Source organism: Microtus oregoni, unplaced genomic scaffold (assembly GCF_018167655.1).
Source record: "Microtus oregoni isolate MIOR12 unplaced genomic scaffold, Mior012 000121F_ref0000216, whole genome shotgun sequence".
In the NCBI taxonomy this organism is placed as follows: Eukaryota; Metazoa; Chordata; class Mammalia; order Rodentia; family Cricetidae; genus Microtus; species Microtus oregoni.
Genome location: NW_024544753.1, coordinates 144,928 through 217,016, shown reverse-complemented (window position 1 = coordinate 217,016; position 72,089 = coordinate 144,928). Strand labels below are relative to the sequence as shown.

The window sequence follows — 72,089 nt, the reverse complement described above, 5'->3', positions numbered from 1 at the left end:
TAAGGTAGATGGCAGTGATCAATGCCATATAGACGTTAGAAAAGTCAAATCAGTTTTGGTTCAGGGAGGCTGAGCCCCTTGAAAAGGAGTCCTTATATGCCACTCCTGGGTTTCAGCACCAGATACATGAAAATGAAGATATAACCACTCCTAGGTATGGCTGAGGAGAAAAGTTTTATTTTAGAAGGAGGGAGAAAACAGTCAGAGGCATCTGGACGAGTTCACACTGAACATGGTCAGGTATAGACTGGGGCCATGAAAGGAGGGAGAGAGAGGGAGAGACAGAGAGGTTGAGAAGAGAGAGGGAGGAGGAGGCCAAGAACATCAAAAGAACACATGTGAAGCCAGAGAGCACACAGCAGAAATTGCTGAATTATACAGGGATGAGAAGCTGGGGAAGGGAAACAAAGCCCAGACTCCAGAATGGAGAGGTTCAGGGTAGGGGTTGGGTGAGAGTTGTTGGGAGGAACAGCAGATACAGAGTGAGATTTGTCAGGTTTCTTTGGGACCTGACAGAGTCATTTTATCGTTATAGTTTTGGTTTTTGTTTTGTTTTCTTTTTGTCGTTGTTGTTGTTTGATTGATTTTAGGCCAGTAGTATTTGTTTTTACCTTAGGTTCCGGGGTTTTCTAGTATCTGGTTCTTGGTCACACAAGCAATGTCAGGTATGGGTTCCATTTCATGGAATGGGCCTTAAATCAAATCCAGAGTTGGTTGGTTACTCCCACAAGCTTGGTGTCACCATTACCCTTGTACTTTAGACTTCAAAACAGTGTTGAGCCTATGAAAGAGTATCAGGACTCTGAAGGTAGACTAAATGTAATTTGCATCATGGTGTGATCGTGAGCCTATGGGGGGTCGGTGAGTAGAATATGATGGTTTGAATGAGAATGTCTCTCTTAGGCTCAATTATTTGAACACTTGGTCCCCAAATAGTAGCATTGCTTGGGGGCATGGTATAGCCTTGGTGGAGGAGTATATCCCTGGAAACAAGTTTTAAGAATTCATAGCCTCACCCTAATGTGAGTTTTCTCTCTCTGCTTTCTTGATATAGATGAAGATGTGATCACTCTGCTTCCTGCTCCTGCCACCATGCCTATAATTTGCTACTATGCCTCCATCCCTATTTTTCTTCTATAAGTTGCTTTTGCTCATGGATTAACAAAGCAACAGAAAATTAACTAATGCATAATCCTTATACCTAATCACACTATTTATGTTCTAATGTTATTAACTAAAATATGGTGAGTTTGCTACATACTGTAGTTCATTATTTATACTCCAACTTTTATTGAATTCAAAGGGGCCACTGTATTATTTGGCTAGTACAATATCTATACAGGGTAATATGAAGCAGTTTTGGTTTCTCAAACACACAACGTCCTAAACAGGGAATAATATTTAGTTTATATCAAATATCCTGAGTTCTAGTTCTAAGGAACCATATTCCAAACTTCACACTACACATTCAACTCTACCATACCCAAGTGTTGCAGGATATTTGATCACACTGTGAACCCTGAGAATGTGTTATTTACTAGAAAAACCTGCTTCTTGTTATTTAGTAAGAAAAAAAAATCTGCTTCTAGCTGTGGTGTGGCTCAGTGTTAGCACACACCTATAATCCAAGAGCTTTTTGCTTGAATATTTTAAACATGATTAAATAAAATCAAACTCAGGACTAGAGGCAGAGCAAGCAACCAGTTGTCAGTAAAAAGCTATAGAGAACAGAAGGAAGTCAGGAGGACAGGTAAGAGAGGGGCACAGAAAGTAGAAGGGAAGGACATTTAGTTTGAGTTTTGTTTGGGAAGGCTAGAAGAAAGATCTCTTTCTGGAATGACAGCAGAAGAGAAAACAGCTGGGTGCTTTCTCTGCCTCTCTGGGCTAGCAGGTTTTTACCTCAGCATCTGCCCTCCAGGTCTTTATTGATAAAATAGAACAGCAGAGACTTAGATAAAAACAACATCCAAGTTCCACTTGAACATGGCAAATTCCTCAGGTGAAACACACACACACACACACACACACACACACACACATCTGATTTAAAAAAATAACAATCAAACAAATAACACCAGAAGCATAAATCCCAATGCATTAATATAACAAAAATGTAAAACCAAGGCAACATAACTCCTCTGAAACTTACTAATTCTACAGTAATGATATATGGTGATTGATGGTCAGACGAAATCCTAGACAAAGAATTCAAAGAATGTGTTAATCCCACCAGGTGAAAATAAGAGCACTACCACAATTTTTGAGACAAATTTGAAGCAAGTTTTTTAAAATATTGACCAGGACGATGGACATTGGTCAGGCCCATGCCAAGAATTCCCAGAGAATAGCTGAGAATTATGTTAGTCCGGTGCTTTCAAAGGCAAAACCCATAAGGCTGTGTACTTCACACCTTCTTACCTCCCTCCTATGTGTGATCAAGCATATCCTGTGCAGTTAGGACAACTAACCTTGCTTACAAAAGTGAGAACACGGGGCTTCTTATCGTACCTGAACAACAGCCCCCAGTATTCCAGGAAGTTATCTGTCCTAGGGCAAGTGGGGCTTACAGGTAAGAGACATTTTCGTTTCATAGATCTCCTAAGCACAGAAATTTAAATGTAAAACAAAACTTTAGCCCTCACAAATGATTATAAGTTTGTTCAAAGAAATAAAAGAAAATCAGCTCTTGGTAAAGAACACAAGCAAACAGCTGAATGAAATAAGAAAGGTGGTAAGATATGAAGAGAGGAATTCAACAAAGGAGAACACTAACGAGAACCCAAATTGAAATGCTATAAATGAAAAAACCTAGTGACAGAGTGCTCAGTTGTAAAACAGGATTCACAAGATCCCTTCAACGTTCCAGAAGCTTGGTCAGCCCAGAAAGAAATATTTGAAGAGACAACCTATCTCCCAAGATGACCTGTCTTGAGGGAAGCAGACAATTCCAGGAAAGCCTGCAGAACTGCAAGTAGACCACTGGCTGCAACAACTTCCCCATCCTCAAGCCCCTCATGCTGACCCTATAAAGGGTTGCAGGCAACCTTCTCCCCTTACAGGCACTCCTTTTCCCACAGAAAAGTGTCTGTCCTTCTTTCTTTCAAACAATCCTGTCTGTTGAAGTCAGGAATCTGACTCTTTTTCTGCCTTCTGTCTCTTTAATTGTCCCAAAAAGCTAACGTTTGGTGCTGAAACCAGAGAGCATGTGGGGTTCCTGCCGCACAGATGGGGGTGCCTCCTCTCTCTCTCTCTCTCTCTCTCTCTCTCTCTCTCTCTCTCTCTGGGACCTGTTTGCTTTCTTCTTATCCTTGTCTACTCTTGGGACCTGTTTTTTCAGGAGTTCACTATACAGGCTAAACAGCCATCACTCTACTGGAAATGCCTGGTCTTTAGGGCCTTTGCCTCTGTGACTGTTGCTGGTCCTATGGATGAGACTTTTGGGTCTTGGGGCTTTATTGGAGTTCTTTTTCCCCCTTTTATTGAAAATAGATTTTTTTCTCATACAGCATATCCTGATCACAGTTTTCCTTTCCCCTACTCCTTTCAATTCCTCCCCACCTCTCCTCCCATCTGGACACAACCCCTTTCTGTCTCTTTAGGAAAAAAAACAGGCTTCTAAGAGTTAACAAAATACAACAAAATAAAATATAAAAATGAAACCATCACATCAAGGCTGGACAAGGCAATCCAACAGAAGGAAAAGGGCCCCCAAGGTAAAGCACAAGAATCAGGGACCCATTCATTCACGCACTGAGGAGTTCAGTAAAATACAGCTGATAGCTATAGTATATATGCAAAGGACCTGGTGCAGATCAGTGTAGGCCCTGTGCAAGCTGCCTCAGTCTCTGTGAGTTCATATGACTTTTGCTCAGTTGATTTGGAGGACCGTGTTCTCCTGGTATCTTCCATCCCCTCTGTCCCTTACACTTTTTCTGACTCCTTTCCCATTGGGTTCCCTGAGCATTGAGGGGATGGATTTGATGGAGACATCCCATTGAGAGCTCTGTGATCCAAGGGCTCTCTTGTCTTGTAATGTCTTGCTGTGGCTGTGTGTCTCGAATCTGCTCCCATCTGCTGCAGGAGGAAGCTTCTCTGATGATGCCTGAATAAAGTAAGGATCTATGAGTACAGCAGAATGCCAGTAGAAGTCATTTTAGTGATACTCTTTTAGAGCAGTAGTGTTTGGTTTTATCCTAGATCTCTGGGTATCTAGTCTCTGGTTCTCGGTCACAGTATCAGGTATGGGTTCTGTCTTGTGGAGTAGGCCTTACGTCAAATCAGGTATCGATTAGCTATTCCCAGGAGTTTTGTGCTACCATTATCCTAGCTTATCTTGCAGGCAGGACAGATTGTAGGTCAAAGGTTTTGTGGCTGGGTTGGCGTTTATGTTTTTCTTTCAGCAGCTTCAGGGTACCTTCCCCACCGAAGACACTAGAGTATAGAGGCTAAGACTCCAGGTAAGTACCTGCTTGACTTGTCCATGTTCCATGAGTTGTGTGGGTGTTGTTCTCAGTAATGGGGTCCACCTTTCAGTTTGTGGAGGGAAGCCTATAGTCCTGACAATAGCCTGGATTGTTTGGGGATTTCCATGGGAGTCCCTTGAAGAACAACTCAATTGGATGCCATCTCTTGTCATCAAATGAGGCAATTGGAACGCTGTCTTCTCCATCATTAGATCTCAATAGGATTGTCTTCATATATTTCAGAAAGTTTCCACTGTACTAGGTTTCCATAGTTTTCAACTGCCCCTCAAATTCAACTGTCTCTCCATACATTCCCTCTTTCAAACCCCCACCCATAAAAATCTATTCTATTTTCCCTTCTGAGAGAGATCCATGTGCCCCCCAGTCCCTTACTCTATACCTAACTTCTCTGGGTCTATGGATTGTAAACTGGCTATCATATATTTAATGGCTAATATCTACACATAAATGAATAGATACCATATTTATCTTTCTGGGCCTGGGTTACTTCACACAGGATAATTTTTTTCTACTTCCATTCATTTGTCTGCAAATTCCATGGTGCCATTTTTAATAGCTGAGGAATACTCCATTGTATAAATGAACCACACTTTCTTTATCCATTCTTCTGTTGAGGGACATCTACCTTGTTTCCAGTTTCTTACTGTCATGAATAGAGCAGTAATAAACATGTTTGAGCAGGTTTTTTTTAAATAAACCTAGTTTGGGGCCTAAATGGGTTTGCCAGGGCCAGTCCTCTCTCCCAGGCAGCTATCCCTTCATCTTCCTCTCTCCTCGCACCTTTCTCTGTCTTGTTCCAACTTTGGGGCCCATCCTGGTAGGCAAGGCCTTGAGAGACTGGTGGTTCTGGCTCTGGCAACCAGGATTGTCTAGTACCTTAGCTGAACCCCTTCCAGCCCACCTGACTAACAGAGCTGGCCATCCACCACTCTCGCTAACATATATCCTCCATCATATCTCCTTTTCTTATAAAACATTCACATTTTCTTCTCCCACATCTCTCTGTTTTGTTCTGACATAGTCTGACCTCTAGATAAGAGGCTAGTTCTCCACAGCTAACACAGAGCATACATCTAACACAGTCAAATGTCAGAACAAAGGAATTCGTGAAATGTCAGAACAAAGAAATTCGTGAAATGTCAGAACAAAGGAATCGTGGAACCTAACTTGAAAATGCCCTGGTTAGGTCTTGGTGGTGAGGGAGTTCCCCTCTGTCTTGTCTTGAGATTTGCTCGGGTCAGGGACTCCAAAAAATCCCCCTCCATCTCACCATTAGATGTGCTCAATCAAGAGTTCCAGGAACTTTCCAGGGTCCCATGGTCTCTTGGCTTCAGGAAAGGATGACTTTAGGAATCCTACTCCTACTTTCCAGGCTTGTTTTGTCAATCCCAAACTCAAGGGATACCTCAAAAGTCCTGATTTGGGCCCTATGTCTTTATCTTGATTCCATACCTGCTATGGGTTCCAAACTGTCTATGCTAAGACACTCCTTAAACTGTTTGAGGGATAACTTAAAGGAACTCCAACTAGGAGAATTGAGAATGGCAACTTTGCTTCACCTTTCAATGTAAATCTTGTTGCCTGGAATTCAGAACTTTGTTTTAGTATCTTAATTGATATAGATAGCTTCATAAAACTGGATGGAAAATAGTCTGAAGCCCCTTATGTACATGGTTTGGTGCTCTCTGGACTGACCCTATCTGTGTAATTCTTGCTCTGGTTATCAACTATTCCTCTGCCACTGACTTAGTTGGGGTTTATATTGTTGTGAAGAGACACCATGACCATAGTAACTCTTATAAAGGAAAAATCTTTAATGGGGTCTCTTATAATTTCAGGGGTTTAGTCTATTATTATCATAGTGGGACATGGCGGCATGCAAGCAGACATCATGCTGGGGCAGAAAGTCCTACATCTTGATTGGCAACCAACAGGAAGTGGTCTGTCTCACTGGACATGGCTTGAGTATATATGAGACCTCAAATCTTGCCTCCACAGTGACATACTTCCTCCAACAAGACCACACCTATTCCAACAAGGTCACATCTCCTAATAGGGCTATTCCCTTTGGGGGCTATTTTCTTCCAAACTACCACAGCCACTGAAATCTTGGTTGTAACCACCCCCCTCCAAAATGCCCCTCCCCTCCAGTTCCAACCCTGCATATGATCCTACACCATATGAGCATCCTACAGATCTTCCACCAGTTCCACTGCTCCTTCCCAGTCCCCCATCTCCCTCTTCACTTCCATATCACCTGTACCTACTCCCTCTACTACTTCATGAGAATGTCCTTCTCCACCTCCATTCTTGACTCTCCCTATGTCCCCGGAGGCCTTGGTCCTTTTTCCTCCTACACACTTGGTCACGACGCATGTCCCCCTTGAGGGAAGTGGTAAGAGGGATGGCTGTTCTGCCTACTTCCTTATTCTGTTCACCATAGCTGAGCTGGCCCACACTGAGGGAGATAGCAGCCCTTCTCAGAAAACCACTTCTCCACAGGCAGAACTGACAGCTCTAACAAGAGCCCTCACCCTAACCAAAAAATGAACAGATCAACATTTATACTGACTCCAAGCATACCTCTAACATTATCCACTCCAACATCCTAATCAGAAAACAGAGGGGCTCCTAACACAAAGAGGAACACCCATTGCCAATAGCACTCAGAAACTCCTAGAGGCAGTCTTGCTACCTACTACAGTCTCAATAGCAACCACCAAAAGGATAGACAATACATCTCTCTAGATAATAATATGGACCATGAAAGCTACTTTCCCACACCTGGATCTCAAGAGGTAGAAAGAACTAGAAACGCAGGCACCCCAAGCTCCTCCCCTTCTTCACAAAGTTTTTACCCACACGTGCTCCCTATTCCACCCAGACTGCTCGCATTCCGCAAACAATACTCTCCAGTCCTGCAACAGGTAAGTAGTTGTCCTGCTACTGGCAATTGTCAACACTTGCCTGACACAGCCCTTTCTGTAGCACCAATCTTGAGACACTTTTGCCTCCCACTGGTGCATGGTTCCACTGGTGGATGGATTAGGACCTCCAATACTGAATTGATAGCCAGAATCCCCTGGATATCTATCAGGATGCAGATCCGAAAAAGCAAGGGATAGTAGGCATAATCAAATTTCAAAACCTTCCAAACTGGGGAAAGCGAACTTGTGGCCTCAGATGGTTAGCTAATGGCAAGGGCCTCCCTCAAAAAGCCACCCTTCACCTGGAACTGAAGGCTGTAGACATTTCTGTTCCCATCCATACCTTAGATCCAAGGTCTCTTGATCCTTCTCCTCGATGATAAAAATATCCCCTCAGAAAAACCAAGCCAGCCAGAATGGGAGAAAATGCATGCCAACTATATATCTGATAGAGGATTAATACACAGAATATAAAAAAACTAAAAGTCATGAAAAGAAACAATATAATCAAAAATGGGTTGCACAACTGAACAGTTTTAGAAAGAAGAAATATAAATAGATAGTAAAAACTTAAAAAATATTCACCACAATTAGCCATCAGGAAAATGCACATTTAAACTACGTGAGAGTCCATCTCACCCATATCAGAATAGCTGTCATCAAGAAAACAAATAACAACAAATGTAGGCATGGATGTAGGTAAGAAGAACACTTGGTATAACCATTATGGAAATCAAGTAGAGGTTTCTCAAAAAATAAAAAACAGTTGCCACATGATCCTTCTATATAAATCCTGGGCACATACCCAAGGACTCCATAACTTCCTGAACACATTGCTTCTCTATTCATAGTAGCCAGAAAATGGAATCAGCCTGGATGCCTATTAACTGATGAATGGATAATAAATATGTAGTACCTATACATTATGGACTTTTATTCAGTTGTAAAGAAGTATAAATTTATGAGATTTTCAAGAAATGGATAGAATTGCAAGACATACTAATGAGTTAATCCAGGCCCAGAAAGATAAATGTTCCATGTTATCCCTCATATACAAATGCTAGCATTGATTTTCCTTTTTAGATTTGTGTTTAATTTGGAGTGTCTGTAGAGGTTAAAAAGCTAGAAAGGGCCCATTAGCTAAGGTTTTATTAGAGGTGACACAATATCACCTCTCCGAGGCTCCATTCCTGACTACAATTTGGAAGAAGAGTTAGGCTTTATCAGAGGTCAGGTCAGATAGAGGGCCCCAAGGTAAGATGTCCCCTGCCACTGGCTAACACTCCTTAAAACCCGCCCAAGAATCTTAGACTGTACCACACTCCAGGCTCCATATCCCAGTCCACAGCCCCAACAGCTTCACTGGAGGCCAAGTTGGTTCTAGGGAGCCTGGGTAAAGCACCTCCCACTGCCCACTAACATTCCTTAAAGCCTACCCAACAACCCCAGACTGCACTCCCTCTCCTGTGGTCCATAATTCTGTCTACATCTTTGGAAGAAGATTTTGGCTTTACTAGAGGCCAGGCCTAACCTAGGGACCCATGATCCCCAAAGCCCCAGGGGAAATACACTACTGGACCTGAAGACTTGCTAGTCACTAGAACCCTTAGCCACTTAGGCCAGAAGACCAGACAGAAAACAGAAACAAAGGAACAAAATACCCACCCAACAAATACAAATACAAGAAGCAACACCTAGCCCTATAAGCATCACAAATTCAGATGCCTAAACATCAGTGTAAGAACACACACAATCAATAACAGAAAGGGCAATATGGCACCAGCAGAGTCCAGCTATCTTATGACAGCAAGGCAAGGCCTGAATAATCCAACACAGCTAAAACACAAGAAAATGGCCTTAAAAATAACTTTATGAAGGTGATATAGGACGTTAGAGAAGAAATGAAAAAAATGCCCTAAACAAATTGAAGAGAAGACAAACAAAAAATTGGAAGAAATTAATATAAATCCCTTAAAAGAAAGACCTGAAAGCAAAGAAAAAAAAAGGTGATAGAAATGGTTCAAAACTTGAAAGTAGAAATAGAAGCAATAAAGAAAACACAGAGTCAGGGAATTATGGAAATGGAAAACCTGGCTAAGCAATCAGGAACTACAGATGCAAGCATCACCAACAGAATGCAAGAGATGGAAGATAGAATTTCAGGCATTGAAGACATGATAGAGGAAATAGAGTCATCAGTCAAAGAAAATGTTAAAACCAAAAAATTCCAAACACAAAATATCCAAGAAATATGAAACAATATGAAAAAAATCCTAAGAATGATAGGAATTGAAGAAGAATCCCAGATCAAAGGCCCAGGAAATATATTCAACAAAATCATAGAAGAAAAAACTCTAAAACTAAAGAAGGAGATGACTGTAAAGATACATGAAACTTACAGAACACCAAATAGACTGGACCAGAAAAAATGTCCCCTCACCACATAATAATCAGAACACTAAACATACAGAATAAAGAATATTAAGAGCTGCAAAGGAAGAGGGTCAAGTAACATATAAGGGAAGACCTATCAAAATTACACCTGACTTTTCAATAGGGACGCTAAAAGCCAGAAGGGTCTAGATAGATGTTTTATAGTTCTAAGAGACAACAGATGCCAGCCCAGACTACAATATCCAGCAACTTTCAACCACAATAAATGGAAGAAAGAAACATTGTTTCACAACAAAGTAAAATTTAAACAATATCTATCCACAAATCCAATCTTATATAAGGTACTAGAAGGAAGACTCCAACTAAAGATGTTAGCTACATCCACGAAAACACAGGCAATAGAAAATCTCATACCTCACACCAGCAAAACCCAAAGAAGGGTCTCTCTCTCTCTCTCTCTCTCTCTCTCTCTCTCTCTCTCTCTCCCACCACCACCATCAATGACAACAAAATAACAGAAATTAGCAATAACTGGTCATTAATCTCTCTCAATATCAATGTACTCAGTTTGACAATAAAAAGACAAAGGCTAAGATAATTGATATGAAAAGAGGTTGGAAAAAGGTTTTCCAATCAAACAGACCTAAGAAGCAAGCTGGTGTAGCTATTCTAATATCTAACAAAATAGGCTTCAAGCCAAAATTAATCAAAAGAGATAGAAAAGGATATTTCATCAAAGGAAAAATCCACCAAGGTGATGTCTCAATTCTGAACATCTGTTCCCCAAAAGTAACAGAACACATATTTGCAAAAGAAACATTACTAAAGCTTAAATCACACATAGAATCCCACACAATAATAGGGAGAGACTTTTAACACCCACTCTCACCATTAAACAGACTATGCAGACAGAAACTAAATGAACAAATAATGGAACTAACAGATGTTATGGCTTAAATGGACCTAATAGATATCTACAGGATATTTTACCCAAACACAAAAGAATATACTTTCTTCTCAGTGCCTCATGGAACCTTCTCCAAAATTGACCAATATACTCACAAAACAAGTCTCAACAGATACAAAGAATTGAAATAACCCCTTTATCTTATCAGTTTACCATGAATTAAAGCTGGAGTTCAACAACAGAAACTACAGAAAGCCTATAAACTCAAGGAAACTGAACAATTCTTAAAACGGAAATAACATTGTGTCAAGGAAGAAATAAGAAAGAAATTGAAGACTTCCTAGAAGTAATGGAAACCCGTGCACAACATACCTAAATGTATGAGACACAATGAAAGCAGTGCTAAGAGGAAAGTTCACAGCACTAAGGGCCTACCTACATAAAGAATTTGGAGACATCTCACACCAACAACTTAACAGCACACCTGCAAGCTCTAGGAAAAAAAGAAGCAAACTCACTCAAGAGGAGTACATGGCAGAAAATAATCAAACTGAGGGCTGAAATCAATGAAATAGAATCAAAGAGAACAATGCAAATAATAAATAAAACAGAGAGTTGATTCTTTCCAAAAAAATCAACAAAATAGGTAAATGCCTATCCAAACTAACTAAAAGGCAGAGAGAGATAATATCCAAATTAACAAAATTAGAAACAAAAAGAGGAACATAACAACAGACATTGAGGAAATACAGAGAGTCATTAGGTCATACTTCAATAAACTATACTCCACAAAATTGGAAAATCTAAAAGGAATAGACATATACCAAAATTAAATCAAGATCAGATGAACAATTTAAATCTACCAAAACTCCTAAGGAAATAGAAGCAGTCATTAAAAGTCTCTCAACCAAAATAAGCCCAGGGCCAGACAGTATTAACACAGAATTTTATCAGACTGTCAAAGAGGAACAATACTCCTCAAATTATTCCATCCACAAAATAGAAACAGAAAGAACATTGCCAAATTCATTTTATAAGGCCACAGCCACCTTGATACTCAAACAACACAGTGACTCAACAAAGAAAGAGAATTACAATCCAATTTCTCTCATGAACATTGATGTAAAAATGCTCAACAAAATACTGGCAAACTGAATCCAAGAAAACATCAAAAAGATCATCCACCATGACCAATCATGCTTCATAGGCTTCATGCCAGAGATAAATGGATGGCTCAGCATATGAAAATATGTCTATGTAATCTACCATATAAACAAACTGAAAGAAAAAGCCCACATGATCATCGCTTTAAATTCTGAAAAAGTCCTTGACAAAATCTAACATTCCTTCATGATAAGAATCTTGGGGAGATCAGGGATACAAGGGAAATATATAAAATAATAAAAGCAATATATAGCAAGCCAATATCAACAACCAATATCAAATTAAGTGAAGAGAAACAGAGCAATTCCACTAAAATCAGGAATAAGCAAGACCGTCCACTCTCTCCATATCTATTCAATATAGTACTTAAAGTTCTAGTTAGAGAAATAAGACAACTAAAGGAGATTAAAGGGCTACAAATTGGAAAGGAAGACCTCAAAGTTTCACTATTTGCAGATGATATGATAGTATACTAACAATTCTATCAGGGAACTACAGCTGATAAACAGCTTTAGTGAAGTGGCTAGATAGAAAAAATCAGTAGCCCTTTATATACAAACAATAAATGGGCTGAGAAAGAAATCAGGGAAATGATACCTTCACAATATCCACAAACAATATAAAATATCTTGGTGTAACTCTAACCAAACAAGCAAAAGCCCTGTATGACAATAACTTCAAGTCTTTGAAGAAGAAAATTGAAAAATGAAAAAGTTATCAGAAGATGGAAAGATCTCTCGTGCTCATGGATTGGTAAGATTAACAGTAAAAAATGGCCATCCTACTAAAACAATCTACATATTCAATACAATCCCCATCAAAATCATAACACAATTCTTTACAGACCTTGAAAGGACAATACTCAACTTCATATGGAAAAACAAACAAACAAAAACCCCAGGATAGCTAAAACAATCCTGTACAATAAAACAACTCCTGTATTCAATCTCTACTACAGAGCTATAGTAACAAAACAGCATCTTCTTAGCATAAAAACAGACAAGTGGATCAATGGAATTAAATCAAAGTCCATGGCACAAATCCACACACCTATGACTAACTGATTTTTGAAAGAAACCAAAATTATATAATGGCGAAAAAGGAAGCATCTTCAGCAAATGGTGCTGGCATAACTGGATGTCAGAATGTAGAAGAATGCAAATATATCCACATCTATCACCCTGCACAAAACTCAAGTTCAAGTGAGTCAAATACCTCAACATAAATCCAGTTACACTGAACCTGATGGAAGAGAAAGTGGGAAATAGCCTTGAACAGATTGATGCATGAGACAACTTCCTGAACAGAACACCAGTAGCACCAACACTAAGATAAACAGTTAATAAATGGGACGTTATTAAAATGTAAGGCAAAGGACATTGTCAATAGGACAAAACTGCAGCCTACAGAATGGGAAAGGATCTTCACCAACCCCACATCAGACAGAGGGCTGATTTCCAAAATATATAAAGAACTCAATAAACTAGACATCAACAAACCAAATAATCCAATTAACAACAGAATACAGACCTAAACAGAATTCTCAGTAGTAGAATCTCAAATGGCTGAGAAACACTTAAAGAAGGTGTTCAATATCCTTAGCCATCAGGGAAATGCAAATCAAAATGACTCTGAGATTCCATCCTACACCTGTCAGAATGGCAAAGATTAAAAATACAAATGGCAGCTTATGCTGGAAAAAAATATGGAGCAAGGGGAATATTCCCTCTATTGCATGTGAGCCACTAGAGAAAACAATATGGCAGTCTTTCAGAAATTTGGGGAGAAGGGTACTAAAAGAAATGACTAGAAAGGGGGGCATTTTGGGGTCAGGGAGAAAGCTGGTGCAAGGGAAACTCCCAGGAATCTACAAGGATGACCTGGGCTAAGACTCCTAGAAATAGTGGATAGGTAGCCTGAACTGGCCATCTCTTGTGACCAGGCAAGACTTCCAGTGGAGGGACTGGAACACCAAGTCTGACACACAACCTCTGGCCTACAGTCTATACTGCCTATGGGATGTGCTGGGGTAAAGGTGGTGCAGAGATTTTGGGAGTGGCCAACCAATGACTGGTCCAGCCTGAGACTTATACCAAGAGAGTATCTACACACTGCTTGGAGTACCAGGACCCAGAAGCTGGATGGCCCAGAGACCTAAGAGTGAACTATACATGATTGGAGAATACAATATCAACATAATGATGCCTAATGATATTCTGCTATACTCATAGATTGGTACCTAGCCCAATTCTCTTCAAAGAGACTTCATCCAGCAACTAACAGAAACAGATGCAGGCCTGTTGTGATCTAGCTGCCCTCACTCCCCCTGACTGACAGCGGAACTTCCTTGTGGTCTGTAATTAACAAGGATGCTTGTGTTCTTTCTGGCTGGTGCTTTTCTACAGAAGCAGTAGAGGTATAAAAGGCTTTAGCTTGGGGCAAAATAAAGGTTGCTGTTCTTCCACCTGAAAAGAAGCCTCCATGTCTCAATCCCGGCACCCCCCACCAGTCTTGGCATTCAGGCTGAGAGACAAGTGGAGATTCTAACGAGATCTGGAAAGTGGGGATTTGTGAACAGGGTTGCTCCATCCACTGGCTAAATCAAGGAGTGTATTGGGGAAGGTAATGTGTTTTTTTTTAATCCCCAGAGATAGTCTGAGCAATACCCTCCAAAAGACTAGCAAGTATAAAGAAGAGGTTGGAGGGTGAATTGAAGGCCTCAAAACGTAACTGAAACTCTTAAAGCAACAAAGCACGGAAGTAACAAGGAAGATAGCGGAAGATTTTGTACAAACAATAGCTCAAGTTAGCCCCTGGTTTATTATGGGAGGGGGTTTAAATGTTCCAGACTAGGAACAAGCCAAGCCAGATTAAAAGGAGTGTTTCTTCGTCCCAGAGACGCTCTGAGGGATGCCCTCTGAAAGACTGGCCAGTAGGGAAGTAATAAAGAGGAGGCAGGAGGGTGAATTGAGGGCCTCCAAAAGATAGAATATGTACAGATAAATGTATGTTAGTATGTTGATTGTGTTGTCTTTTGTGTTCTGCACTGGAGAAAGACATTTGATTCTGGGAACTGCTAAGAAAGGTATTTTGCCTTTAAAATATGGGGCTAAGGATTTGATGCTTTGGAAGAGGTTCTGCTTTTGTCTCCACAGAGGATGAGAACCTGTGGATTCATTGCAAATTTATGTGGTTTTGATTCACCGAGACCCCTGAAATGTTAATATAAAACACCCCCAAGAATGCAGCACCCCCGCTCAGCAGGAGACAGATTGATGATGCCCAAATTCCCTAAAGGATTGTTAAAGTGGGGCCCCTTCAGTGGTTCAGGATCAGGAGCAGCAAGCCTGCTTCCCTGAGTTCTGCTCTGCTCCACACAGCAGTTTGGACCCAGAGAGAGTGCATCTGGGGCCAGAGGGCAGCTGGAGCAGAGCTTTGATAGGTGGCATTGGTGAAAGGCATGTTGCCCTGGCCCAGTCAGTGCCCAGCCTGGGGGATACCACAGAGGTGTTGGGAGTATCAGCAAATATGGCAACCATAGAGGATAGGCAGAAGAGAGACCCTGGAATCACTGCAACTCTGATTGCCGTTATTGCTATCTCTGCCACGGCAGATACTGCTGCTGGAAATGCTCTCTCCCAGACTGTGCAGACGGCTGAGACTGTCAACTACCTGGCTGAAAGTCAACAATGCTTTGGACATTCAAAATGATCTTAATGGACATATTCAATTGGGCATATTGACCTTGAACCAACAAGTGGCTCTGGTTCGGGAATAAGTGGACTATCTTTGGACTTTTCAACAGCTGACATGTTCTAGCTTTTATCATGTTATGTGCATTACTCCTGGCACTGTATTGCATGCTTCTGCTACTGTTACGGAACTCAACTGTCATATGAGAGGGCTTTGGAATACTGCTTTTGTTAATGTTACTACCCAGTTAGTGCATGCTAGATGGTTGCAGCACTGGTCTGGCTCATTGGTGCTGTCAGTCCTGGGGATACTTGGCTTAGGGCTATGTGTCTGGGTAGCCACGAAAGGGCAATAATTGGGGGCAGGATGCCACCTAAGGCTGGGAATATTAGAAGGCTATTCTTCACGACAGACAAAGTATTCCACCCAAAATAACAAGACAGACACCATTTATTTTATAAAATAAAATGGGGGGAGGGAGTTGTTGTGATTTAGCTGCCCTCACTCCCCCTGACTGACAGTGGAACTTCCTTGTGGTCTGTAATTGACAAGGATGCTTGTGTTCTTTTTGGCCAGTGGTTTTCCACAGAAGCAGTAGAGGTATAAAAGGCTTTAGCTTGGGGCAAAATAAAGGTTGCTGTTCTTCCACCTGAAAAGAAGCCTCCATGTCTCAATCCCGGCACCCTGCCAGTCTCAGCATCCAGGCTGTGCTGGCATGGCACAGGCCCATAGTGAAACAGTAGGCAGAGCTCAGAAATCCTATTGAAGAGTGGGAGGAAGGAGTATATAAGCCAGAGGTGTCAAGGACATAACAAGAAAATCCAAAGAATCAACTAACCTCATAGTTTCTCATAGGAGCTCAGTTGTGTAGATTTGCCTACTTATGGAACTCCTAACAGTGGGAGCAGAAACTGTCCCTGGTATTTTGACTGGATTTTGTGAACCCATTTTTATACTGGGTTGCCTTGCCCAGTCTTAATACAAGGGAGGTGCTTAGTCTTACTGCAGCTTGATATGCCATGCTTTGTTGATATCCATGGGAGGCCTGCCCCTTTCTGAACAGAAACAGAGGAAGGGGTACATTGGGGGTGGCAAAATGGAAGTGGTGGGAGGGACTGGGAAGTGAGGAGGGAGGGAAAACTTTGGCTGGGATATAAAATTAAATAAATTTAATTAAGACAAAATAAAATAAATCATTTCAAAGTCAAAAATAGGTGACATGATAGTAGAACACATGTGATATGAAAGCTGGGATTAATAGTAAAGAGTTAAATGTTTAAATGGAGATTGGTGGTAGGATAGAGGAGAGTAGGAAGTAGGGTTGTTTGGGGCTGCAGATCCCTGGCCCCTTGACTTTCTTTGCCTGCCTCAGACCCTTTGCCTGCTGGAGTAAATGGAGTAAACAACTTGTTTTCCTTTGCCTGCAGCTGCTCTGAGCACGAGACCCTGATGAGTTCCTGATGGCAGGGAAGTGAATTCTGGTGGGTTTTACAGGTGAAAATTCCAGGATCTGGGGTGTGGCTATCAGTTAAGGATCCCATATAAGCTTCCCTGGAGCACAATAAAGTTGGCGTCCTTGTTTCAAGGATGACCCATGTCCCTATGTCTCTGTGTGTGTATGTGTTTAAATCCCCAGCCCCTTTCCCGGCTTGCCTAACGTCCTGTAGTGCAGACGCCACAGGGTTGGGTTAACTAAACTATGGATGTAGGAAAACCTCTTATGGAAACACACTACTGTGAAAACTAATTTAAAATATAATGGAATGGAGGAGTTTGGAACACATGTTCCCTGTATGGATGGACAGTGCTTGCTCCAGAATATATAAATCATTAAATTAAAATCCCAGTGTCATGTGAAGGATGCCTACCTATGAGTTATTGTTCAGAGAGTCTCCAGAGCTATCTATACCAATACAGGTAATTGCTATCATTCTTGGTTACCTCTCATAACTAGATGTTGAGACTCTTTTGCTTAAGACACAACATATTTCAGTTGCACGGCATAGAGAAATAATTCTGGGACTGATCTGAAAACTTCCTCTCTGTTAGCTAACTTTCATAGTACTGGAAGATGACTAGAAAAGTCATCAATGGTATCACTGCTAAACCCTGAGTGCTACAATATCAACCATCCAGTCAATATGTGCTAACTAGCGCAATAGTGGCGTGACTGTTACCAGAATAAGCAACTACTTTCTGATTAAATTGGAGGTCTGATATACAGGAAGGAACTCACACTTAATATTATAAACCTCGTCAAAATTTCTGAGTGAGGGAGTCATAGTGCCTAGTGGGGAAACTTATTACTGTTACTTTGCTAGGTGTCAAAATGACTTCTAAACATTCATGCTTATAACAATAGTTTAGTGTTGCTCTTAACCTTAGGCAGAGAAGCTTCTTTCTGTCATAGATAGCAGTTCTTGCAGTGACTCACAACTGGTCAAAGTTCTAAGAATAAGTGACCACTAAATGTTCAGCTCTAAATGGGACATCTATCCCAAGTCTCTTAAGGCTCAGGGAACATTGCAGAAGAGAAAGTGAAACAAATATAAGAGCCAGAGAATGGAGAGGAGTGCTATGAGATGCTAACTTCTGAACATGACATGGCCATTACACTCCTGAACTTAGAGCAGCCGTAGTTATCTGCACAAACCTGGACAAAATTGAGCCAATACAATCAGTCAACAGTCCAATAGGCAAGACTAATTGGACTAACTGGGTTACAAAACAGAGAGAAGATATAAAGGTGGGAGGGGGATATGCGAGGACGTGTCTAGTATATATTCTCTAGGATAGGAGAGGGAAGTTGAAGTACTTATGTAGGAAATCAACAAAGCTTAAATAAAGGGCAAACAAAGCATAAAATAAGTGCTAGAAATATAGTTCAATGGTGGCACACTTGCCTGCCTTATATGAAACCTTAGATTCAATGCCTAGTACCACCAAAAAAGGAAAGAAAAAAAGATGAGAGTCCGAGTAGTCGTCTGCTGTGGCAGATACTTCTTGATAGACTTGGGAAAGTCCTAGAGACTGAGAAAAAGGCTCTTGGCATAGGGAGTTTTTAATTCCTTTCCTAGCAAATGAAGTAACTATTTCAGTACACATTACCTCAGAGATAAGGCAAGAGAAAAAAGAACTTCTTGCAGTTTTATGCAAAAAAAAAATTGAAGAACTTGTTGGTGTTTGCATTCATGGAAAATCTTGATTTTATAACTAGAAATGTCTTCTTTTGGTAGACAATAAGGTTCAGAAAAGATTTCAATGAGCCTTACAAGTTGTTTTCATTTTCAAATTTAGACTGTCAAGAACTGCCTTGCGGGGGGGCTTATTTCTTCATCTTTCACCATTGAAGAAAAAGTAAATAAAGAATCTGAGATTGGAATTGTTAAGAGTTTGTTCTATCTTCCTTATTAGCTGCTCTGGCTCTGCACTGCTGAGGCCTGCCTGGGGGAGAACCGGGGGCCCTTCTTGAACTAGGAGCATCCTGCCATAGACTCATTTATCAGCTTACACCAGATGAATTCCTCTTCTTCTAAGGAGAAAACCTCTAAAAAGACAAGGAAACTGGATAAGTTAGATCCTGAAATAGGCTTCACTGGGAGAACAGCCTTCTTGACACATGTGGGGTACCTCAGCAATGAAAGGGGACATGAGCCATTCTAGAAACCGTTGCATTTTTATTAATTTTTTAAAAAACAAATATAACAGTTTCTTTTCTTTCATAAAAAGCAGTTTAAAACATGTAAATATTCACAACACTATTAGTTCATGAAAATACAAAGAGAGAAAACATTAATGAAATTTTAAACATAAGAGAAACAAATGAATGCAGACTATGCATGTGCCTGCCCCAGCAGCTGCTCCCTGAGGGCTTCAGTTCTATAATGCACACTGTAAAATCTCCTCTAGATAGTTCATGTCCAAAGGAGGTATTTTGGCAACTTCAAAGAAGTTCCTGCAAAAGGAAACGCAGTCTGCTTAGAGCAAAATAAGCCAAAGCAAAAGAGGTTCCACAGAGGAAATGGCACATCAGAGCCCTTGGTTTCCTATCTGGCTTTAACTATAGAGTAGAGAAAGGAAGGTGTAAAGTTTCTGAATCCTCTTTTTTTAAGTGAGATTTTTCTAGGCCCACTGTTTGAAAGATTTTCATGAATGAGCATAAACTCTAAGTGGAGTTTGGTACTTACTCTTCAGAATACTTCGCATATACATTCTTGAGGCAACAATTGGGTTGGAAAGCCACCAAACTGTTTAGCTTCAGGACCAAGGTGTAAAGCTCCCTAATCTTGTAGTGAGTCTGCTGTTCCAGTAAAGGAATCTGAAAAGAGAAGAATGACCAGCAACTTATATTATTGAAAATATATCCTTGCCTCCAACTATGCTACTCAAGTCCAAGCATCCCAGGGGAGATACTCAAAACATTTCAAAGACGAATGCAGTACAGATACTAATAATTATAGGGTAGCACCTAAAAGATTAGTTTCAAGTTTCAAACACAAACTTTTAAGATGATTATGTCCAAGTATTATCATTTATATGTTAGCCCTAGCTATAGGTGTTCATGTATGTTAAAATCCACTAAAGACCTGAGGAATAGGACTAGTTTTAGAATTTTACCCCAAATACACCGTACTCTTTCCTTTAGTACCTTCACATCTTTTCAGTTACTACTTTGCCCACATCTTAGAGAAATGACAAAGACAATCCAAGATTTGAAAGTAGACTTCAACAAAGACATAAATACTGAAGAAGACCCAAGCTGAAATGAAGATGGAATTGAAAAAACTCAATAAATCCACTAGAAAATTCAAAGGGAAAGCCTTAGAAATACAATGAATAAAGCAGAAAATAAAATATCAGACTTTAAGATAAAGTAGAACATATAGACCAAATAAACAAGGAGTATGAAAAAATACTTTGAACACAGGAAAGGAAGAGACAGAAAATGTGAAACAACATGAAAAATAAGACCTTTGAATTACAGGCAAAATAAAGGAGAAGAATCCCAAGTCAATGGCATAGGCCAGCTCTTCAGCAAGATCACAGAAGAAAACACTCCCCAAATAAGGAAATCCATTCTCATATAGATATAAGAAACACACATAACAACAAATAGACAACATCAGAAAAGAAAGTCCTTACAGTTATCATAGCTAAAATACTAAGTATAAAGTACAAAGAATGAATATTAAAAGCTGCAAGGAAAACAAAAACTAAAGTCACATATAAAGGAAAACCCATGAGAGTAACAGCTGACTTCTCAGTGAAAATTTGAAAACAAGAAGAGCCTGGAGTAATACATTGCAATTCCTGAAAGACCATGACCAACCTTGATTAATACACCCAGAAAAAACATCTGCTATAGTTTAAGGAGATTGATAGATTTTCCAAGATATAAGTGTCTTAAATTTTTTTCAACAAACAAAATCTAAAGAAAACCTAGGAAGCAATGCTTTGGGGTGAAGAGAATAATGAGCATAGCCAAGAAACCAAGGAAACAAATAGAAAGGAATAAATAATAAGAAAGATACAAAGTAGCACTTAGAATACAAACAACAATGCCAAAATCAACGACACAATAATCACAATTAACTCATACACATTTCAAAAATAACTTTAAGTATTAATGGCTTCAATTTTCCAATTAAAAGAAACTGGCTTGCTGAACAGAAAAAGAAACTCCACCCATCTGTTGTTTTCAAGAAACACATTTTATATCGAAAGGCAGTCACCACCTTAAAGTAAAGATCGACAAAAGTACTCTAATCAAGTTGGGCCATAAAGCAAGGAGACATCGCTATCCTAATAGCTGAGAAAACAGTCTCCACACTAAAAGTAATCAGAAGAGATAAAGAGGGACAATTCATTCTAATTAAAGGAATAGTTAACTACAAAGGCATTACTTTCCTAAAAATATATGCACCAAACTCTGGGGTGTACAACTTCATTAAAAAATACTATTGGATGTAAAGACACAGATTAACTTCATCCTAATAATAATATGTACCTTCAATATTACACTTTCTCTAATAGACAAATCATCTGGACAAAAATTAAATAGAAAATAATTGGAAATAAGTGACATCACACATCAAAAACAGTTATCTACAGAATACTCTACCCAAACACAAAAGAATATCCATTCTACTTAGCAGCACACGGAAGCTTCTCTGAAATAGCCCACATCCTGAAACACAACACAAATCTTTAAAACTTCAAAAAGACTGAAATCAATCCTTGTAGCCTATCTGATCACAATGGAATAAAACATAAAATTTCCACAGCTCCAGCAGCTTACCGGAGGTCACAGTGGTCCTAGGGACCCCAGGTAAGACACTGCACACCACCTGCTAAACCTCTTTAAGTGGTCCAAGAACCCTAGACTGCACTCCCAGTCCTGGGTTCCATATCCCAGGCTACTACTTTGGAAGACTATCAGTGGCCAAGTAGAATCTAGGAACCCTAGGTAAAGGCACCATCCACCACCTTGACCAAAATCTAACTCCAAATGGATCAAAGATCTAAACATGGAACCTAGAACACTGAAACTTCTAGAAGAAAACACACGTAGTACCTTACATGTTATAGGTGTGTAGGAAAGGATTTCCTAAATAGGACTGCATTTGCCAAAGAATTAAGGCCAACAATTGACAAGTGGTGCTTCAGAAAGCTAAAAAGCTTCTGCACAGCTAAAGAAATAATCACCTGAAAGGAGAGGAAGTCTACAGAATGGGAGAGAATATTTGCCGGCTATACATCTAACAGAAGATTAATATCCAGAATATATAAAGAAGTCAAAAAACAAATAGTCAAAAACAAATGACTCATTCACAAATTGCACTTAGGACCTGAACAGAAGAGTTCTCAAAAGAAGAAAACATGGGTAAGAAATGCTTCCAAAAATGTTCAGCATCCTTAGTCATTAGGAAAATGCACACAAAACTTTGAGATTCCATCTTATCCAAGACAGAATGCAAAAGATCAACATAAACCTGAAATACTAAAACTGCTAGAAAAAATAAACACAAATAGCACAGGTTCACCTAAGTGTCTGTGTGGTACTTCCTCAATATTTAGGTTTGCTCATCAAGATTGGCTCAGAATTTCTAGATAAAGAGGCCTTAGAAATGGCTGTTTAACAAGGGCATTGTTACCACATTGTCTCTAATTTGATTATATGTTACACATCAGTAAGAATTAAATGTTGTCTACAGTTGCTTTTCTCTACACTATCTTACAAAATTGAGAAAAGTATCAAATATGAATTTTAATTATAGGAAACTTCTACTTCAGATGATAGCACTACAGACATGCCCTGTTACACACACAAACATATCCTTTCACTATTCTGTAGTCTCTGGGTCAGGTTTCTCAAACACTATCCAACAAGATCCTTAAGAGGTCACTTCTGCTAAGGAGACTGCAAGGGACAGGAATGGAATGGGGTAAAGGATAGGAAGTGATCCCGCAATAGCACTTATGATAACCAAAGTGACTTCATATTGGTCTGTTTTGCAATTTTGGATTTTCTGGGAGGCTTTCTTTAAAAACAAAAAGTGTTACAGTATTGTGTCTAAGAAAAACTAATCAATCACTGTAGAAAATCTTGTCCATACATTGTGCAAGTCATCAAGAAGCCATAGCTACAGGAACATAGCAATTTTGTTACAAGAACTTCCAACAGTCCTAATTTCCATCTCCACCCATCATGAATATCTACCCCAAGTAGTTTTGGGGTGTGTGCACATTCATGCACATGTGTGTATGTATGTATGTACCTGTACATGTACATGCACAGGCCAGAGGAAAATGTCTGGTTGTCTTGTGCTACCACTGTCTACCTTAGTCTTTGAGACAGAGTTTCTCACTGAACCTAGAGTCAGGTTGGCAGCCAGCAAGTTCCCAATGATTCTCTTGTATTGATAGCTCTGACCTCTCCCAGCCAGTCCACAGACTAGCGGTACAATCAAAAATGTCTATGCGTAGCTTTTTACATGAGTACTGGGGATTTGAACTTAGAACATCATGCTCTTAGCAACTGAGCAACCCCATCCCCATCCATTTACACAATTGTCGAGATTCCGCATATAGAGGGCCAAGGCAAGGCAGGCTGCAGCTAGCTTTGATGGCTTCTCTTTGATAAATTCGTATTCTGGTAGGGTTATCTCACAGATGAAGCGGGACAAAGTTAGTGTCTTCATGCTAGCATGGGCACACTAAAGGAAATAAGAAGATGGGTTAACAATCAATTCAGAAAAACAGTATCAGGCAGAAGAATCCCTTTCAAGCTATCTCATCCCTAATCCATATGGTTCTCTGCTTAAACAAAGTACTTCTTCTGCTTTCATGACCCCTTTTTTACAGACTCCTGCCTGTAAGCCCCTTGAGGCATGCAAGTAGCCAGGTCCCTCCCTTGAGGACCTCCAACTGCCAGGTCCTAACCCACAGAACACTCTTAATTGCCCTAATAGCCAGTCTCAGCCCCGGCACTATGAAGTAAAAAACCCAAGCTCTGTACTTGAAAACCCACCAATACCCACCCTGGAAAACTTCCCCTGACCAAGAAACGTTATATAAACCCTACCTTCTGCTCCATTTGCTGCTGCTTCTCACCTGAGTAGAGGCGGCCACCCTCTTGGGTTTTTCCCTCCCAATAAATCTCTTGTGTGAGGTTTGTTGTATGGTGTGACTTTGCAGTATTCCTTGGCTCCAGACTGCCAGGATACCTTTTCCTTCAAAACTGTAACACTTTGAGGAAAACCTTCCCCCACTAGAGCAGAGCTCTCACTGAGGAAGCCTTTCCCCTCAGAGCTCTAACACTTCTACTGCCTACAAAAGTGCAGGCACTCTGAGAGAAGATTATGATACTGGCATGGAGAATGGCTATCTTTAGGTCACCAAAGACCTAAAGTCATTCTAACTCACCATGCGTGTACCCTTTGACTCTTCACTGGAGTAATCATCCTTGGAAGGGTCAAAGTCTCCCAACTGTGAGCTGCACATAGTCATAGTCCTACTCTAGGAGATGCTTCATGTTCCAAAACATTCCCTTCTTTCTTTCTTTTTTTTTCCGAGACAGGGTTTCTCTGTAGCTTTTTGGTTCCTGTCCTGGAACTAGCTCTTGTAGACCAGGCTGGCCTCGAACTCACAGAGATCCGCCTGCCTCTGCCTCCTGAGTGCTGGGATTAAAGGCGTGCGCCACCACCGCCCGGCCATTCCCTTCTTTCTTATGTTCGACAATTTAACTTAAAACACACATAAAACATATACAAAACAATTGTAGGGAACAATGAATGATTAAAAGGTGATTTCCTGCATAATCATAACTAAGAAAAAGAATATTTGACATTTCCCCAAAGCATATGCATCTTCTCCTGATCAAAGAATATTTTTACCTCATCCCTACATTGCTCTTATCCCAAAATCTTAAAGGTAATCCACAGAAATTTATAACTTGTCCCACCTCAGGTATCTAATAAACAACCTTTCACCAAGAAGTCTGTCAGCTACTCTGGATAAAAGATTAATCTAGAAGTTAAAATAACTAAGCTTTGTTCCTCCACCCCAGTCCTGTTACCGTAGTATATCTACGCAGAAAATGATATGCAGTGGGAATATTGATGTCAAAGTTGAGAGTTTTTAGGATCTTCATTTCCAAGGAAGTCATATCACGCGGTTCATAAGGATCTTCACAAATATAAAGGAACTCTCGCAGAGGAGGTGGATAGGATTCCTGTGAATAAAAAGGAAACACGATCATCCATGTAGACATCTGTTTCATCTCTGCTTATGATAAAAGGATGGTGGGGAGGAAAGTGAAAGAAGGAGAAGTAGGAGTCAGCCACATTTCCAGACAGAGACTTTCAGGGCAGATCTGAGAGTCAGTGTTAGTTTATTTGAATTTCTCAACAGAAAGAAAAAACAAAATAGAAAAAGAATAGTTGCTTGTCCCTAAACTGTATCAACATCAGGCAGATGAAGGGTCTAAATGTTTTGATCTCTTACAATGCAAAAAGCAGCCTAACATGACACAACTTCTGAGATCAGGATGGGTGGGAATCTGGAATGAGAATAGAGATATCTAAACCTTGCTATGGGAAAGGAACAGAAGGAAGTCAAAGAAAAATGAGCTAGAGCTAGAGAAAATATTCATAGTAGGATGGAGAAGAGCTGAGAGTTCGAAATGCTGTGCTTGGAATATTTCACGCCATCTCTGGAGGAATACCTCCCGTCCTCTGTTCTCTGAAGGTTGAACAATGGTTTGGGAAATCATGAGTATATAGAAAGACCCTTCAAAGCTTTTACTTAACCTAGAGCTCACTGTCCACTCCAGACATACTATCCTCTTTACCTCCTTACTGTCCTTCCCTCCTGTTTTTCTCCCATTCCCTCTATTCCTCCTCCACTTATGACTTCATCAGGTTTGCATATTCCCATGTCACTTGTCCCTTTTATCCACAACAATCTCATTCCCACATCTCCCTTAAAAACTCCTTCAGGTCACCTGTATTGTGATATTCCCCACTCTAGTTCCCTCCTCCCATGGTCAATTTTTACATTCCTGATTTTTGCAGTTACTCCAGGATATACTCACAGTTGAAGATTTGGAGCTGAAACTCACAAATCAGAGAATATGTGGCATTTATCTCTCTTGGTGTGGGTTACCTCACTCAGTTTACTATTTTCTAATCCCATCTATTTACCTTCAAATTTCACAATTTCATTTTTTCAATACAGCTGAATAGTATTCCATTGTGTATACATGCTATATTTTCAATACTTATTCATCTATTGAAAGACTTTTGGTTGCTTCCATTTCTTAACTATTGTGAATAGAGACACAATATATGTTGCGGAACACATTATTTGTGAAGTAGGAATGTAAATTTCTTTGGATATATGCCAAGGAGCATTATAGATGGGTCGTATGGTTCATTTATTTTTAGCGATTTGAGGATTGTCCCAGCTTAATTCTAGAATGGTTGTACTAGTTTGCCTACTCATTAACAGTGAACTGGGGTTCCCCTTTCCCACATCCTCACTAGTATTTATTGTTAGTTGTTTTGTAATGCTCCCCTGACAGCCACAGACTATCTAGCAAATCTCCCAGAACCACCTTTCATGAAGCTGTTGGCCAGGGTAATCCAGGAAACTCCCAAGTCAACACAAGCTACTTCTGTTAAGCTTGGCCACCTCCCAGAGACTGAAATAACGTCCCTGTTGCTGAAGACATCACATACCTTGGACAAAGACTTGAAGGAAGGATTCAAGCTGGGCCCGAACTGAAAGCTTTCTTCCCCATGTCTAGCTTTCCTGGTACTAAAAAGTGTCATGAAAACTGCCAAAGGAGGGAAGCACCCAACAGTCTACCCAGCTAGGATTTCTGTAAACCAAAACAACAACCAGCATGGCACGAGATCCCTAAAAGTACAATAGTGACAGTCCTATCTTCATGGTAAGCAACAGCTGTCTAATTAGACTTAAGGCCCTTCAACAGGGAGAACATAATGTCTGCTACTGGAAAGCCAGCCAACTTCCAAGAGCTAGTGAGGTTACTGATCTTAAAGAAGAACCTAAGAACCTATGCTGCTTTACTAGACTGGCATAATTCCTAACTGCACTCTAAAACTTATCCTTATGCCCACAGATCAGTGTAATTATCACCTTTCATCTAAGAAGCTTCTCTTTGCAGCATGTGGACAGCATCAGAGAAAACCATAAATGGTCAAGATGCAGAAATCAAATGATCACAGGGTGCCTACCCCCAGCTGATATATATAGCACAAAGCTGTATATCCTGCACATAAGGTTTGGGGAATATTGTGGGAGGAGGGAAGGAAAGACTGTAAGAGACAGAGGACCAGGAAAGCTGCTGTGAGATGTGTCTCCTAGAAATGACAGGAAATCTGTGTCCATGAAATCTCAACAGTGTGGCTGCCTCAACAAAACCTGAACGATGGCAATGCCAACAGACATGCGAATGTGGAAGGGGAATCTCACAAGCCCCACTCCTACACAAAGAACTACAGGCAATTACTAACTGCTGAGAGAGGGAGAATTCGTCTTTCTCAGAGATGAGCCCAATTGGTTATCCAATACCAAGTGGTCAGCTCTGAAATCACGTACATACAAGCAATATTAAATGGAATTAGCAGGCTGTATTTTTATATTTATGCATATATGCATATCAAGAATAATAATAAAAGGAAAAGAGACCATGAATTTGAAATGAAGTAAAGGGGTTTGGAGGGATTAAGGAAGAAAAGGGAGTGGATAAATAATGTTACAATTGAATTCAATTTTTATAATTGAAAACACTTTCAGGGGGTTGAAAAAAATGGCCAAGTAGTTAAGAGTGCCTACTGTTATTCCAGAAGACCGAGGTTTGGTTCTTAGTATTCACATCAACCAGCTCACAGCTGCCTGTAAACTCAGTTCCCAAGACATACGACACCATTGATTCCATAGATTCCTACCTCACATGTGCAGCCTCCCATACAGACATATACAGATTATTAGGAAATAGAAATAAATCCTTTTTAAAAATCTTTCAATATTTCTAAATGCTGTAAGAGAAAGACACCCTTCTTCCATTGGCCTTAGTCGATGCCTTCTGTTCTGACAACAAGAAGAGGGGTACTTAGGCTTCCAAAGCTTGGTAAAGTAAGCTGTTCCCCTTTGCCTTTCCCCTCAGACCTTACTCTACCTAGGCCCAGGCTTTGAAAATAAGGTACAGGACAGTATCTCTAATGATAATTACTAAGGGGTGCTTACAGCAGGAAAGAAAAAAGATAGGGAGGGAGGGACAGAGAAGGTAGAAAAGGAAGTAGGTAGCTAGGAAAATGGAGGAGAGGGAGCAGATGCACAAAAATGAAAGGGGGGCAAATGACACATCGAAAGAAAAAATAGTTCCAAAGTTTTTGAACCTTTTAACATAAATTGCTACCTCCTAAATGAAAGAATTAGTGAGGTTAACTAGATGTATTATGGTCATGAAGAAAAGGCCAGTTGTCTTTATACTGTTACTTCAAAAATAACTATTTCACCTAAACCATTTTAGACTCACTATAATCTATACCAAACCATTTTACATTTATTGCCTCCTAGACTAGTCTAATAAAACTCTACTTTGTTTTATTAGAGATGCAGATAGATTTCCTTAGACAAGGATATAGCTGGTGGAACAAGAAAAGCTTGGGAAGAGGGTAGAAAATCATAATTGAGCAGGAAGTTTGTAACAGAACTATCTATCAAATTAGGCACCTGTGCCCATAAGGTATCTTTAAAGCCTAAACAAGTGAATCTTGCTGCTCCCAGGGCAAATATACCACTAGAGACAACTAAGAACTTTCCAGAGTTGAGGAAATAGACAAACATTTGGTAAGAAAAGTATCTGCACACATACATACATATATTTATATACACATATAAATAAATTTATAGAGATGCATATGCACAAGTTTACATATATATACTCATTCTTTGTTTAGGATATTTGACAAGTTCCCCTCAGACCTTAAGGATTCAGAGTCACCTCAAATTTGGCTGCAATCATGTAGACAGTGGAACCAAGGAACTGTAGGTTATCCTTCTTGCATTGTGCCTTCATTAGGTAGCAATCCATTAGCTTCACTGCCAAATGCAGGGTCTCATTACTCATCTGAAAGGATGACTGAAGGAACAAATAAGATAGAATTTGCATATTTTCCAAACAAACAGCCATCTCCAGATAGAGCTAGAAACCTTGACTGTCTGGAGCATCAAGGATAGCCCTAGCCAGTTTGTACTCTGCTAGGAATGTGGAAACTACTTCAGAAAGGTACTGAAATATACTGCTGTCTAACCTCTTTAAGGACCTTGCAATTATCCTTCAAACAGATAATAAACCTTACAAGCTAGACAGTGGTTGTGAGTGTCTTGACTCCATATACCCTCTTCCTCCTTGATCTCTAATACAGATACAGGGCTAAAAGTCAAGTTTGTAACAGGTCTATCTTTCTTTCTAGAAGTTCTAGTAAAGAATATATTGTCTTTCTTTTTTAGTTTGTAGAGGCAACTCATAACTTTTGGTCTGTTGCCCCCTTTATCTCCCAAACCTATGAATAACCAGACAAATCTTTCTCATATTATATCACCCAATCTCCCTGTTCCACATTTAAGGATGCCTGAAAATACATTTGGTTCACTCTAATAATCTGAGATCATTGGCCTATCTTAAATTCAGCTGATTAGCAACTTTAACATTTTCACATATTCTAGGCATTCTGACATGGGTATTTTATTTTGCTATTCACAGTATCTAAATGAATGTCTTAAGATAGGTATGGGAAGAGCTCATCTAGGTGAAAAGAAATGGCTACAATCTTAAGTAGCAAATTGAAACCAGATAGTCATAAATAAATAAATGATGACAGAAATGGGAAGCAGTATCTAAGGATAATGTCTCTGTGAGAAAAAGGCACAGCCAATGCTTCCCTGCGTACACACCTGTCCCTGCATGCTGGTATTAAATGGTAACAAATAAATACATGGGTAATATATGAATGATAGTCCTATGTGTTTTCACATATATGCATGAGTGCACATGTAGAGGTCAGAGGTCAACCTCAGGTATTGTCCTCAGGTGCCATCTACCTTAGTCTTTCAAACAATCTCTCCATGGGATTTGCAGCTCACTGATTCTGCTAGGCCAGGTAACCAGTGAGCTACAGAGATCTGTCATTCCTCACCCTTTCGGTACTGGGATTACAGACATACTATCGTGCTCAGCCTTTTGTGTGCAGGCTGGGGTTCCACTGGGATGCTCACGTTTGGATTTACTAGCCTTCTATACCAGGAAATGGGGTGCAACAGAAGGTAAAAGCAAGTTCTTTCCTGCTCCATTCCTGCTGGCTCCACCATGAAACCTAGTGCTAAGCCATTTGCAGATAATCTGCTTCTGAGAGAGTTTAATAGGTAGCAGAGCTGATTGCTTTCTTCAGCCTCTTCAAAGTCAGCCATTTATGCAAGGTTTTTAAACAAGAAAGCAAAAGAAAAAAGGTAGAAAAAAGACAAAAATTCTTGGAGCCAACAAGTAAAAATTTAGATTTAAAGGTCTTGCAATATTACAAGATAATTATAGAAATCAGAGCTACACAGAGACTTTTTAATTCAAAAGTAATACAACACACTAGATAAGACTAATATAGACCTAAACGTTTAGATTTTTAAAATTAGAAGCAGAAAGAAGTGAATTGAAACATATTAACTATTTAATCCTATCTTAGGGGAAGTTATTAGACCAGTTATGCTAAAAGGCTAGTTAGCTAAATCAAGATTTTATACTGATGAGAGAATCATAGAGCCTTTAAAAAGAGCACTATATATATATATATATATATATATATATATATATATATATATATATATATGAAAACATTATTTGGATTAAGTGTGTGTGTGTGTGTGTGTAACTGTTTTGAGGTGGGGTTTCGTATAGCCCACACTGACTTCAAACTTGCTGTGAAGCTGAAGATGACATTACTCTCTTGATCTGCTGCCTCCACCTCCCAAATATAGGGACTACAGGCTTGTACCACAACATTCATCGTGGGATCTGCTTGTTTTTAAGAAACACAGGTGTATACATAGTAGCACAGGCCTGTGATCTCAATATTCAGAAAGCTGAGGCAGAAGAATTTAAGGTTTAAGGTTGGATGTGTATTATTGACATAAACAAGAGACAGCAGAACCTTAACCACAAAATATACAGAAAATGGTCTAGAAAGATACACTTCAAATAACATATACTTGTTACCCCTAGAGAATACTGAAACAAAGTAATTGGCCTTAATCCATCCTCTGTATTTGAACAAGTTTAGCTAAAGCAGACTCTCTGTATAGTGAACTACAACCTGTAAATGTTGCAACCCCACCTTGTAACCAAATGACTGAGTATCAGTCAATCAAAGATGCTGAATTTACAGTCAATCAGATGCTGATCTACCAAATACTAGTAGCAGCCATCAGATTTTATATTGTATTTACTTGTCTGTGTCTTATTTTGCATCCACATAATAAATTTCTAGAACTCAGTAACTATGGTTTCTTCAGCTCTACAGATCCAGTAAGTTTTTAGCATATTTGATTTGAACTGAAAAAAGAGAACAACAGCTTCTCAAGGCAGCAGCTACCAGGCGTACCTGTACTTCCACCAGCCAGTCCACAACAATGGCTCTCATCGTACTGGTGAGCTCCAACTGCCGCTCCATGTATTTCCCAACTATGAACTTGTCCTGGCATTGTTGAAAAAATGTTAATAAACTATTCTTATATTTCAAAATTTTAACAATTAACTCCTTTTCATGATTCTAATGTACTACTTTCAACTGGTATCAGATGTGAGCACATTAGAGTGTTCTTTTCTGAACAAGTTCAAACTATCTTTGGGAAATGGACATATAAGATATTTAAGTGTCTAGCACATTAAGTCAAGGCAGGACCCCCCCCCTGCATTAAGGCTGAGCATGGCATTCCACCATAGGGAATGGGCTCCAACAGGCTAGTTCATGCACTAGGAATAGTTCCTGGTCCTACTGCCAGGAGCCCCTCAGACAGTCCAAGCTTCACCACCCATGGGAGCCCTTACCTGTTGGGAGGAGTGGATGGGGATGGGTGGGAGGAGAAGTAGGAGGGATAACTGTGGTTGGAATGTAAAATAAAGAAAAAATAAAATAAAATAAAAAGATATTAAGTGTCAGAAGAGATAAAGGGGAACCCACCCTTGGTTGCCAAGGAATATTAAAAGAGTTGCAATACTTCTTTGCAATTCAGTCTAAAACACAATACCATGTCGTGCAGACCAATGCTTTTCAACTTTGATATACATATGTAGGATTCACTCAAATGTCTTGTAAAGCTTCACATTTTAATTTAGAAAACTAAGCTTGGTGTCTACATTTATGTCAAAATTTCCAATGAGAGCCACCAGAGCCAGTCTACCTACCTGCCTGACCCCTCAGCTACCCCAATGGCAATTCTGTGGACTAGGTGGTACCCTATGAGCTCAAACTCAGGCATGAAACACAGAGCTAGTCTATGAGTCACCCTACCTACTGTGCTACCTAGAGATCTCATGGCCCCTGTGAGTACAGCCCCAGGTATAGAACTTCAGTTCAGCCTACATCTTACCCACCACCACCCAAAATGGCATAACATTCTGTGCCCTACCTTCAAGGAGCACCTTCCACTCCCATTGAGATTCCAGTTTCTGCTACCCAAGGACAACATGTAGAACTGGATGAGTGAGCTCTCATAGACTTCTAAAGATCAGCGATAAGAATCTTCTAGCTACAGATGGTCTTCTCCTGGGCTCAGAAGTTGTACCTACTCTACTTTAAATGGGACTGCTTATGACATCTCATTTAAACATCAACAGAGTTGCCCCAATACTGAGTTCCAAACACCACTCAGCTGAACCAAAACCTGATAAATTGTAGTAGCAATAAATACTCACACAACAAAGATAAGAGCCCGTATCTATACCAAGAAAAACCACCAACATTTAATTCCAGATACCTAGGTCACATCACAAAAACACAAAAACAAACAAACAAACAAAAAACCTCACACCGTAATAATAGAAGATGAAAAAAATCGTGACCTTAAAGCTTCATCTCTACTGGCCAGCTTTCCTAGTTCTGGAAAGTGGTGTGCCTATTACCAGGGAAGAAAATTATTCATCAGTCTTACCCAACTGAGAACCTTGCAGGCCATAATAATAACAGCAAGATATTTCGCCTGGCCCCATAGTGGACTGGATGTTATGGAAGTAACCAAACATGCTCTGATTGGTTTTAAGGCCTGCTCCACAAGTCAGAAGCCATACTTGGCAACATTATTTGGGGCCAAAAACCAGGGAATGGACTTACTACTATATCCATAGATTACATACATCTCTCAACCTTCATCAGAGAAGTTTCTTCCTTTAGTAGGAAGCAATTAACTGAAACCCACAACTGGTCAATGTGCCCAAAATAAGACACCGTGGAATACTCAGTCCCAAATGGCTCAGAGATACTTGGTGAAAAGGGGGTAGAAGCCAGGTGGTGGCGGCGCACGCCTTTAATTCCTGCACTTAGGAGGCAGAGGCAGGAAGATCTCTATGTGTTCGAGGACTGCCTGGTCTACAAGGACAGGCTCCAAAAACTACAGAGAAACCCTGTCTCGAGAAAGAAAGAAAGAAAGAAAGAAAGAAAGAAAGAAAGGAAGGAAAAGAGGGTAGAAAGACTGTAAGAGTCAGGGATGATTGAAACACTGTTTTCCAGGCTTAATAGCTAGTGGTTTTGGTGGCATGCAGAAGGCCTGCACAAACTCTACCCAGATAAAATCCCAGCATGGAGGCAGAAAATGGGCATGGAATTCCACCTCGGCTGAGGAACTATTGACAACCTATAGCATCTGGGAGAGGGAATGCCAATTTTCTTAAGAATGTGATTCTTGGTATATCAACTACGCTCCACGAGTGGCCAAGAAATAATATTAGGGCAACACATATGGGGCTTGATGGGCTCAGAAAAAGAAGACACAAAGTTGGTGCTTATGGAGGTAGGGACGGATCTAGGAGGAGCTGGGAAGAGTGTAAATATGATCAAAACGCACTGACTGACTCTGGACTGACAGCGGGGAACCTTGCATAGGACCCAACTAGGCCCTTTGAATGTGGGTGACAGTTGTGTGGCTTAGGCAGTCTGTAGGGCCACACTGGCAGTGGGACCATTTATCCCTAGTGCTTGAACTGGCTTTTTGGAGCCCATTCTCTTTGGGCTCCAAATATAGGAAGGAGGGTCTCGGTTCTGCCTCAAAGTGATGTACCAGACTTTGTTGACTCCCCATGGGAAGCCTTACCCTCTCTGAGGAGTGGATGGATGTGTGGTGGGGAGAAAGTGGGGGGAATGGGAGGAGGTGAGGGGAAACTGAGATTGGTATGTAAAATGAGAAAAGATTGTTTTAAAAAATGCATTATAGCATGCATGGAATTCTGAAATAATAAAAACCTTTAAAACAGAAAAAAGAAATTCTCAAATAGTTAATAAAATATATGAAATTAAAAAAAATCCAGAGAAAGAGAAAGAAGGCATGGAGTTGGTAGGGAGGCAGGAAGGACCTGGGAGTAAATGATGAAGGGAAAACCATGACTAGAATATACTGTATGAAGTATGATTGACATGGTAAAGTAGTCCATGATGCCAGGAACATATAGCAGCCTGGAAGCACAAACAGCCAAGGAGCTATGGTCCCAAAATGCCCTCTACAAGCATTCTTTTGATAATCAAATCTCATCTTTTTTATCTTAGAATACTTATTGTCCCTCAATCTCAGAATAACATACTAAGAATTTGAAAACACCGAGAAATTTGTACTTTTTTTCACTGCATCATAATTCTAAAATGAATCATCATTGCTAAGTGTTCTTTTTTTTTAAAAAAAAGTTTATGAGTTGTATAAAGAGCAGAAAATGTAACCAATGGATTTTTTAATGGTATGTATGATTTTTTACAATTAGGAACAATGAAAAGATAGTACAATAACAGGTTCTGATAACAGCCTACAGCAATATCCAATGAAACAAACAACAGGCAGTTTATATCTTGAGGTTGGAGCTATTGTCAGTGGTTAAGAACAATTATTACTCTTGCAGAAGACTCAGGTTCCATTCTCAGCACCTGCGTGATGGTGGCTCACAATCCAATAAATAAGTCTAGCTCCAAGGGATCCAACGCCTGCTTCTGGCTTGGCAGACACTGCACACACATGTTTTGCATGCATGCAAAACAGTTACACCAGCAAAACAAAAATAAAAAATAATTATAAATAATGCACATCTCCCAATTGGATAACAGCCCCTCATGGAATGAAATGTGGAAACTGACCATTAAAGGACAGGAAAGTGTGTTATAACTAGAGAGATCATTCCGAGACTTACATAGAGTATACTGTATCTATCTTAGCCACTGTCTGTGGCCAGTGTCATAGCAGTAACATCATCATACCACACAGCATTAGTATCATGCCCAGTCCTTTCCTTTATGCTTTAGTCTTTAGGATTTTTCTTGACTTCCATCCATCCTATTCCCTTTGCAAGGATGCTTTCCTCCCCCTCAGTTTCACCAGTCAGGTCTTACTAAAGTCTTCATTTTTACTTAGCTTCATAAGCCTTAGATACATGAAAATGGGGCTCATTCAACAAACATTTGCTCAGCAACACAATATGCTGGGCCCTATCACAGAGAACAAAAATAAGACACACTTTTTATTGCTGTCATAGAACCTACAGGGTCTCAGCAAAAACTGACAAAGCAACAGCAAAGTGACATCTGTGTTCTTTTGCATCATGGAGCAAGTTTCCCATAAGAGGAGGCATTTGTGTTAGACACTGAATCTCATCTTAAAATGAATCTCCTAAAGGTTATGCTACCTCACAGTATCATTTCAAGTTAGGAACTGAACCTTTGTGGAACATTCTAGATCCAATTAAAAGTATGAGAAATCCTGGGAAATGTGAAATTTGTTATCAAATGGGTAGAAATATGGGCATCCTGCACACCTTGTCTATGTTTGACTATGGAGTTGGTGCATTAATGTGTAAATGAGCCCTTTATCTGAGGCAGCTGATATGAAATTTGGGGGCTCTGTGTCAGAATCTAACCAAACTGTTGAGTAGTTGTGTTAGAGAAATGGGCAATTGCTGCTTTGCAAGATGTTATACCAGCTTTGGATGAAAAAAATCAACTCTAATTCCTAAAGAAATAAAAATTACAACTTATATTACTTTAAAAAGACTATAATGTATGAAAAATTTATTTTCAAAAAAAGTAGGAAACGGGAAAAAATTCAGATTTCATCTGATACTGCTAAGTTAAGACTCAACTTAAAAAACAACAACAGAGCTATCTCTTGGTTTCTCTGAGGAACAGATGGTTCTGAATTATTTCAACTTAATTTTTATACTTTATGTTAGATGGAAAGCAACACACATTCAGTTGAAACACAATTACTGGTTCTTAATTTTGATCTTTTTCAAGGCTAAAAATATGTAATACAAACTTCTCTCTCTCTCCCTCCACCCCTCTGTATCTCTCTCTCAGTATTGGGTAGCTTTATCAATCTATATTTTACATTGAACATTGTGGCTGGGAGTTTATATTTCAATTTACAGTGAGTTTACTTAGATGCTATCTTCTTCATATGTCAAGAGGTATCTGCATATTAGAAAAGGCATGGACTCAGATAATCAATTCTCTCTAGAGAGAGTTTGAGATATTCATTCACCATCATATAAAGAGTCTGCTCAAACTTCTATTTGGTATATAATCTTGTCATTACCTATTTCATTGAAAAAGAGAAGAAAATTTGGAACTAATGAATATTTAAAGCAGGCTTTCATTTTCAAAGGCGAAGAATACTGCACCAAATTGAAAAGTTGAAACAAGGGGTGTGATTATGACATATAATGTCAGAAGCACAGAAAAACAAGGAAAAACGATCTCTTACAGAACTTACTCAGAGATAAGCTAAGTAAGCTAAGTCTAAGATTTTTATCTTAGACTGTCTGATCAGCAGTTAGATGTTGCAAGGTCATGGTCTTCATGGTAATCAGACATTTGTTTCTATTTCAATTCTACTATGTAATATGGATGACTCTGAGTTGTTTCTCTTAAATTTTTAAAAGGAGATAATAATCTGTACCATCAAGAAATTTTAGAAGAGTTAAGATGATGTGTACAAATTCTTTACTGTAATGATCAACTTACAATAAGCTACCAATAGATGTTATTCACAGATATTGTCATTTTCAACATCATTATCAGCCCCCACTTCAATTTATATTCTGAAGGAAAAGAGAAAAAGAAATCACTGTCCACCTCCAGCAGCCTACAGACCTACCTCTCTCTTCTTCAAGTAAGAGAAGATTTCCTTGATATATACAGAGTTGCATGCGGGATTCCTGTCTTCCCTTTCAATCCTTTCCAATGAGTCACTGTCATCCAGTGTTATTATCTATTAGAAGAAAAGACAATCATTTTGAGCACATGTTCTATGGTTCCATCTATCAGGCATTCAACCATGATTATTTTGGCAGGAGACTAAAAAGGGTCAGAGGGAACTTTCTAGGGGTAGATAGTGAAAATGTTTTGTGCATGTTAATGTATTTGTTTGTATTAATGATTTGTGCATTTTTACTCTATACCAATTTTAGCTTAAAAAATTCTCTCCTTCATCCCTGCCTACAAGATGTGCTGGAGTAAAGATGGCACAGAAATTGTGGGAGTGACTAACCAGTGACTGGTTCAGCCTGAGACCCATGCCATGAGAGGGAACCCACCTCTGATACTGCCCTGAGTGCCAGGACCAAGAGGCTGGGTGGCCTCTAGAATCAAACATGACTAGAAAAAATGTCAATGTAATGACGCCTAACTATATTCTGCTATACTCGTAGATTGGTGCCTAGCCCAGTTGTCATCAGAGAGGCTTCACCCAGCAACTAATGGAAACAGAAGCAGAGATTCACAGCCAAACACTAGGCAGAGCTGGGGGGAAATCCTGCAGAAGAGTGGAGGAAGGATTATGGGAGCCAGAGGGATCAAGGACATCACAAGAGAACCCACAGAATCAACTAACCTGGGCTCACAGAGACTGAACCAACAACCAGGGAGCCTGTGTGGGTCTGACCTAGGCCCTCTGCACATGTTACAGTTGTGTACCTTGGTCTTCTTGTGGGACTCCTAACAGTGGAAGCAGGGGCTGTCTCTGACTCTTTTGCCTGCTTTTGGGACCCTTCCTTTCTACTGTGTTGCCTTGTTCAGCCTCAACAGGAGACAAGGTGCCTAGTTGACATGCAACATGATATAACATGTCTGGTTGATATTCTTGGGAGGCCTGACATTTTCTGAATAGAAACTGAGGAGGAGTGGATGAGGGGGCATAGGGAGGGTGGGGGCAGAAACTGGGAGGAAAGAAGGGAGAGGAGACAGCAGTTAGGGTAGAAATAATAATAATAATAAATAATTTTTAAAAAGAAGAAGAAATTAGCTAAAGGACATTAGGAAAGAGTTAAAAGAAAGCTTAGTTCATACATACTCATTTTGCTTCACTGTCTTCTACCATTGTTCCCCAAGTTTCAAGTGTTTTGGACTATTAAAGATCATGTCTTAGCCCTACAATCTGCATACTGTCCAGCAATCAATATTTGCCTAGTATATGCCTGTTCTATTTACATATGGCTTTGAGTCTCTCTTTTATTTATTTTATATCTGGGTGTTTTGCCTGAATGCTGTGTATGTGCACCATGTACATGCAGTGTCTGTGGAGGCCAGAAGGCATTAGATCTCCCTGGAAGATCTAATTCAGTTGAAGAAGCCATGTAGGTGCTGGGAACCAAACTTGAGTCCTCTACAGAAGCAGCAAGTATTCTTAACTATTGAACCAACTCTCTAGCCCCAATGCAAGCCTCTCTTATGACAGTTTTACTTTGTTATTTCTGCTATGTCAACTGCTTTCTAACATCTCATGTTATGCCCCAATACTTTGATCTGCTCTGCCTCATCTTAGTAGCTTTTTTCCTGCATCTAAACCTTTATCTAAGTTGCTTTGCTTCTAAATAGGGGATGTTTCTCCATCAACTTTCTTTCTTATAATTTATAACTTAAATATTTCCCTCCTTGGGATATATATTTCAATATTCTTGGTCTTAATAAGCATAAATACTTTCTTACTGATAAGCTTCATAACTATAAAATTGGAAATTAAAGATATTCTACAATATCAATTTGATATAAGAGGAGAATTTCAAAGCGCCCAGTAATTTTTCCCATTTCGTGAGAAACCTCAGGGTATGAAAGATGAGAAATAGATTATGTATTACCTCTCATTAAATAAAATCAGAAGGTAATCAAAGAAATATCATCTCTCACTGAGTGGAGGCTCCTTTCCCAACACAGTACAACACTGCTTAGCTGCTTAAGCAGCACATAAAAAGAAGACTTTTGAGGTATTTGAATGATGGCTCAGTGGCTAAAAGCACCCACTGCTCTTGCAAAGAACCCGAGTTCAGTTCCCAGCACCCATTCTTGGCAGCTCACAACTGACTATAACTCCAACTCGAGGGGTTTTCAATGCTTCTGGCTTATACAGGCAAGTGAGCTCACATGCATAGACAGGCAGACAGACACATACACACACATACACTTTATTAGAATATTTCTTAAATAATCCCTTTGGGGGTTAGGGCTGTGAACTTATGCTTTGCCCTAGTTTCAATATCCAACACCAGCCGGGCGGTGGTGGCGCACGCCTTTAATCCCAGCACTCGGGAGGCAGAGACAGGCGGATCTCTGTGAGTTCGAGGCCAGCCTGGTCTACAAGAGCTAGTTCTAGGACAGGAACCAAAAAGCTACAGAGAAACCCTGTCTCGAAAAATCAAAAAAAAAAATATCCAACATCAAATAAAAAAACTATCTTTCAAAAAGATAGTTTTTCTCAAATTATATAAGGCACCTTACCTAAATTAGATAAAATACCGTATCTAGTTTAAGGAAATAGAGAAGTAAATACCTCAGGAAGTCTTATGCCCTGAGTTGACTGAGAGTCATATGAGTCAGAGTCATATGGACTAAAACTCATGAGAGGACCGAAGTTTTCTACACAGGGCATGGCAGCACTGGAATTGTCTGGTTTGGATGCTAAAGCATTGCTGGACACATTAGGGTTAGTCTCAGGTGGAAAGATAAGGAATGATTTGGAAAAATCCTCGCCGTCAATAACAGTAGTGTCTTCCAAAGGTGGTAGACCTGAGAAGGACAATTGGTCTGCAGCAGTGAGTCCCTCATTCAATGCTAGTGTCACTGTGGACTCCTCAACAGTTAGTGTCTTTCTGGTTACATCATCCTTCTCAATGTCAGCCTTATGATCAAAGGTCAAAGACTCCTTGCAGCTTGCCTTCTCAGGGCTGGGATTCTCTTTCAAGGCCAATGCTTCCTTCAGGCTAGCCTCTGTTTTAGTGCTAGGGTTCTCCTGCAAGACCAAGGGCTCCTCCAGAGTAGATTCTTTCGCAGTAGGTTTCTCCACCAATTCCAATACTTCATTCAAGAGATCCTCTACATTACTGAGTTGTTTCTCCTGAGAGGTCAAGGTTATCTTCTCTACTCTGGGATTCTTCACAACGACTAGTAGCTCCTTCAGAACAGTCACCAACTCAGCTCTGGGCTTCTCCTGTGAAGCTATGAGCTCTTTTAGAGTTTCCTCCTCAATGCTGGTTGTCTCCTGCAAGGTCAAGAACTTTTTGGACTGAGTTTCTGTGTCAGTGGTGTGTATCTTGATGGCAGCCTCTTTAATAGAATTACCTTGTGTAATCGTTGACTCCATACAGACAGCCATCTTCTCTGGAATGTTTAAAGGTTCCTCCGAGGCCTCTTCCTTAGTGTTGGAGTAGTTTTGAAAGCACGGTGGCTGATGACTAAGAGACTCGTTATTGTCACCACTGCTGCTCTCATCCAACACTTTTCTTAAGACAAACTCCTGCTCTAGAGCAGCAGCCTTCTCTTGGCTCGATTCCACAGAGGAAGGGTATCTGTCCTTACAAAAGAGCTTTCTTAAAAACAACTCTTCATCGGAAACATTGTCCTGGGAGGCAGGCAGGTTTGTGTGTGTGCCATTTTTTCTATCAGTCTTTTCTTGAAAGTCCAAAGACTTCTGGAATTTCAATGTATCTTCATCAGCAGAACTATAAGGAGAAAATAGCTCTGGAGAGAAGAGTTCCTTGTCATCATTTAAAGTCACTGATTCATTACTATATGCACCTTCTTGACTGGTGGTCTTCTCCTCTGAGACAGATGGCATTGCAGGGGGTGGTTTCTGAGGAATGGAATATTTTTCATGCGATGAAGATGGATTCTGTTGGAACCTAGTTATGGTTTCATTCCTAAGTGATCCAGGCTTTTTAGAGAGAAAGTTCCTAGTTTCATCAATTTTTTCCAGCCATTCTGACTGTGCTGGCCAGAGGGGGATTATATGAGTAGCACACTTTTTTTTCGGTAAAGCTGTATTTCCTTTCTTAAAGGGCGGTGGCTCCTTTCTTAGTGACCCTGCTCTTGAAATGTCTGTCAATAGTACTCGTGGGTTTAGAAAATGGAACACTGTCCCTTGAGTAAAAGTCTGCTGCATCTCTGAAGTTAAAGGCTTCAGAGTGGAGGCTGGTTCCTTAAAAGCTGATGCTAACTGAACATGTGACTTCTCCTTAATATGCCTCTTTTGTGGACCATAGAGCTTCTTCGACTTGGACAATACCTCAGGACTACTGTGCCTCTTTTGCAATGCAGATGGCCCCTGGAAAGGGGGTTCTTTCTTAGTGGTAGACGTCTTGAAGGACAGTGGCTCACTTGTGACTGGCTCTTGTACTACAGGGCTATTGAACAAACATCTCCTTTTACTGAGACACTGCTTCTTCTTTAAAGGTGAAGGCTTCTTCAAGTAAGTGGCCTCTTCCATGCTCCGGCACTTCTTCAAAGCTGGAGCTACATGAATATGCTGCACCTCTTCCTCAGTGGTAGGCTTTGGCACAGCCAAGGACTGTTCCACAGCCGATACCTTCACGTGAGCAGTGCACTTGCCTGGCAATACAGACGGCCCCTGGAAATGCGAATCTTTCTTGGTGTTGGAGTTCTTATAGGACAATGGCTCATGTTCACGGGTGCCTTTCCCCTGAGTGTCACGGTTATTTTTAAAAGAGGATAGCTTTTTTGTGTGGGTTGCTTCTTTGGTACTATGTTTCCTCTTAGAAGTAACTGGCTCTGCTAAAGCGTCATCTTTATTATTTGTATTCTCTTGCAACACCCGTGGCTTCTTCAAGATGCTTGCCTCCCCTTGAACGTTCCATTTCTCTTGCAGTAAAGATGGCTCCTGTAACAAAGACTTCATTTCAGTGGTAGGATTCTTTTTCTTAAAAAATGGCTTTCCAATTACTGACTTCTCTCTAGTAGCTGGCACCTTTAATCCTAATGATTTCTTCCTGACTAAACTCTTCCCCTGAACAGTATACTTCTCTTCTTGTATAATATATTTATTCTTTAAAGGCAATGGACTCAAGGTGACAGTCAACTTCCTGATGAAAGGCATCTTTAAATCAATCATCTATGAAAATAAATAGGAGAATTTTAGTCTTTCCTAAACAATACCTTCTGGTGAAGATGCATTTCTGAAAATACTTATCACAAAAAAATATCTGATTCCCTAAGGATACTACCTTCTCAGTGATGTCTGCTTCTTCTGGCTTCTTCTTCCTTTTAGAAGTCGTCATGGGCTCTGCATCAAACTCATTGTAGTCTTCACTCTCCTCCAGCAAGATTAGTGGCTTCTCCACTAGAAATGTCTTCTGATGGCATGCACGGCTCTGTAATGTCTTCTTCAAAAGTCTTGTCTCCTTCGTAGCAGGTTCCTTATTTAAAACTAATGTCTTTTGAAAGACAGATGGTTCCTTAGTAGTTAGTGTTTTAGACTTGTTGGGTATATCCAGAATAAACTGTTTCCCCACATTTGACAGTGAGGTGACAAGTCCAACCTTGGAACTGTAAAGGAAACAAAGTGTGGGTAAGAAGAATGCAACTCCTAAATCCTCACACATCATTCCATTCTGCTGCCCCATTAACTAAAGAAAGACAAAGACATTCAACCCCAAGATAGCACAGAGGATAACAAAAAGATGCACACCATACGAAATGAAGTCAGTAGCACACCATATATTTTCTATGCCTACACTCCTACACTTTTCTACTTTTCCCATAAGATCCATGTCATATTTTCTCACATATGATTTACTATCATTATTCATGTACAAAGTTTCTATTATAATACTTATTGGATGAGTTACCTGCACACACATTGATCACTCTCACTAGAAACAGTTATTTCTCTTTGTCTGTCAGCACCATGCCTTTGACAAAATGCAGGTTGAAATTATTTTTGTTTGAAGGCTAATGAGAGATGAAAGCTTGTAATTAACATTGATGATATCTAACAACATTCTCTGTGCCAAGGAGTATTCAGAAGATGTTTTCTCAAAGAAGGGAATAGTAAGATCAAAACAGAAACATGTCACGGATGTCAGATCTAAAGCTCTGCTTTGAATAGGGCTTCATGATTAATAACAGTGATTAACTCAGCATAATCAAGTCATTCAAAGAATACAAGTAAAAATAAGAACTAAAGGGAGGTAAAACCACCATCCTGAACACCAGATATAAATGCCTCCAAAGATTACATATCATACAATTCAATTCACATGAAACAGGATTCTAGGGTGTAGGGCAGTGATTCTCAACTCAACAATCATTTGACAGGGGGCACCTAAGACCATCAGAAAACACAGATATTTACATTATTATTCATAACAGTAACAAAATTACAGTTATAGAGTAGCAACAAAACAATTGCATGGTTAGGGGTGCCCACAACATGAGGAACTGTATGAAATTGTCACGGCATTAGGAAGGCTGCAAACCACTGGTGTAGGAAGAGTTAGAAAGTAAACTCCTAGATATTGTTTGTCTTGAAGGTGTTGACACCTTTTAAAGTTACAAAGAGGTAATAGCTCTAGAATCATTTTTTAAACAACTGTATTATAAAAGATAACAATTAATTAAAAGGAAATATCTTATAAGATTCTGTTTGACAAAACAGGTTTTCATGCTGGGAAGTGGTGGCACATGCCTTTTAATCCCAGCACTCGGGAGGCAGAGGTAGGTGGATCTCTGTGGGTTCAAGGCCAGCCTGGCCTACAGAGTGAGTTCCAGGACAGTTAGGGCTGTTAAACAGAGAAACCTGTCTCAAAAAAACAAAATAAAACAAAAACAGGCTTTCCTGATGAGGACATTTAGAAGTTATCTCCAGGTCTTCAGATAATCTAGGTACAATAAGAACATACATTGTCAGGAGCTAGTTTGTCAAGATTCAAATCCTGTATCCTCATTTAGAACCTAGGTAATCTTGGGCAAATTAATTCAGTGTTTTAGGTTTCCTACCTATAATATGAAGATAAAAGTAATATCTCTTTAATAAGCTTGTTGTGAAGATTTGACAAAATAGTATGCTAATGACACTTAGAGGAATGTTAAGAACAGCTCAAAAGAATTACATAACAGATCACTGGAATTATATAATTTAGATAAAATGAATAAATTTGTAGAAAGTTATAAACTATCAAAGTTCATTAAAGAAGAAAATAAAAACTTAATTAGACTTCTATCACGTAAAGGAATTGAATTAGCAACTAAATAAACTAACCACAAAAAAAGAGTTCAGGCTCAGATGGCTTCCCTGGTGAATTCTAAAAAAAAACTTAAAGAGAGATGAAAACCAGTTCCTCATAAACTCTCTTAAAAAATAAGAAAGGTGGAAACAAGTTTCCAACTCACACTTTAAGGGCAGAGGTATTATGACACCCAAAGAACAATAGTATTGCAGGACAAGAAAACTATAAACTATTACCTTTTATGGCTATAGATGTAAAAATCCCCAACAAAATACTAGAATAATAAATACAAAAATGCATTTTAAAGGATGATCCATCATAATCAAGTAGATACCCTAGTAGTGCAAAGTTATTTTAACATCCAAAATTCAAATATACTGTACTACTAGTACAAAAACAATGATATTATTATCAATAGACCCATAAAAATCATTTGACAAAACTCAACACTTTTTCATAATAAAAACCATTCCGCAAACTGTAAATAGAAATGAGATTCTTGAGCTGGCAAGATGGCTAAGCAGGTAAAGGTGCTTGCTTCTCAGCCTGATGACCTGAGTTCGATCCCTGGGATGAGTATATACACACATACATACATACTTGTGCAAATGTGAAAAAAATTAAAGGAAAGAGCAAACACTAATTGGAATCAAAAGGTTTTTGTGTACAATTGTTTGTGTGTGTTTATGTGTGTGTTTATCTAGACAAACATAGGGAAAGATAGACTGACCAATAGTCACAGACTGAGAGAAGACATATGGACAGATGGATGGACCAATGATTATATGGATAGATAGATAACAGAAAGACAAATAAAAAGATCATGATTCTAGATGGTTGGGAAGATGGGATTCATAAGGACTTTGATAGGAGAGAAGGGCTACAAAAGATGCAGATATGGTGCACTTATGCATTAAATTCTCAAAAATACATTTAAAAGAGGAAATGAGATTCTTGAACCTGATAAAAGACAAATATAAACTCTAAAGTTATCATATTTAATAGTGACAGAATAATGACTTCCCCCTAACATTGGTCACAATGGCAATATTGACCAACTCTTATTTTACCAGTATCCTAGCTAAGACAATTATATATCAAATTAAATAAAGATATCCCTATTAGAAACAAATTATCAAAATTATTAACACAAAAGTGATAACTAATAGATAAGTTAAGCGAGATTTCAGGACAATACATAAAGATTAGAGAACTTATCATTCCAGATATGAAGATCTATTGTACAGCTACAGTGCTACAAATAATATGGTACTGGCACAAAAAGTGACATGTAGATCAGTGGAACAAAACAGAAAACCCAAACATGAGTACATGCTATTAGAGTCATTTGGTATTAGACAAAAAGGCCAAAATTATACATTGCATCTTCAAGAAAATGGCTCGGGAAAAACTGGATGCCCACATGAAGAAAAATAAAATTAGACCTATATCTATCACACTGAACAAAAATTAGACCCAAGTATACCAACGGCTTCAGTTTGAAACCTAAAACTGCTAAAAGAAACATATGCTGTACCTTATAAGATATAGAGGTAGGAAATGACTTTCTAAATAGGACTACATTTGCTCAGGAATTAAAACTAACAATTGAAAAGTAGAACTTTATAAAACTTAAGGCTTTTGCACAGCTAATGAAACAATCAAGGAAAGATAAGGCTAACAGAGCAGCAGACACTCTATCAGCTCCACATTTGACAGAGTATTAATATCCAGAATACATAAAGAGCTAAAAAAAAAGTCAAGATACAAATAAAGGGTTCTCAAGTAAAAAAATTAGCTAAGAAATATCTCCAAAAGGGTTCTTCATCTGTAGCAATTAGGGGAATACAAATTAAAAAACTTGGAGATTTCGTCCCATCCTAGTCAGAAAGGCTAAGATAAATAAAAAAACATCTGACAATAAATTCTGGTTAAATGTGGAGAAAGAGGAACCCTCATTCATTATTGATAGGAATGTAAACTAGAAAAGCCAATATATAAATCAGTATAGAGAATCTTTAAAAAGTTAAGAATAAGTACACCATATAACCCAGTTACACCACTCCTTTGTCCAAAGGACTCAACATTCTACTGCACAGATCTTTCTCAGTTATGTTTGTTGTCCTCAGTTCACAATAAGTAGGAAATACAAGCAACTTAAATGCCTTTCAACAAATGAATGAATGATGAAAATATAGTACATGTATATAATGGTACAGAAAATTTGAAAGTAAATGGACAAGACTGGAAAATATTATGATGATTGAGGTAACTCAGACACATAAAGAACAATGCTGTATCTTTTCTATCATCTGTGCTTCGTGTCTCTAAATAATCAGATGTGATATATAACCTGAAGTAACCACAGAAACAAAAGGGAGAAAATCCCATTGGTGGTGAGGTTAAAGAGGGGAATATCAGGATACAGGTGATATGAAGGAGATAAAGGAAAAATGGGTAGGGGTCTTGAGTTTGGGAGTGGAGAAGGAGATCAATACAGAAGAGAAAGGGGGAAGAGAGGCAAATGCCACTAAGGATATTTACAAAAGCCTTGAGGAGTCATATTATTTTATATTTACCTAAAATTTCTATTTACTTAAAGTTATGCCACTTGGGCTAATGATGTTCCCCTCCTCCATGAAAAAGCTGTAGACTATCTAACAACAACCACAAACCCACACAGAACCAGGTATGAGAAACCTTCTTTCAAGATGTTAGTCAGGGTAGTTGCAGAGATGCCCCCAAACAATATAAGCTATTGCTCTTACCCTTAGCTGCCTACCAGAGGTTGATGGTAAGTCCCTATTGCTGAATGTAATGGTTTTTCTGTCTCTTTAAGAGATAAGCTATGCCCATTCCCTCTCTGCTTGCAGCCTTGGTCTCTCTTCTCCATCTTTGTCTGGAGGAGGCAGCTTCTGACTCTCCACACTTCCATCTTCTCCCTATAACCCACCTAATAAATGTTCAACTTCACTCTGCATGGTGTGCCTATCTGTCTGTCTCTCATCTGCCCACCACCCACATGGCTAGCCACTTGGGACCAGCCACCTTCGGAGACCTGCCGTGTGGTCTCGTGCCTGGGACGGGATGCTCTCGGGACCCACTACCCCCTGCCTGCAGGGGATCCCACAGCAAGCTACTCGGGGATCCACAGCAATTTTTAATAATCATTACATTAGTGCCACAAGACTCAGGAAGCTCTCCTGACTTAAACCCCTTCCCAGGGTCGGGATCCTTAACCAGGTATTTTTCTTTCTCCACAACCACATGTTCCATATGCCATAGTGAGATTTCTACAATGTGATTTCTACTCACACCACCAGCTTCGATTGCTGAGTTTCCCCCATTCTGCTATGCTTCTCTTAGCTAAAACTGTGTTTGGACTGACCTGGGGGGTCAGTCTGCTCGTGCTAGACTGGGGCCCAAGTCCCTCAGATTCTTCTTTTTCCATTTCTTTTCTTTTCTTTTTTCTTTTTTCCCTTCCAGTAAAAGGTAGCTTGGAATGGCCTCTGGCCTCTCTGGCTTCTGAGTCACCCCGACCAGATCCAGCCAGGCCATAGCACCCCACCTGGGGTCAGGGGACGCCCGGCCATGGGTCCTGCAGTGTTCATACCGATTTGCACCCTGCCTATAGGGGGACATGTCCCATTATAGGCCTTGTGGTGTTTGGCAGGTTTTCACAATTTCAGCTAAGTAGCAAGCCATCTATGTCTGTCTCCCCTGAGATGGAAGCCTTTTAGAGGCCCAAAAACCCCAAGCCTACTTCTTTAGCTGTTACCCTCACTCCGCTGGTGTCTTGCCAGCTCCACTTTTATGGGAGATTTCTGACTACTGTCAGTGGGAGCTTTCTAACTACTTCAGCACACAGGCAAACAGACCCTGCCATGATTACTGCTGCCAACAAGGTTGGTCGGATCCACCAGGCGGCTTTATTCAATTTCAGCTTTTTGCTCCCAACCTTGGCTTGTGGCATGGTGCAGCTTTTTCAGTTCTAGCCTTTTGGTCCCCTCTGTGGCTTTTGGCATGGCAGCTCAGCAACAGGGTGGATCACGCCTCTAGGTTTCTACTTATTAAGCTTAAAATCCCTTCAGCTCAAAAATTGTGGCTTTTTCATACAACATGTGACCACTGCCATTTTGACTGGGGTCAGGTGACTTCACCACCATCTTGGCTGAGAGAGAGGTCAGGTAACTAAGTTCCACCATCTTTACTGAGGTATTCCCTGCCTGGTTCTCCAGTGTTAACTCTGTTACATGGGTGACCTTACTGCCAAGCCAGGTCAGGTGACCAGGTTCTCCCATCTTTACTGAAGTATACCCTGCCTTGTCCCCCAGTTTTCATTAAATTCCTCTTATTGGCTTAGTTGCATGTGTTTTGTTCAGTGGCATGCCTTTGGTAGGGCCCACCAAGAGCATCCACTTTGCCCAATTCCTGTTCACTCTCTGTGTGTTCATACATGTAACTTAAATGCACCTGTGTTTAATGTTATAATTGTTCATTGCATCTCAGTTCAGACTACAAAAACAATAAGTCTCATGTTTTAAACTGGTATGTACTTTTAAGTTTCTTGCAAAAATACTTTATATTTAATCCAACCCTCATTTAGAATATATTAAGCTGTTCTCTGCTATTGTTAGTTCTGCCATTAACCTTTTATTGCAAACAGATTTTTCTTCTTTCTGTCTTTTTATGAGTGTAAACCTTACCTGTTAAGTTGAGAGCCAGTATGGTCAAACTTAGACCCAGCTCTCCAGGCAGATTCTATACTGTATCTGTACCTGATAAACAGCACTCAACTGCTCAGAGATCTGGGGAATATGGCATTTAGATATTTAATCATTAAAAACTTTTCATAAAAAAAAGAGACAGGTTGGCTTCTAGCAGCAGCACTCTATTTCCTTCAAAGAAGATAGAAGACAAATGTGATGTGGGAAGGTCATTTGTCAATCTGTTGTTTCATTGGTTAATCAATAAAGAAAACTGCTTGGTCTGATAGGTCAGAAAATTAGGTAGGTGGAGTAGACAGAACAGAATGTTGGGAAGAAGGGAAGTGAGCCAGACGCCATGCCTCTCCTCTCTGGGGCAGACGTGATGAAGCTCCAGCCCAGGATGGACATATACTAGAATTCTTTCCGGTAAGCCACTACTTAGGAGTTCTACACAGATTACTAAATATGGGTTAAGCAAGATATGAGAGTTAGCTAAGAAGAGGCTAGATATAATGGGCCAAGCAGTGTTTAAAAGAATACAATTTTGTGTGTTGTTATTTCGGGTCATAAGCTAGCCAGGCGGCCGGGAACTGGGTGGCAGGAACACAGCCCGCTGCTCCTTCAACACAAATGGTCACAGAAAAACATCCATCTGCAATTCACTGCAACTGCCAAGTGCTGACCACTGGGAAAAAACTGCTTTTTATCTAAACTAAAGATCGCCTGACATGGACAGAATCACTGAAACTGACAGCCTAGCTGCTCAGGTCAAGGTAGGCTTGTCTTCCTACAGATTTCTCAGCCCACAGGATCTTCTAGAGCCTGGCAGGCCCTGCACTGAACAGCACAAGGCAAATGCGACCTTCAGCAGCCATGGAGGACCCGGAGGAGTAGCTCTTGGTGCCAACCAAGTAAATTCTCTGTCATTTTTTAAACAAGTAACTCAGGTAAAATTTTATCCTTCTCAAAGATCTCTGATGCAGTTTGACAGCTGAGAGGTTCTATCAGTTTAAAAGGACAACCTCACCAAACAAATTTCAGTAAAATATAAATACAAGACCTGTAAGTTATAAAGGTATGAGGGCAAATACAAGTTATCAAACTTCTTTCTCATGCTGCCTTCCATAGTCTTAAAAATATTTTCATTGTGCAAAAAATAATCTGTCACAGTCATTCTGACATAAACATGCCACTGTTTATACAATGTGTATGTGTAAAACTTCCGTTTTCACAAACTCAAAGAATTCTTGTGAGTTCCAGGGAGCTGAATTGAAGGATCCACCTTAAACAGGTCAGATACATCCCCTCAATTCCCTAATCCTAAAAAATTTTTTTCCCTTAACTTTGTCCTCTGTTCTGCCAATATCTTAAATAGGTGTAAGAGACACCAGACATTTTCATACCACAAACACTGGACAGGAGCAAAGAGAACAACTATGCTAGGATGTGACCAGAACCCAGCCTTCTCAGGTTCCCCCCAAAGATGACACCCACAAATAAGCAGGAAGAAGCCTTGAGAATCTGCTGCCCCAATTCCTTTAACCTGTGGTGCCTTTGTATTATAAAAAAGAGATGGGAATGTAATCGTTGTTTTGTCTCTTTAAGAGGCAAGCCACGCCCACCCTTCACTGCTTGCAGCCTTGGTCTCTCTTCTCCATCTTCCTCTAGAGGAGTCAGCTTCTGCCTCTCTCTCTCTCCCCTTCCCCCCTTCTCTCCTCTTCTCCCCCTTTCTCTTCACTTCCCCTCCATAACCCATCTAATAAATGTCCAACTTCACTCTGCATGGTGTGCCTATCTGTCTGTCTCTCACCTGCCTGCTGCCCACATGGCTAGCACTGGGAATGCTGCCAGGGACCAACCACCTTTGGAGACCTGTTGTGTGGTCTCATGCCCCAGTCCTGCCTGGGACTGGCTGCTCTCAGGACCTGCTGCCCCCTGCCTGCAGGGGATCCTGCAGCAAGCTACTCGGGGATCCACAGCAATTTTTAATAATCATTACACTGAAGACACCACATACCTTGGACAAAGACTTGAAGGAAGGATTCAAGCTGGGCCTGAACTGAAAGCTTTCTTCCCCATGTCTAGCTTTCCTGGTACTAAAAAGTGTCATGAAAACTGCCAAAGGAGGGAAGCACCCAACAGTCTACCCAGCTAGGATTTCTGTAAACCAAAACAACAACCAGCATGGCACGAGATCCCTAAAAGTATAATAGTGACAATCCTATCTTCATGGTAAGCAACAGCTGTCTAATTAGACTTAAGGCCCTTCAACAGGGAGAACATAATGTCTGCTACTGGAAAGCCAGCCAACTTCCCAGAGCTAGTGAGGTTACTGATCTTAGAGAAGAACCTAAGAACCTATGCTGCTTTACTAGACTGGCATAATTCCTAACTGCACTCTAAAACTTGTCCTTATGCCCACAGATCAGTGTAATTATCACCTTTCATCTAAGAAGCTTCCCTTTGTAGCATGTGGACAGCATTAGAGAAAACCATAAATGGTCAAGATGCAGAAATCAAATGGTCACAGGGTGCCTACCCCCAGCTGATATATATAGCACAAAGCTGTATATCCTGCACATAAGGTTTGGGGAATATTGTGGGAGGAGGGAAGGAAAGACTGTAAGAGACAGAGGACCAGGAAAGCTGCTGTGAGATGTGTCTCCTAGAAATGACAGGAAATCTGTGTCCATGAAATCTCAACAGTGTGGCTGCCTCAACAAAACCTGAACGATGGCAATGCCAACAGACATGCGAATGTGGAAGGGGAATCTCACAAGCCCCACTCCTACACAAAGAACTACAGGCAATTACTAACCACTGAGAGAGGAAGAATTCGTCTTTCTCAGAGATGAGCCCCCTAATTGGTTATCCAATACCAAGTGGTCAGCCCTCAAACTACATACACATAAGCAACACTAAATGGGTTCAGCGTATATGTAACAATACTAATCAAAGAAAAATAGGATATGAATTTAAGAAAAGGTGGAGCATAGAAAGGTTTTGGGGAGAGAAAGAAGGAAATGATATAATTATATTCTACTTAAAATAAAAAAATTAAAGACATAGAATGCTATGTGATTATAGTGAAGTCTCAGCAAATGGTAGGTATTACTCATTCTAGTATCATTATTGGGTCTGTTCCACTAGCCCCTGAAGAAAACGAAGAATGTTTGTTTCCTGGTAAAGTTGAAATAATAAAAGATAGTCAAAAGAAAATGACATAATGAATTTAGGTCAAATATAGTAGGCACACCCAAGGAATTTAATTTAAGCCACAAACTAAGTAAGAATAAATGTGAATCTTTTAGTTTTATTTCTCCCTACTGGTTAAATGACAATGTGCCCATGTGTTATGCTGGTTAATTTCTGGAATGTCCAACTTTTTACCTTACTCATTAGAAGTTATGCGTAGCTCTGTTTCAGTCCTCTGTCTAATTTAATTAAGTCCATATTTGTCAAGCCCTAAAGATGCAATTAGAATAAAGAGAAACACTTAAAGGAGAGGGAAGGAAAGAAAGGGTAATAGATACATGTGACATGAAAGCAGAAGGGGAGACCTACTTGGTTAGGGAAAGAAGCAGCCTGAAACCACATGAGACACAAAGGAAGGTAATGGGTAAGGATGATGAATTAGACCAAAATATACTCGCATAGGCATAAATAAACCATAGGAAATCTTATTACTTTGTATGTTTACTTAAAAAATAAAATTAAAAAAAAACAGTGAAATGATAACTGTAAGTTCCCAACTACATTTGAAGATTTAGGAGAGAGCAAGAACAAATAATTCTGATAGGAAGGAGTCAACACTTTTTCTGTAAAGTAACAAACAAACAAACAAACAAGTGTGGCATTGCCAACATATGAGAGGCTGAAGCAGGAGGATCATGATTTCAAGGCCAGTGTGGGCAACATAGTAAAACCCAAGTTTCAAAGAAAAGTTGATAAATAAACTCTGTCCTGGAAGTATAAACAAAACAACATACATTGTATAAAGTCAGGAGTAGAGATATGTGTTTAATAAATTTTTATTGCTAGCTACATTAAGAAGGACTGAGAAGAAAATGTAGAAAGGCCTCACAGTAACTTTTCAATGTTCTTTGAGTCAAAGCTTTCCTAAGAGTAAATTATTTTTTCTAATCTAGCTGTAAAACCTCTAATAGCTGGAAGACACAGGTTTGGGGTGCAAGGAGATAGTAATTTCCCTCCAGTAGCAAGAGGAATATCTCCCAAAGTTTCTAATTGTATAAGTGAACTATGTGCTATTAGCTAGCTGCTTAGATTTCAGGAAAAGTTAGGCTGATTCCATGCTCCCCCCACAGAGACTATCTCAAACAGGGGCTAAATCAAATATGTGATTTTAATCAATTCTGCAATGATGATAGCATTTTCAATTTATGCACTAACACACACAATCCATGGAAAAAGAAAGAGAGAAGAGGCCTATAACTCCATCAACCACAGATGGTCTTCCACCAGCACCAAGAGGTAATGTGGTAGTCACCAATGTGCCTCACTAAAAATATTCTTAATGGAGAGAAAATGTCACAGTCTCTCCTTTATAATATGAGACAACGCCAGTTGAATCTTACCTTTTTCTCAGAGAAATTTTAGCAGCTCCCTTGCTTGTCCTCTTGGAAGCATGGCTCCTATGCTCTGTATCATCTTCCTTCTTTGACTGCACAGTTTGACTTTGAGAAGTCTACAAAAAAGACAGCAAATTAAGAGAATCACATATCATCCAATAATTGATTTTTATAAGAAACTCAAGGCAGGTTCACCATCCTAGACAGCTTATTTGGATATTCGCAGAAGTCAAAACCTAAAATTTTCATAAAACATATGGCACCGGACCAACCAACCACACTGGGAGCTACAGTAAGTACAATAATACTGGTACACATAAAAAATAGCAGCCCCAAGTGTTCCCAAGAGATGTAGGACACAATTTTAATTTCCATGCCAGGCATACTGGCTCATGAATAACTAACAAGATAGTTTAGTTTGTCTTATGTTTTGACTTAAAATGCATAGAGGACACAAGAAATACAACTAATTTTATTGTCTAGTTTTGCCAAGAACAACTAGCTACTCAGGCTAGATCTTTAAGACACATCTACTTAAAATACCACCATTCTATTTTGTCAAGTGGTATTTATTTAATATTTGTCTCTCAAGAATATGCCCTTCACTAATCTTGACTACTCTATTAAACAGTAGGAGAAATCATTAATCTGAATAATGTCAATAAAAAGTCAACTTAAAGGTTATACCTTTAAAATAAGTGCTGTGGGATAATGCTCTTGTACACAGTAAAGATTTGTCACTCAAATTGGTTTAATAAAACCCCTATTGGCCAGTAGCCAGGCAGGAAATATAGGTGGAGCAACAAGACTAGAAAAATTCTAGGAAGAGGATAGGCAGAGAAGCAGATGCATTCAGAGGAAGTAAGATGTGAATGCCTGACTGAGAAAAGGTACCAAGCCACATGGTTGAACATATATAAGAATTATGAGTTAATTTGAGTTGTAAGAGCTACTTATTAATAAGTCTGAGCAACAGGCCAAACAGTTTATAAATATAAGACTCTTGTATTAATGAGTTTATTTAGGACTGAATGGCTGTGGGACCAGGCAGGACAGAAACTTCCATCTACAAATGAGCCTAATTATATTTCAAATAAATACTATTATTATAATTACATTAAATGAAAAAACAAAAAAATACAAGAATCAACTAATCTAAGTAATTTATAAGTACATTACTTGACTGTATATCCTCAGTCAGGATGGATATCCAAGGAATGGATATAGTGAATAAATATGAAACACTGTTTATTAGCTTTGTTTTGTGACATAAATATGAAAGTGCTGCTTTGAAACTGCTGCATTACAATGTTGAGTAAATGTCTTGATGATCTGGGATTAGTGCCCTTATTTGTGATACCAAAGGGAATTTTCTTGCCTTTCTACTATACGAGGACACAGATAGAAAATAGCATCTATGAGGAATAGTCCCCAACCCAATGCCAAATCTACTGGCATCTTCATTTTGGATTTCCTAGCTTCTAGAACTGTACATAATGAATTTCTAATGTTGGGGCTGGAGAGATGGATTAGTGAGTAAAAACATATGTTGCTCTCCAGAGCACCTGGGTTAGATCCTCAGCACCCACATGGCAGCTCATACTGTTTGAACTTCAGTTCCAGGGTATGTGACCTCTTCTGGCCTCTGTAGGCACCACATAACCATGAAAATGAAACACCTATACACTGTTGTAAAAAGAGCAGCAGTCTGCTTCCAGCTGCCCTGCTTCCTGCTAGCTTTTCCCAAAATAATTACAAGGAAACTATATTCATTTAAACACTGCCTGGCCCATTATATCCAGCCTCTTCTTGGCTAACTCTCACATCTTAATTAACCCATTTCTAATAATCTGTATATCACCACATGACTGTGGCTTACTGGGATGAGCCTAACCTACATCTGTCTCAGAGAGAAGAGCCATGGCATCTCCCTGACTCTGCTTTCTTTCTCCCAGTTCTGTCTACTCCACCTATCTAAGCTGCTGTCCTATCAAAAGGCCTAGGCAATTTCTTTATTTAACCGATGAAAGTAACACATAGACAGAAAACCCTTCTACTCCATTTCCCCTTTTTCTGTTTAAACAAAAAAAGGCTTTAACATAGTAAAATTACATATAGCAAGACAGTTAAAAAGCAAGAATTACAGTTACAATATTTCTATTTTATCTTAATCATAACAAAGGAAATCTATAACTAACCATTCTTCAACTCCATCAAAGACTCCAGAAGGATATAATATTACCTAAGTAAACAAGAAGTAAGCAACTTCCAAAACTCCAGAAATGACAGAGACATCTCGCTACCTGTACAGTCACCTAAAGTTCTTTTGTACTGTTGGGGCATCCATCTTCAGAATGGCACCCACATGGATAACTGCATCCACAAAAAGCCTGATAAAGCTTGGGAAAGAACAGAGTAAAGCATGTTTTCTTGGTAGCAGAAATTTCTTGGGTCTGCTCTGCTTGCTAGAGGCAAGCAAGCACTCTCATATAAGAGAGGCTTCCTGACTCAGCTTTAGTTGCAAAACCTTGCAGCTCTTTTTAGAGGTCCTGCCAAGAAACACTTAAATAGTGTTGAAGAAAAGCTGACCATATGCTTTTCGGGTTTCAGCCATAGCAGGAAAAAAAGCTGCGCCGTTTTAAAATGCCAGCTTTCTGGGCTGTCCTGCCAGGGCAAACTCTGACTCTTTCAGGCAAGCAGTCCGACTGAGTGTGGTCTGTGAGCAGAATGCTGCAGCTTGTTTGCTGTCAGGGACCTTGAAACACTGTAGAGTTGTGGCAATAAACACGGCTCTGGCCTGCACCTCAGCCACAAGGCTGGAATAGCAGAAAGCTAAGGAATGGGCTGGATCCAGCCGGCAAAGCCATGGCTTTAATCCTACCCATATTGCTTAGTTAGTTAAAGACTCATGTGGTCAGAAAAAGAGAGAGATATACAGTAAAGATAGATTCAGAGAAGAAAAACACCTCTAAATGGTTTACAGTGTGTTAAAAATATATACAGGCTAAAGGTTAAAGTCTTTAAAAAAAACAAGAGTAGTTGGGTGTGGTGGTACACACCTTGAATCCCAATGCCTGAGAGGCAGAGGCAGACAGACATCTGTAAATTCAAGTTGTGGTGGCAGACACCTTTAATCCCAGCACTGGGGTGGCAGAGACAGAGGGACCTCTGTGAGTTCAAGGACAGCCTGATCTATAGAGTGAATTCCAGGACAAAGATACACAGAGAACCTGTCTCAAAAAGCCAAAAGTTAAAAGTAAAAATAAAAGAAACAGAGGTTAAAGTAAAGCCACATAAAGATGAAAAATACACAGAGAATTTTGATACTATATGCTATTATTCTCTTTTTGAATTGTTTGAGTGCTGAGGAAGGAGCAACAGCTGCTAAAAGATATTTGCTTATAAATGCTGCTGAATTAATCTAAGATAGGTATTTTGAAAATACCTTGACTTCAAAATTGAAGTAAAAAAGTATGTTACTTTGGAGAAGAGATTTTGCTTTTGTTTACACAGGAAATGAGAGGCTGTGGGTTCGTTCTGAGTTAAGAAAAATCATGTTTGATCAAGGAAGACCACCTGAGAAATCTCTGGTAGGAACAGATGGCCCGATATCAGAGTTCTACATCCAAAACAGATTCAAGACTGCTGCCTGAGGTGATCAAGACTCACTGGATACTCCAGTCAGTACTTGATAATTCTGAATTTTCTTTAGGTCCCCATAAGATTATCAGTGCCCCCAACCAGCTGGAAGTAGCTTGGAATAATACTAACTATAAGTCTCCATGTATTTATTTGGGAGTTGAGCAGTGAGCCCCCAAAGAGCAAAGAGAAAAAAACAACTACATTGTCCCATTCCACACATTCCCATTAGGGATTCTGAATGAAAAGGACCAAGGGAAGTTAAACTAAGACAGACCGCTTTTCTAATTTGTGTACCTACCTTGTTTCAGCCAAATTCCTAGAGCCATTATTTAACAGGATACCAGTCTCAATGGCAAGAAAATGGCACACTGGATTTCTAAATTCTCACAGACTGTGACAATTTCTACCATGGAACAAGCAGATGGTCTGAAATAATTTATCTCTAAATCTTCTTTGCTTCCCCCTCTCCTCTCTCCTTCTGATCACTGGGTTCAGTGTTACAGAGATGCAAATGCCTTTGGGGTATGGGTAATATTGAAATAGTTTCACATGCTGTTTTACTCTACTAAAAAGCTGGCTGTGGGAATGGGATTTGGCCCGCACACTTTAGACAAGCATGTTTGTCTCCAAGGCCTGCCTGTCCTGGGTCAGGCTGCCCTCTGACCCTGTGACAGGGAAAAGAACCACAACAGGACAGACCAGGAAAGAGATACTATGTGCTTGAGAATAGCTAAAAAAAAAAACTATATTCAGCAGATGTTACTGTTGTTTATCCCATGGTATTTAAATGTTTTACTCAAGAGAACTTTATTTATAAAATTAATATGGTTAAATGTAATCACATGTTTAGCTCTTGAATACCACTCCCCCCTTCTTGGTTTTGTTTAAAATGTTCTGCAAAGTCATGGATATCTTTGAAGCTTCTGCAGAAATGTAAGCTTTCTTTGTCCTGGGATCTGTAAGATCATTGGGAGTATGGTTTTAAAAGTCTGTAAAATCCCAGCAGAGCAAAAGGTATCTTAAATCTTGTAACAAAAAGGGTTGGTAATTAAAAATCTATGTATAGGTATTCTTAATTTGCTATACCATACCACAGATGTTACTTAGACTCAACTTTTATTTAGGAAAATTGATTTTTAAATTAGACTAAGGAGGCAATACCAGGCCTCCAAGATGGTTTGTTTTTATTTTATTTTCCTTAGGTTAAGGAGGCAACACCAGGTTCTAAGATATTTTGCATAAGGATGAATCTTTTAGGATTTTTTTTGAGACAGGGTTTCTCTATGTAACCCTGGCTGTCCTGGAATTTGTTCTGTAGACCAGGCTAGCCTTGAACTCAGAGATCCCTCTGCCTCCAAAGTTCCAGTATTAAAGGCGTGCACCACCATCACCCAGCTAAGGATGAACTTTGTATGATGATTTTTGTCCTAAGAGTGGAAAACAACACATGAGGACAAAACCATGAACTAGAGTTACAGAAAATATGATTTAGGAACAACATATGTTTGATGATTAAGGTTTATAATTTTCTAAGAGTATAATGGTCTATTCAGTTTAACAGAAACTGATTTAAAACATACATCTAATCACTTATCTCTTTGCTAACTTTGTTAGGCTTTAGCTATTTAGAAAAACCATGTCATAAAAAAACTGCAATATTTTGTAAATATACATTATAAAAGGATCAGGAAAACAAGGTTCTTAGTCTCTCTTTGAAATGTATTTATTGTTTAAAGTTTATTTTCATACTAAAGGACCTTCATTTTAAAATGTTATAAATTTTAAAGCTAAAACTTGATAAAGAAAAGATTATGAAATCCTAATCTTATAAAATATACATATTGTAAACTGTCAAAGATAATTAAAACATACAAATTAATGATCAATCACCTTATAAATGATCAAATTCTTTTTTTAATTTTTATTATGTATATAGTATTCTGCCTGCATATATGCCAGATCTCATTACAGATGGTTGTGAGCCACCATATGGTTGCTGAGAATTGAACTCAGGACCTCTGGAAGAGCAGACAGTGCTCTTAACCATTGAGCCATCTCTCCAGCCCAATGATCAAATTCTTTAATGCGCTCAAAACCATGTTTGTAGTCATGCTAAACACAAATGTAATTTGTTTACAATCACAAGCATGGAGGGAGAAACCAATTTTTATCTCCCATTATATAATCTTCTGTATATATATTGTCAAAGTTAAGCCTGAAACAAGTAACTGAAATCAAGTTTAAAATAAATTTAAAATTTTTTAAATGGTCCTCAAACCTCCCAGAGATCTGCTAAACATGGCATTTAAGGTGTTTAATGAAAGGAGGGAGCAAGAAAGACCCCAAAAGCTTCCAATGATAGATGGAAATAACTGCTTGTGGAAGCAGCCCTGAGGCCACTTCTAAAAAAACTGGGCACCAGCAGACTTCACCCAAAACCTGGTTCAAATGTGGCAACACCAGTCACTGGATGAAGAATGGCACCTCACTTCACCCTCCGCCAGAACCCTCCCCAATCTGTGGACATGCAGGACACTGTCTCCCTTTGTCTCATCAAAGTAGGTTAGTCCTCCAAGCTCCTCCTCCGCTGGAAGATCTCTCAGGTTTTCTGGGCCTGGTGGCTGAAAACTGGTAATGCCCTGGGATCTTAGCCCCCAACAAAATCATCAAAATTACCATGGAGGAGCCTAGGGTAACTGGTTAGATAGTGGGCTGTGGGTATATATTGTTTATATTCTAACAAATATAAAGCTTGCTTGAAGATCAAAAGACAGAGCTAGCCACTAGTTAACCATAAAGGTCTGGAGGTCTGTACAGACAGAAAATGATATGGCTGGGCAGAGAGAGGAATATAAAGTGGGAGGAGACAGTAGTTTGGCCCTTTTTCGGCTGGGGAGTTAGCAAGGTAAGAGTTAGCTGTGGCTTGCTCCTTCCTCTCTCTAATCTTCCAGCATTTACCTTGATATCTGGCTCCAGGTTTTTATTATTAAGACCAATTAGAACTCATGCAACAGTGGACAAGACTCATTTTAATTGCTATGGAGGCCGTTTGGTCCATACTTCCCATTTCCTCCAGTAAGTTATCCCCCTCATATCTCTGTGATGGGTATTGATGGCTGGCTCCACCAGTCTGCAGCTACAGGTCTGACCCTTTGAAGTTTGATAGACATGAGGTAATTTTGATTGTCACTATGACTAGGCTAATTATATAATTTAAATCCTGGGATACAGAAGTGATGGGTGAGGTCAACTTTACAGAAAAGAAAAAATGGTCTTACCCAAAACTCTCATAGTGCTTGAATTTGTAAAGCTACTCTGAACTACGATTATTCTATTATAACATTTCCAAAGTCGAGGGAGCCATCTCTGGATCTTAGGTAAACATAATCTCCCATAGTTTTGATAGTTATTTACAATTCATATACTAGTCACTGCTTAATGTCTCCAGGGAACATATAAATTGACCTAAATGGTATGTTCCAGTAAAAAGAGCTTCTATAGTTTGTGAAATTGTGTCACTGTATGTCCAAATAAATTCTGCTGTCAACATTCTGAGAGTGTCAAGGTCTGCTGGTAAACAAGAAAGATTGCTCAAGATAAAGATAAAAAAATATGTATTTTATGTAAACATGTAATTTTATGTAAAAATATGTAAAACTACAGAAAAGAATGGGAATAGCATACTCACATTAGTGAGGTCTTCAAAAGCTGATCTCTTTTTTTCTGTGTCTGGAGATGAAGGTGAAAATGTTGTATAGTCATCCTCCTCACTCTGTAAAAATAAGAGGCAAAAGAGCATGGCCAAGTGTATATAATCCCTTTGGAACTTTAGGTCATATTCAGGGCTTGAATAAACTCCACAATATGTATACTAAATCTTATGATGTACAATGAAAGTTTATTTTGGGTACCTGAAGATGTTTACAGTCACTGAAGAATATAGTCTTTGATGATAGGGACAAACGACGAAGAGACTAGATGAGCCTCAGCAAAAATTTCAAAATGGGTAAAACAGCTTGGTGAACCTAATTTATTCTCTTTCTCTTCCCGAAGTTATGGTTATACAATTCAAGTTTAACTATCAACACTACTAAGTGATTCTTTCAAAAGGGCTACCTCCATGTAAGTTAGTTAAATAAACCAAGTAAGTGCCTCTTATACTAAATGCACTTGTTTAATATTTATTCAATAAGGACAATAGTGTACAATCAGCTCTCTACTACATATTGACCTTGGAAGAGTCATTCAATCTGTGAGACTCAATTTTCTTATCAATGAAATTAGAATGATAACCCAAATTACAGAGACTTTATGGATTACAAAAGAGAACATACTTTTGAAAGTGTTTTGCTATAACTGTGCTAAAGATGAAACCCAGAGTCCTGTATATCATAAGTAAATTTTCTATAATAAAATACATTTTTTAGTCTGTATAAATTGTAAATAGAAAGAAATATCACTTTAAAACCATGTAGTTCTAGTCTACAAGTGAAGGGGCACCAGCCCACTTGAACGTGTGACTCTGCAGGCCTTGCCCTAATCCCCATTCCCTCTACCTTGCTATATCTATTTGATTATTTTCCTAAAGCTAGCCACCGAGGTCTATTCCCTTATTTGGCCACTTCCTCCTCCTGAGGCCTACCAAAGTACAGCAATTAAAAGTCCCCTTTGGCTCACCTAATTAACACGCTCAATTAAATACCTCATCCTAACACGGGCTTTCCTCCTTTACCTTTATAAACCACCTTTTGCCTATGTGCCATGTCTGTCTCCCCTCTGACCAGAGGCAGTCCTTTGTCCTCTGAGACAAATACTCCTTCTCCCTTTCCCTTGTGCCCTTCCCCTTCTCCCTCATCCCTATCTCCTTTACCACAGTGTCCTGGCCCTTGTAACACAGACCTCCCCTTCTTCTCCTCTTAAAATTCCACCTGCAAGGCCATTTGCTGCTCTTTTCTGCCTGAGTCAGAAAGCAGCCACTTTTTAACTTCTCTTCCCTGCTTAATTAGGGATCTCTCTGTGAAAACAGGTGTTTGTTTGGGTGTGGTTTGTGCCTAATCCAGGGTCCAGGAGGAAGCCCCTGTTGTGTGGGTGTCCCCTTAAATATGGAGTTAGAAGTTGAGAGAAATTATTCTTGCAGCAATTTTTTCTCTCCTTTAACAGTTCCTATTTGGTGAATATCTCTCAAATGTCAGATTTCTCTCTTAAAATTCTAAGAACAAACTCCGTCTTACCCATAGAAGAAATTTCTTACAATTATTAAACAGAACACTGGGATAGGACCACTTGCTTTGTGCTAGCTACATCATTAACAGTATATGATGCTATAAGTGCTCAAAACCTTGGATAATTGTATTCATGACACAACACACTATTCCAGAAAAAGACTGCAAGTCTAGGGGAGCTAAGAATTACTTCAGTTAAAAAGTAAACCACAAATCTTTATCTTATTTGTGATAAATAATCCTAGTACAAATAATTAGCAAATAATAAAACAGTACTTTTCTTTCAAGCTTTTTTTTTAAATTGTCAGTTTATCTTCTAGTTCTTACTTAGTATTACTGTTAGAAATTATCTCCTCCATATAAAATTAACAATGGATACTGAACTCAATAAAACTCATCCTTACAAAGTGTGGCCAAAGAAAGTTGGGGTTGGAAAAAATAATAGCCATAAAAGAAAACATACAATGTCATAACTACAATCAGAACATTTGATACAAATGAAAGCTCAATCAAGGTATTAAATCTTTTCTGATAAGTTAACATGAGAAAAATCCATGATTCCCTCCATGAAAATCATTTTACTCAAAGTAAAAATTAATAGAAACGATGCCCATCTATGCACCGTCATACATTTCCCCAGCTGGGCAAGGGGCTGAAGATTGAAACACACAAACACACACAGACAGAGACACAGATCATCCTTGAAACAGGAATGCCCCAAGAATGCCCCCTTTATTGTGTTCCAGGGCAGCTTATATAGGGATCCTTAACTGATAGCCACGCCCCAGCCAAACCCACCAGCAATCACCCTCCTGCCATCAGGAACTTCTGAGGGCCTCGTGCTCAGAGCAGCTGTAGGCACTCAGATGAGGGGAAAACAAGTTGTTTCAGGATCTGGGGGTTCACTGCTCCCAACACTGCACAGAACACCAGAGTCTGCAGTGCTAGAGGTTGAACACAGAAAAGCACAGGCACAGTCAAAGAAAGCATAAGGCCTAATGCTGTCTGCTTCAAGAAACTCTCTCAATGTAAATTTACGACTGTTAATATAACTCTTGTTAAAATATATGGTGATGAATATAGCACACAATAGGGTCAGAATGTCAATGTTAAATCAGGAAAATTTAAGTGTACCAGTACATTCTTAAAATTTAAAGTGGTTGAGTATTCTATATCTAACATGTTTGGGACTAGCTGTTTCTTGGTTTTCAGTTTTTTCACATTTAAAATATTGACATATACGTAATTAAATATCTTCAGGATGGGACCCAGGGATATTTATTTTTAATTCTTTTTTGAAACATTTATTACTACTTTAATTATGTATATGTATTACATATGCTTTGGTATGGGCACATGACTACATGTGCCCATTTAGACCAGAGGCATGGGATTCCACGAAGCAAGTTGCTCAGGCGAGGATGAGCAAGAGGCAGGAGGAGATGTGACCATGAGACATGCACAATGAGGCTGAGGCTCAGATGTGTGCCCTGGGAGGACAACCCCCTGTGGTCTCACCCACACAAGTGACAAAGTCACGGTCATCTCCATTCACACAGATATACGTCCCACCCTGTCCCACCCGGACCCACCCGGGTGCTGTAAATTGAACATGGATCATCTGGAAAAGCAACACACCCTCTAAAAATCCAAGCAATCTTTTCAGCATCAAAATTTATTTTAATTATGTGCATGTGTGTGCTCCTGCATGTGGGTATGTGCACATAAATGTGGGTACCCACAGAAGCCAGACGAGGGCTTCAGATACCCTGGAGCTGGAGCTGGAGCTTCAAGCTGTTGGAAGCCACCAGATATGGGTTCTGGATTGAACTTCAATCCTCTCGAAGAGCAGCAAAAGCTCTCAACCACAGAGTTACTTCTCCAGTCTTTCTTTTTAAAGAATCTCACTAGCATATATTCACTGTTCAAAGCAATTAGTTTCATATTGATATTTTGTTCAAGTATATCATATACTTGAATATATTTTATTCCTCCATTACTCTCCCCTCCCCCTATTGCCCAAATTTCAGATTTGTATTATATATACACACATTATAAAAGTAAAGCTTGAAGCCAAGCAGTGGTGGTGTACACCTTTAATCCCAGTACTCGGGAGGCAGAGGCAGAAGCCAGAAGAGGGCTTCAGATACCCTGGAGCTGGAGCTACAAGTTGTTGTAAGCCACCAGATATGAGTGGCTTACAGATATTGAGTTCGAGGCCAGCCTGGGCTACAGAGTGAGTACCAGAACAGGCTCAGAGCTACACAAAGAAACCCTGTCTCGAAAAAAAAAAAAACCTTGAAGGCAATTTATACATTATTTTTAGTGGATCTGAATTTTTGTATGTATGTTGTTTGCATGCATGCATATATATGCAGGTTTGCATATGCGTGAGTATACATATGTGTGCAAGTGTGTACATGTGCAAATGTGTGCCTTGCATGTGGAAGTCTAAGGCTGATATCAGAGATCTCTTTCTCTTGCTCTCACGTTATTCACTGAGGCAGTGTTACTCAGCTGAATCTAGAGTTTGCCTATACAGCCGGTGTGACTAGCCAGCCTGCTCCATGGATCCTGTTTTTGCCTTCTGAGCACTAGAATTACTGGCAAGCTGTCATACCCACTCAGCATTTACATGAATGCTAGGTCTTCAAACTGGTCCTTGTGCTTGTAACTCCTTCCATCACTGCACAATCTCGCTTCCATTAGTATGCCTGCAGTCTGACTGTAAACTCCATTGATTGAGACTAAATATGGGACTTTCTGCTTGCAGAATTAGGTCAGCACTCAAAGAGTTTAAAGACTTTGAAAATTTTTAATATTGGATTTTCAAATTAGGGATACTCAATCTGAATATTTAAAAAGTATGATAATATTCTTACTGACAAAATGTACTACCAAGAATGTACTACAGCCTCCTGGAGCTTTCTAAAAGATTATAAAAGTATAGACATGATCATTAACGAGAACTCACTATTGTTTGGCTTTGAAAGATGTAGAAAATGGCCTTGACTTCATCCATACATATTGAAGTATGAGTAGAATCTATACCTTTTGCTCAAGTTACTTAGGGTTGATGGCTGGGACAGAACCTAAGGCCTTGCACACGTTAGGCAAGGGCTCAACCCTGAACCAAATTTTAATTCCTAGCCCCATGTCCCAACTTCTGGTATTCTTCAGCTACAAAGATTGATAGAAATACCCACTTTCTCAGAATAATACAAGCACCATAAATATTCAGAGGTCAGGATAAGCACCAAAGCAATGCCTAAAGAGACTACATAAGACACAATTGGAAGAGATAATTTGCTTTAACCTCTTCAGGTTGGTCTTCCTTGCTGGGCATGATCATGCTAGCCTGGGCTTTCTTAGTCTCCAGTCTGGAGCTTTTGGGTAGTGGTGGTCGTGGCATCTTAGTGCAGATTCAGCAGTGTTTCATCCACGGCAGAGCTGCAATCAGAAGAAAAAATTCTTTATATCACTCACCAGAGTACCACAAAATTTTTTTAGATACTCGTAAGAAAACTTTGTTTTTTTCTATAGCCATCTCCAGGAAAACGTATACCTTACAATTGAGTAGATCTGGGTAGAAAGCTTGGTTCTACCGCAATTAACCCTGAGGAAATGACTTAACCTGGGCTTCAGCTGCTTTGCTTATAAAAGATGCAATTATACTTATTTCTAGCTACAGGATCTTTTAACTGAGACATGCCACCCTCTATAAGTGCCACAGCTGTGGCTTAGTCCCTAATTTAGATTCAGAAATACTAAACACAAATTTACATAAGAGTTGCACACTGAAACAATCAAATACATGACAGCTCATACAGCATAGTTACTACATGGTGGACTTGATATTTTTAAAGTCTTGGCCACAGAAATTATGACACTACTCAAAAATACAGGAGAATGACTACATATAGCCATGTATGCATGACAGGCAGGACTGTAGCCAAAGCTGGCATTTAATTAGAAGAGACAATAATCTAACTCTGTATCTAGGTATCTTGTCTAGAACCTAGGTGAGAAAATAAATAGAAAAGATAAGAGCAAAAGGAAATGGATTATTGGAAATAATTTGTGATAAGAATTTAACAGTCCCTTAGGAGAGTTCTAGCTTTGCCAATATCAGTATGGGATTTTAGTTTATAGTCTAGAAGGTTCTTTTAGTTTGTGAATCCTCAGTAGTTACGATACACATAAGCTGGGCAATGGTGGCACACATCTTTAATCTCAGTACTAGGGAGGCAGAGGCAGGCAAATCTCTGAGTTCAAGGCCAGCCTGGTCTACAGAGTGAGTTCCAGAACAGCCAGGGCTACACAGAGAAACCCTGTATCAATTTTAAAAAACAGATACACATATGAACCTTACAAGTGGCTACATTATTATTAAAATTAATTGTTACTTTGCTACACAAGAGATCCTTTCTACTCTGATAGAGCTGCCCTAGTAAACCCATTCACATTCAATTTCCATTTTACAGTACCAAATGAGTTAAGTGAATTACTACCCCCAAGGAAAATATTAAGTAACACAAATTACCAAGCACTTTCTAAAGTACTATATAGTCTTTCTGATCATGTTTAAAAAAACATTTCACAAATTGAAAGTTTGCTGTATTAAAGAGGGAGAACAGACACAGGTTTTAGAGTTTGAGTAATCAGGCTCAGGGACCTCATTTGCAAAACATCTATAATGCTACTTACATAAAGGGGAGTCATGCAGCTCAAATAGAAATCCATACGTATAAAACATGAATGGTAGGTGCTCGATAAATGTTAAATCCTACTCTCTTCTCAAATCTAAATCAATTTTTTTATCTCAACCCCCCCAAAATACTCAGCCACGCAGCAATAAAGTTATATTGGATGCACCTATTATTCAGTATGCTGTATGAAATCACTTATACCACTATCATCATTCTTGTTTCAAATACATTATTTATCACGTAGAAGAGACCTATGATATGAAACCTTTACCCTTCAAAAGGAAAGAAGACACAGGGAGTCAAGAGACTAAAAAATTCTCAGTTGATGAGTACACACTAAACCCCGGGGAAAATAAAACTATTCATTATCTGAATACAAAGCATCTGCTTTGAGGGCTATATACATGCACTTAAGTAAACTAATTCCCCAGCCACAAGAGACAGAGAAAGAGTGACCAACACTCTCTAAAACATTCTTTTATAAATGGATGCTTTGGGGCTAGGGAGATACTTCAGTGGGTAAAGGGCTTGCTCTACAAGTATCAAGACCTGAGTTTGGATCCACATTACTCATGAAAAAGCCTGGCATAATGGCACGTGCCCATAACCCCATAACTGGAAGAGAAGGGTGGAGACAGATAGAGCCTAGGCACTCCTTGGCCATTCAGTCTAAACAGTCTGTGAGTTCCACGTTCAGTAGCTTGTTGCAAAAAATAAAGCGGAGATCACTTAAGGAAGGCACTTGATCTCTGTTCTTACTCGTGTGTGTGTGTGTGTACAGAAAATAAAATAAAAAACCATGAAAGGGTACTCTTGATTTCTACCACCTACAAAACCTCAAACCTTCTTTAGAGGAAAATAAAATCGAATACTTTCCCCTTTCCAGATTTTCCATCTCCCCAATTTTATGCTGCTAATTGTTGGATTCTATACAGTACATTCTAACCTACAAAGGGGAGCAGAATTAATCTGATCCAAACAGTTTACAGGAATGAGTATCAGCATCATTTCACATAAAAGGTGGCTGGATGCAGCAAAACACTGAAAAGGGCATAGTACCAGTGAAAGCAGCACTGGGGTAGAAAAATGCTGAATGTAGCTTTGACCCTGTCAGTATCTGTTCGGATGACACTGGGCAATCTGAACTTTGGTTTTCCAACTCATAAAATAAGGTAACAGGACCACGGCTATCTCCTTATTCAAAGTGTCATCGATGGCATGCAGCATTAATCAAACCTGGGAGAGTTACAAAATCCCAGTATGCAACTAAGCATCTCCAGGTGTCGTGCATGCTTTTTAAAGTTTAAGAGCTACTACTCTGCAGTTCCTGGGCCTCTCACCTTCAAAGACTCTAAGTGAATCTCAGCAGAAGATATCCATAGGAAAACCAGTGTTGAAGAGGACTGAGGAAGAGGCAGTACCAGGCAAGTTCTGCCCTGTAATCTGTAATTCCAAACACGTTTTCAAGAATCATTCTGTCTTAGGAATCCAATAGATCACTCCCAGGCACACAATATGAACTATCCTTTCTTTCCCTCCCTACACCCTATATTAAACCCCAGTAGAAAAAGCTATTATCTATCTCACATTAAAATGTATTCTGGATGGATCCACGACTTAAATGTGAAAATGAAGCCAGGGGAGTATAGATAAAAATGAAAGAATATTTTTATAACTTTAGAGAAAAATTCAAAAATTAACAGCAAAGAATCCCCTTGAGAGCTGCAAAGAAGAAATAGCACCCTCCAAGTGGGAGTAAAAATTTGTGAATGACCATGGATTTCTCATCAGGTACCACGAGGCCAGAAGGAGTAACACAGCATTTTCCAATAACTGAAGGTAGAGGTCTGCCAGTTTAGAAATATATAGGCAGAGACAATCTACTTTAGGAGTAAGGGAGGAAATCAAGTGTTTCTCAGAGTATGGGAAACCAATAATCTACAAACAGAGTGTTCATAGAATAGCAAAACAAATAAACAAACAATTTTTAAAACAAGAAAGGTAATAGTGAGAGTACTGGAACACCAAGAAAAACAATGATAAGAGTGAGCACTAATGCAGGGCTAGGGAGCTAACTTGGCAGTTAAGGGCGCTTACTATTCTCGCAAAGGACCTGGGTTCAGTTCCTAGCACACGGGCTCATGGCAGTTCACAGCTGCTTGCAACTCCAGTTCCAGGGCGCCTGACAATGAAAAGGAAAACAAAAACAAATTAGTAAAAAATATACAGCAAAAAAGGTGAACTTCAATAGTTGAAACATTTGACAAGCTCTAGCAAGACAGACAAGGAAGAAAGGGGAATTAGTATTTAAAAAGACACAGAGGCAAGCTAGAGAGATGGTGCAGAAGTTAGAAGCACCTGTTGCTCTCACAGAGAACTCACACTCAGTTTCCAGCCCCTACTCACAACGCCCGTAATTCCAGTTACAAGGGATTCATCCCTCTTTTGGACTCCAGGGTATTCACATGGCATACATGCAATGCACACGTGTGCACTCTCACACTTAATAAAAATAAGAGACAAGCATAAATTATAGAGGTATTCTATACAACAGTGACTAGAATCAATAATGTGGTAGATATTGCTAACTTCCAAATTTAACAAAGTAGATCTCAGTGGCCCAGGGTATGGTGGCATACACTTATAATGAATAGTTAGTTCAAAGCCAGCCTGGGCTACATATACAGCCCCCTGTCTCAAAAAATAAACAAGGGGTTGTGGGAAAGAGATAAAGACAAAATAAATAAAAACATCAAGAATAAAAAGAATACCTAAATTGCAGTGATGTTATAACAGATATTACATATAACTAAAATCATCAAATAATGCATATTAAATATTTGAAGGTTCTACATTTTAATTATGTTTTAATAAAACTATTTAAAATGGGATACCAAACAGAGCATATCACCACAGTCTCTACTGACATCAAAAGTATCAGTGAATACTTGCAAACAATCTGTCAACTTAAATAAAACATAGCAATTCCTTGGAAATCACAAATATCCATAGTATACCCAATATGAAACAATTTGAATGAAGTTTTAAAAACAATTTTCCTTTTGAAAATTTCAATACATTTATACAATGTTTTAGTATCAGATCAGCCTGTCAATACCTCCTTCCAACTCTCCCCAGTGTCTTTCTAACTCTTATCCCTCCAAGTTCCAAATCCTGTTTTTAAATTTTATTATTAATAACTCCCTGAGTCCAATTACTGCTGCCTATGTTAACATTAGTTCTATGCCTATCTAAAAGAAAAAAAAAACACCCTCAGGAAGTAACATGGCAATTCAGGGATACAAAAACCACCCAAAGACAAGCACAAAATAGGAAAACTTCAGGCCAACATCACTCATACAATAGAAACAAATATTTAATGTATACACAGGGCTGTAAGCCCAAGTTAAAAATTAAAACTTTAATTTATAATTACTCTAAGAATTAATCTTCAGACTCAGGTACTTTAAATTGAGAGGTAAACTAAGCATTTAAAGAATATTTAATGTTAGTTCTATGCTTATCTCAAAAAAAAAAACAAAACCTCAGGAGGTAACACCCCAACTTGGTGATACTGAAACAATTCAAAGACAACACACAAAAGAAAATTACAGGCCAACATGTGATTGAAGAAAAATCCCTAAGATACTAGCAAATATATTTTAGCAATATATTTAAAAAATACCACTGGCCAGGCAGTGGTGGCACTCACCTTTAATCCCAGCACTCTGGAGGCAGAGGCAGGTGATCTCTGTGAGTTCAGGCCGGCCTGGTCTGCAAAGTGAGTTCCAGGACAGCCAGGACTGTTAAACAGAGAAACCCTGTCTCAAAAAATACAACAACAAAAATACCACTAACAAATGAGGTTATTGCAAGGACATGAGACTTATTCCAAAAATTAAATATATATAAACTATTACATATACAGATAGGTTAAAAAGAAAGTTTAAGGTTTTGGGATACAATAACAACAAACACATCAATTAAACGTCTAAACGTCTATACCCTTACAGGGAATTATCTGAAAATTAAATTAAGAAAAAAAATCTATTTACAATGGCATCATTAAGAATCAACTTGGCCAAAGAAGTGCATTCAAAGCTTACCATAAGGAATCGCTGGGGGAATAAGGGTGCGCTAAATCCGATTACAAAGCTGGATAAGTTATGCCTTCACTCAACCATCTGTATTTTTAAAAAATGAAAACTAAGAAAATTTAGCAAATACAACATTTACGGTTTTCTGAATGGGGAATATTATTAGGAAGGAATTACCAAATTCCCTGTCAAGGAATGTACTCTTTGAGGAAACATTTTTCTAAAAGCTGCTATCTCTAGTAACCATATAGGTCTCTACCCAGGACCCTGA

At 39.3% G+C, this 72,089-nt stretch overlaps 1 protein-coding gene across 1 annotated transcript; it reads right to left on the bottom strand.

The window, feature by feature from the left end:
- Nucleotides 1-19,448: 19,448 nt before the first annotated feature.
- Nucleotides 19,449-64,557, bottom strand: LOC121444377 (G2/mitotic-specific cyclin-B3-like). Its single transcript, XM_041646192.1, has 12 exons — nucleotides 64,531-64,557; nucleotides 61,479-61,562; nucleotides 54,155-54,264; nucleotides 42,847-43,168; nucleotides 40,161-42,734; nucleotides 37,494-37,607; nucleotides 31,751-31,843; nucleotides 29,104-29,241; nucleotides 25,147-25,302; nucleotides 23,636-23,785; nucleotides 19,757-19,887; nucleotides 19,449-19,524 (listed from the first exon to the last, which is right to left on the bottom strand). Exons 1-12 carry the CDS (start codon nucleotides 64,555-64,557, stop codon nucleotides 19,449-19,451), a joined length of 3,975 nt encoding a protein of 1,324 aa, XP_041502126.1.
- Nucleotides 64,558-72,089: the final 7,532 nt, after the last annotated feature.

Coding starts and splice junctions, on each gene's coding strand:
- LOC121444377 (XM_041646192.1), bottom strand. CDS start 64,557: ATGACCGTGACTTTGTCACTTGTGTGG. Junction 54,265..61,478: donor CTTTTGAAGACCTCACTAAT/GTGAGTATGCTA, acceptor TCTTTTTTGTAG/ACTTCTCAAAGTCAAACTGT. Junction 43,169..54,154: donor AAAATTTCTCTGAGAAAAAG/GTAAGATTCAAC, acceptor TTTCCTTTACAG/TTCCAAGGTTGGACTTGTCA.